We start from the raw sequence: 50,624 nt of genomic DNA, 5'->3' as shown, positions 1-50,624 counted from the left end.
AACTCAGAAATCTGCCTGCCTCTGCCTCCCAAGTGCTGGGATTAAAGGCGTGCACCACCACACCCGGCTTTTATTTCTTAAGGTGTCCTATTTGGAAGGTGCCGTAAACAGATGTACCTCTGGAGGTGGCAGATTCAGGCACCTTTCTGTGATTTACCATTTTAGAGTGGAGGCATTGGGAGCCACTGGGGCAGTAGGACCAGAGGCAGGGGAAGTTCATGGGACCCTGGAATATCTCAGAGTATGCATCTGATAGGAACTGCCTGTTTTCCACACTATCACCCCAGGGGGGATCTGAGAACCCTGGTGTCCCAGTATCTTCATCTCTGGGGATCTTGCTGAGGCATCCAGGATGTTGCAAGGTAAGCAAGCCCACTAGCAATCACTGCACAGACACTCTTAAAGCAGAGAAGAAAGTCCTTATGTCAGGCTAGTGACTACATGAGGAACTTTCCCAAATCATGCAATTCAGAGCCTTATAGTTCTTTGTGTGTGTGTGTATAATATTGTATATGTATAATATTATATATATATATATATAATATTATATTATATAGTGGGATCCAAAGTCCTCATCTGGTGTGCTATATACTATGTATGTATACCAAATGACGTCACAGAGGAAGAAAGAGGTACAGACTGGATTCATATCTGAAACTCAATCAGTAAAATCCATGGGGAAACTGAGTTGAGAAAACTACACTGTGGGGTCATCTTGATAAACTCTGAAAAACTTCTCAGAAAACCTATTATATCATCTGTATAGAAATAAAACTTACTTATCTGCACACTAGGAAAAGAAGAAACTTTCCTTAACTAAAACCCTGTAGCTACCATTGTACAAAGTCTTCTGCCAGAGATCTTGAAACTCCAATGAGATCACCAGCCAAACATACACAGAAGTCCAAGTAGAATGGAAAAGACTTAAAACCATCAACGCCGGGGTCCAAGAGTCAAGAATACTTCAAGAGAGAGAGAGAGAAACTCCTAAAACACCAGAGGATATAGTTCGATAGAAAACATTAAAGCAAAACTGCAAACAAGTGTAGGAAAGGGTGGCTTACTTCTCAGTGCAGAAGCCAAGTTCATCAGTTAGACAAACTTCGTCTGGAGGACAGAGCAGGAGCTACTCATGATTTCTGGGAGTGCTATTCACCATAGAAACAGCTCTCCAGCCTTGAGGAGACCTTCTGAGGAAGAAACAAAAGGCTAGGAAAGGGACGATTTTCTGGTGACATAACTCTCTATATCTGAACTGTGGGTGCAGTTCTATGGATCTACACCTGAAGTAAGACTGAAAGAAGTGTATACACAGATACACACACACACACACACACACCAGAATGCAAAGCTGGTGAGTTCTAAATATGACATAAGGAACTCAATCTTGATATTACCTATACTTATGCAATATATTACATAATGGCACATAAGGCCTTCCTGTGCCATTTCTTAGATTGTATGTAAATCTATAACTTTCTAAATGAAAGTCAAAGAAATTAAATAAAGATGTTTTCTGATAGAGAGTATGTATCTAGGAGACTAAAGAACTCTAAAGGAAGTTCTCAGGCAGAAGGAAAATGACATAACAGGTTACTTCCCACCCCTTAAGGGGAATTGGGCACAAAGGCTCCTTCCTAAATAGTACAGAGTGGGGAAAAGAGAAACGGGCCCTGTAAGGCATGAATAGCTGCCATGCCTAGCCTGGTGACCAAGGTTAGTCTCCATTGTGTTGATGGTTAAGAAAAAGCCAGGCAGAGGTGGAGCACACCTTTAGTCCCAGTACTTGGGAGGCAAACACAAGCAGATCTCTGTGAGTTTAAGGCCAGCCTGGTCTACAGGGTGAGTTCCAGGAGAGACAGACAAACCATGTCTTGAAAAATAGCTACAAGAAGAACAGAGAGAGAGAGAGAGAGAGAGAGAGAGAGAGAGAGAGAGAGAGAGAGAGAGAGAACCATGAGATAGGCAATACCCAACATTTTGAGCACTTAACAGTGAAGAAACTGCCATGACATCCCTTATGTGGCACTTCAGGACCTGTCACAACATGCCACATGTCAAATGGTGGAACCATGACCAATCTGCATGTTATATATCAACAAATGTCAATTATTTTATGTTGAAATGAAAATATTTAGAAAAAAATTGTCCTGTTTTTCCCTCTTGCATCCTCAGAGGTTCCCTGCAGCCTATGGCTTAGATAAAATTCAATTCCATGCCAGCCAGCCCTTCATATGATCAGAGCCAGCAGTGACTGTGCACCTCAAGGGTTAATTATATTTTTCAATGGCTTATGAATAACCGTGACTAAATTCTACATCTAAGGCACATTTGAAAGATCTGGATCATAAGCTATCACCTGATTTACTGCAAGAAATCACCTCCTGTCTTTTCCTGAACATTCCTAGTTTCTTAGGAATGAGCTGTGCCTGCTGCTCCAATCATCTAACCATCCACTGAGCCAACAACTTCCATAGCCTGGCTCTGTGTGGGTCAGCCGCCTTTCGTTGGTGAAAGCTAGAAGCTTTAGGCCTAGGGGTTTTGCAAAGACAATTTTTACCTACAGCCCCTGAATATCACATTCAAACTTAGATTGCTGGCAATCTGAGGAAAGTTGATGTAATTCCCTGTAACTGCACTGATAAAAATATTGCCAACTAGGTTGCTTAAAACAATGGAAATTTATTCTCAGGATTCTAGAGGATCAAAGTGTGAAATACAGGGGTTGGCAGAACCACATTCTCTCTGAAGGGTCTCGGGAAGTATGTCTCCTCACCTCTTCCAGCTTCACACAATCCCAGGAGCACTTTAGTCTCTGTCACGCTGGCTATCCTCCCTCATGCCCATGTCTCCTCCCTTCTTAGGTCACACCTCATACTGGCTTGGGCGTCACTATAGTATAACTTCATCTTAACGAATTCCGTTTGCAGTAGCCCTGTTTCCTACTAAGAGTGTTCTGGCAGGGACTGAATTTTTACAGGCCCTTTTTGGGGGGACACAGGTCAAACCATGATGAAGCGAGAATAGTTAACCCTGACTGCACAGCCGACACCTGCCCTTGTGGTTCCTTGGTCAGGCAGTACTCTCTGGCACATGTGCCTTCCTCCGAGGACTTGGAACTGGCCCCCTTCACTTTCCCTTCTTTAGGAGCATCCCATAACTTCCATGTTTCAAGGCTGAGCCATTGGTAAAAGAGGGCCAGATTTTCTTCCCAATGAAAGTTTTCCCCAAGATGACACTCATCCTGAAATGCTAAAGACAGGACCATTTTTCTGTTGAGGAGGCCCCTCTCTGTCCTCTGACTTCAACATTTTGTCCACATAATAGACTGGAGTGGAATGCTTTCCCAGATCTGCACTGTTTGATTTTGGACAGCGTGGTGATTTGAATATGCTTGGCCCATGGGAAGTGGCACTATTAGGAAGTGTGGCCTTATTGGAGGGGGTGTAACCCTGTTAGAGACAGTGTGTCACTGTGGGGCTAGGCTTTGATGTCTCATGTGTATGCTCAAGCTAGGCTAGTATGATCCAGAGCTTCCTCCTGGCTGTCTGAAGATTGGATCAAGATGTAGAACTCCCAGCTTCTTTTCCAGCATCATGTATGCCTGCATGCTGCCATGCTTCCCACCACAATGGTAATGGACTGAACCTCTGAAATTCTAAGCCAGCCTCAATTAAAGGTTGTGCTTTATGAGAGTTACCTTGGTCATGTTGTTCCTTCACAGCACTGAAACCCTAAGACAGACACCGCGGAGACATAACAAGATAGTCAGATTTGACCTTTGCAAAATTAAGTTGAATCTAATTAATCTTTTCTCATCAAATATTTAAAACAAAACAATAAAACTCTTAGACACAATAAAACTCTTCAACTAAGGCCAAGATTTCCCATGAGAAATCATTTCCACAATATATATATATATATATATATATATATATATTTTTTTTTTTTTTAGTAAACAAAGATTTTTGTCTTCCTCTGATCCAACAATGTGGGTGGGGAGGTGTCTCAAGAAGTCAAAAAACTACACTGTAGGCTGGTGAGTTGGCTCGAGGGAGTAGCAGAACATGCGCCAAGCCTGTTAACTTGAGTTTGATTCTCAGGACCCAGACGGTGGAAGGAAAAAAAAGAGACTCCTAAAAGTTGTCCTCTAGCTTCTAAATATACCATGTTATGTACACACACAAATACAACACACATAAACAAACAAACAAAACTGTGTCACAACTACAAGTCTGGTTCTTTGCAAATGTTCACAAAAAGCCAATAAAAAATATTACAATATAAGGCTGGTTGTTTTAAATAATAGCCACAAACCCCAGAAATGGATGCCAGCAAAGACCTATCTGCTCGAGTCACATGTTTAGCATAAGCTCCTCAAGGGACAATGGTCATTAACTGAACTAATTATGTTCTCTATTAGAGATTTAAATGGAAGATTTCAGAGTTTTAGAGCACATAGAAAAGGAACTATGTAAAAGAACATGGAGAAAAAAGGCAGCAGACTGAGACCGTGCTAGCAGAACATTGGGATGCTCACTGGAGACAGCCACTCTTCCAGCTGCTTTAAAAGGTTACAGAGCTTTCTCAGCTGGTTGTACCACTTTGGAATGGACAGAAAGAGCATTTCTTCTGATGCTCCTGCCTGGTTATATTTAGGTATTTCTATGGGTGCACACTTTTGATATCTATTCTCTTACATAATCTGAGCCATCTATCTTCCCTGAATGCATGTGTCTGTGTACCATGTGCCATGGAGTACCCACAGAGGCCGGAAGTGGGTTCATATCCCCTGGAACGGGAGGTCTAGCTGGTTATCAGCCATTGTGTGGGTGCTGGAAACCAAAGTCTGTCCTCTGCAAGAGCAGTATGTGCTCTTAACCACTGCGACATTTCTCCAGGCCCCTGAACCAGCGTTGAAAGTGAATTCAATCCACACTGGAATAACAGAATCTTCTAAATTCTCCAATCTGACATCTAAGAACTTTAAGTCAGCAACTAGAAAATTCTTGAACTTTATAACTACTTCTCTGATTACTAATATTCCTAGCCTAAAGCAATAGTGTTAAACTTTTTGAGAGAACTCAAAGGAAGATATTTTTGAGTAAATATCAGAACATGATACAAAGACACCCAACACGAATATAGACCTTCATTATGCATAACATGTTGTTTGTATCCTGTTCTATTTAGTAGTAGTAGTAGTAGTAGTAATAGTAGCAGCAGCAGCAGCAGCAGTAATAGTGTGCAGATGTGTTTATAAAATAGAACAGATATAGAGGCCAAAGAACAACTACGAGTCAGTTCTTTTTCCACTTTGGTATACACTGATCAAAGTCAGGTTGTAAGGTTTGTATAGCAAGTGGTTTTACTGGCTGATGCAACTTGCTGAACACCGTGCCCCCCTTCCCCTACAAGGTAACCCTATGCTACATTACCACGGACTTTAGTGCTATGAGCTGAAGAACACTGGCGGATTGGGGCATCTGCTGAGTATACATACGTTTACCTGGGTCTGTTTTTAAATACTTAAGATAGTTCAAAGGGGAAGGCACTTATAGCTCAGTTCTCTGAGTACTTGAGTTCATCCTGGGTCCAATCCCAAGCACTGAATAAACATGGTTTGGAAGTCCGTAATGCTAGCATTTGGACAGAGAAAAGAGAATTGAAAGATCAAGGTAGCAGAACAGCACTTAATCCCAGCACCTTGGAGGCAGAGACAGGTGGATCTCTAAGAATTCCAGGCCAGCCTGGACTACGTGAGTCTAGTAAGTCTATTGTGAAGGGCAAAAAATTAAGGACAAGTGTGCTGTTCTCTCTCGGCACCTTTATTTCCAGGCCTAGCTTTTGGTTTGGGCTTCGATGAACTAGGCTTAGGGTCTAGTTTTCCATCCTGTTCTTCAATATGAGGACATCTCAACTCCTCTAGTTCTCTGGAAACAAGAGCTTTCTGCCTGTTACGACTGTTGTAGAAAATATGACAGCCTTCCCTTTTCAGGCATGGCCCGCCCACACCAGACAGCGAAGCCTCCTCCTTTTCCTCGGCGTTCTTGACAATGGCTGACTTTCACGTTTCTCCAGAAATAACCTCTCGAGTGTTCAGTATGAAAAGATGCACTGATCTGGCTGCAGGACTCCCACGCGCGCGCCTGTCTGTGCGAGGTGCGCGCCACCCGGCGTGTTGCCTGAGTCCGCACCAGGACTGGTCAGCTCGCGCTGCTTTTAATGGAATTTCTGACATTTGCGAGCTGCACAGATTTCATTCTTCCCACAGTTCCTCAGCCACGAATAAAGCTTAGTCACCACCCACGTTAAGCCCAGACTAAAGCTAACATAGCAGGACGGTAATTTGAAGTATAGACAAGTGCGAAGCGAGGTGTCAGCCAACCTACAGTCCGTCAGCTAGGGCCACGCGCCTCGCTCCTTTTAAGGGCCGGCAGGCGCAAGTCGGCCAACGGCTCGGCACTTCACCAATCACCGTGCTTCACGCCTCTAGTTCCGCCCCCGCACTCACATTAGCCAATCACTGAGGAGTTGCCTGCCCTCCCGCCCACCCACCGGTAGGGCCACGCTTTTGGACCACGCAGGCGCCCGGCCGAGCAAAAGCAGACAGAATTTATTTTTAGCTCCCCGCTGAGCGGCACCTCTCCTTGGCTCCACCCCTCCAATCCCCAATAGAAGACGGAGTTTCCATTGCGTCATCGCGCGGCAGTCTGGGAGCCGTCCAGTCAGAGCTCGGGCAGGATTGTCGTAATTAAAAAGCGGCGGAAGTAGGTGGGAGGGTCATGACGCAGCGAGTTTCGGTCGTGACTTTTCCGGGGGCCTTGGGGCGTCTCCGCTTTTTCCCTTTAAAGTAAAACGTTTCCCCGACGCACCCCCGCGCGTTCCGGGCTGGGAGGCGGCGGCGGGAGGCGGCGCAGACGGGGCCGCGCGCGGTCACGTGGGTGTGTTGTTGGGGGAGGGCCCGCGCGTTCGGTTCCGGGCGGTTGAGCGAGCTAGAGAAGGAGCGAGCGAGCGAGCGAGCGAGCGAGCGAGAGGCAGCCGCGCCCGCCGCCGTGCTCTGTATGCCGCGTTCCCCCGGCGCAGCCGCCGCCGATAGTCTGAGCCGGAGGAGCCGCCGCCGCCGCGGTTAATGTGGTTGGGTCGGGGCTGAGCAGGCCACCAAGATGCCTCAGTCCAAGTCCCGGAAGATCGCCATCCTGGGCTACCGGTCTGTGGGTGAGTGGCGGCCCGGGCGATGTCGGGGCTGAGCCCCAGGACGCGGACGCGCCTGCGAAGTTTGTGGCGGCGCGGCCATGTGGCGGGCGGGCGAGCGGGCGGCGCGCGTTTCATAACCTCCATTTTGAGTGGAGGCGGCGGCGCCTTCCCCTGTCCCCGGGCGCGGCGGACAGGTGGCGGGGCGGCAGGCCGAGGCGGCCGCGTCCTTCCCTCGGCGTAGGAACCGCGGGCCACTGCCCGGGAGTCCTGCGGCCGGGAGCAGCCTAGTCGGATCCCCGCATCTGTCCCGCCTTCTCTAAGCACGGTCTGTCCCCACCCGTTTCCCCAATCCCACAAGCCCCGAGCATTTCAACAAAGGAAACCTCTCCTTGTGACCTTTCCATCTGTAAAGAAGTTAAGCCTTTTAAAGAAAACGGGGAAACTTCAAGACGTTTGGCTACCAAGTTTTCCGCCTCCAAGAAACCTAGACTGGACCCCTCACAGGCCAGCTAGGTAGCAGCTGGCAGCCAGCACAGGGAAGAGGAGAAAGACGTCTCTGATGTGTCCTATTTTCTTTTCCCCTTTGAGGAGAAACAAGGCCAGGCACTTGGAACCAGGCTGTTAAAGTAATTCAAAAGCCCGTTTGTTTTCCCAACACCACCACCAAGCGATTGACATACATTTAAAGTTGTTCCTAGTAATCACCTTTTTGCCGAATAGAGGTGGTCCTGGGTGGGGTGGGGAGGGAACGCGGTGTCCAGACAGTATTCGGTCCATCGTGTGATACAGGACATTTGAACTTAACCACACTGCAGGGTGAGGCTTTATTGTTTTTGACCGACCGGAACAGGGGACTGTCATGTTCATCTTTAGTGCTGTTTGAAAGATGTAACTGTCTCCAGAAAATGTGCGTTTGATAGGGACCACTGAGAAGTGGAGAAGCAAGTGGAGAGTCTGGCAGTAGAACGCCTTCCCCACTGGACGGACTCCTGCTAGGTGTTTCATTCTGCGTTCTCACCCTGCTTTCCACTGCTGGTGCCAGGGTCTGTGCTCTTTGACCAAGATCAGTCAGGGCCTGCTTACTTTTCACCTTCTCTCCTCAAGAACTGGAGAAACCCCTTAGGAAGGGAATGGAAGATCGGAGACAGTGTGACAGACGGGGGTGCCTAGAGTGGAAAGGTGACACGTGCATAGTGCAGTGCTAAGTGAGGTGTTCATAGTCGGAAAGAGTAGGTGACTGCTTTAACAATTGCAACCCTAGAGTTACACGCACAAAATTACGGTGAGTCCATTCATACCAAGATGGAACTCCTGATGTAACTGGTGTTGGTTGTCTGAGTCACCATACTGTTTTCTGAATTCCCTCCAAATTTGGAGAGTGAGACCATGATGTAACATGGCTATTGATTGAATACCCTCTAATCAGATAACTAATTGAAGATAGTAATCTTGAATGCAAGGTATAAATAAGTCACAAGTATCAGGGCTACCTGTTTTCAATGCAAGAGAATATTCTACCGGTCTGGATTTTATTCTCTTGTAATTTTTGAAATGGCAATGGGTTTAAATAAGTGTAGTGTTATGTCTCCTTTGCTAAGAACTTCTGTCAATAGAAAACCATCCTGATTTTTTTTAGGCAAGGTCTTATGAAACCCAGGTAATCCTCGACTCACTGTATAGCCTAGGCTGGTTTTCCTGGGAAAGCCCCACTAGAGCCAGGATAGATGTGTCTGGCTACTCCTATCCTCCTCCTCACAAACATTCACTCCGGGCTGCTGGTTGTAAGTGTGGTGCTAGCCTGGGGAGGAACACAGGATTGTAGACCTGTATTCAATGCCCCCAGTGTGTTGCAGCCTGTATTCTCTATACTTGTTTTCAAGTGTAATGCCTCAAGTAAGATACTACATTACCCCTAATGTTGCATTTAACTTTAGTTTGCTTTCATATGAAGGACATATTTTCTAGTTTCTGGATTCTTTGTAGAGGAGTAGATTGGTCTTCTCAGCATGTACTAGCCACTCTTCTGGGAATTGTCAGAACTTAGAGATGTGTGTGGTGGCAGACTATAGAAATTTCAGTGTTTCTAGATGTGCGGTGGGGATTGGCAGCCATGTCTTTTTATACTGTTTTCTTGAGTAAATGCTGTTTTTTCTGTTCTGACTAGACTGCTGGGCATTGTTACTTGATGATGCCACAGACTTTTGAGTTTGCCTTCAGCAAAAACTGAAATGTGATTTTTTTTTTTTTCATTATTAGGCTTTCAGGTTATTTAAAATGGTACAGTAAAATTTCCTTCTGCTGTATTTTCCTGATACTTGCAGTAGGGAAGCTTTTATGGACATGTCACCCGTAATTCAGTCTGGCTTTTATGGAGGGCCTTTTGTTAATTTTGGTGGTGGCCATATGTAGCAGTTTCCTCATGGTGCATTGTTGTTACTACAGCTGAGTCCTTAGTGAGGACTCCTCCAGTCAAAATTGTCTTGCATCTGGTAGTCTCTCTGGAATATCTTCCAGAGTGTTGGTAATCTAGTTTGTCATTAGATCATCTTTCCAAAAGTTTATTTGTTGTGTGTATTCCTTGTATTGCTAAGAGGGACGAGATCACAGGGATGTGGTGGAAGTTTATAAAATGAAATGGTTGTGGTTTGGTGAGTGGCAGTTCAGCAGGAGTAGATGAGTCAGCCGGGCAGTGGTGTCGCACGCCCTTAATCCCAGCACTTGGGAGGCAGAGGCAGGCACATTTCTGAGTTCGAGGACAGCTAGGGCTACACAAAGAAACCCTGTCTCGAAAAAGAGTAGATGAGTTAGACCTTGTCAGAACACAGCTGATGCTGTTGGATTCTTCCTAGGGAAAGGTTGGGACCTGACGTGATTGACTGTTCCCCGTAGAACATAATCACAATGGATTCTGACCCATTCAATTATCTGTCCTTTTCTAACATAGTTTGTTTCAGAAATGTGGTGAGGGATAGGATGATAGCTCAGTGAGTAGGGTACTTTCTGTTTAACTGTGAGGACCTGAGTTCCAGTCCCCAGAACCCATGTGAAGCTGTACAAGGCAGTGTGGTGGTGGGGACAGACTGGAGAACTGGGGCTTACTAGCCACCTGCCTGTCTAGAAAATGGAGATCTTGAGTTTCAGGTTGAGAGACCCTGTCTCAAGGGAATCAAGTGGAGAGTGACAGAAAACCTGACATCTCTTTCTGACCTCTGCGCTCACACACACCTGTACACATGTGGTTATACCACACTCAAAAGAAGTTTAGTACGTGTGTGTGTTTTAAGAAATTGTGGTTTAGCCGGGCAGTGGTGGTGCATGCTTTTAATCGCAGCTCTTGCAAGGCAGAGGCAGGCAGATTTCTGAGTTCGAGGCCAAGCCTGGTCTTCAGAGTGAGTTCCAGGACAGCCAGGACTACATAGAGAAACCCTGTCTCCAAAAAAAGAAAAGAAAGAAAAATCGTGGTTTAAACGTGTACTTCTTTCTAGTGTATGAGATTAATGAATGCTTGGTAGTGTGTGCTATGTATCTACATCAGCAGAGTAGTTCAGTAGTGGCTATTTTTGTGAAGCCTTATCAGTCCTGTTCATTCTTCTGTATAAGAGAATAAGCAGAGCTTACTGTAACTTTTTAAAATATGGAATGCATCTCTCTATGGTTACAATCTTAGTACATGTGCTGCTGAAGTGAACATTTATTATTTTATGAATTTGCTAGAGAAGATCATATACATCAGGCATGTGGAGGTCAGAGGACAGCTTTTGGAAATGGATTCTTTCCTTCCACCACATGGGTTCTGGGGACCCAATTTTGATGTCCATGTGTATCTGTCCATGTGTACCTAAAAGAAAACCTGTGCTCATAGCAGTTAGTTGTCACCACTTAGACCCTGGCGACCATTACTTGCCTTCTGTTTTTATTGATTACTCTGAACATTTCATGTAAAGGCATCATACCTTGTCCTGTTTGTGGCTGGATTAATATTTCATTAATGTGAGTTTATACTACATTTTCCTCTTAGATAAATGAGTTGTTTCTACTTGTCTGTTAAAAATAATGGTGTTATAAACACTCCTGTACAAACATTCCTTTGTTTTCATTTCTCTTGGTTGTTCCCTAGGAATGGAATTGCTGGGAGATGGGGTATTTCTGGTTTTGACATTCTACATCAGCTCTCTTTACATTAGGATTGGAATTGTCTCCATCTTTACCAACTCTGTCTGCTTGGCTTTAGCAGTCTAATAGGCTTAAAGGATATGTGATTTACAAACAATTTCTTCCATCCTTGGTGGTGAGGGTTGCTTCTATTTTTCTTAGCTTGGTGCTCAAGATTCAGGTTAGGGCCTTGCTGGAGGTCTGGTTCAATTGTTTTCTCTTTTGCTCTTTTTGCTTTTGGTGTCACATCTAGGCACTCACAGTCTAATGAGAAGCAGTGTAGCTTTGCTGCTGCTGCTTCTGAATGTTTTATATTCAGCTCCTCCTTTTAGGTTTATGATTTGCTTGAGGTTGGTATGTGTGTTGTCAGAGAAGGGTACAGCTTGTCTCAGCCTGTTAGAAAACTTTCCTCATTGAATTCCTTAGAGCAAAATGAGATGTGCATAGATTTCCCCTCCACTGCTCTTTACTGACCTGTTTGTCTTCACACCAGTCCACAGTCCCTCTGACATCACTGTGGTGTCATCAGTAGGGACATAGGAGTCTTCTAACTTTAGGGATTTGGATTTTTTTTTTCAAGATTAATGTGCCTATTTTTAGCCCTTTGTATGTAGGACTAATTTGCCAGTTTCTGCCCTTAAGCATCCTAGATTTTGATAGTATGTTCTTCAGATCTGAAAGAATCTTTTTATTATTTAGATTGGTTTACTTTGTGTATGAGTGTTTTGCATGGGTACATTCAAGTCTTTAAGACAAGAGGCCATTCCTCTGGAAGTGTATGTAGTTACTGGTGATTAAGAACTACTGTGTGGGTGCTTGGAAATGAACCTGGGTCCTCTGCAAGAGCAGCAAATGTTCTCAACCACTGAGCCATTTCTTTAGCCCTTCCCCCGGGAAAGAATCTTTTAATAACTAATTTTTTTAAAGCAATGAATTTTCATCTGTTCCTAATTTCATTCCAGTATGAGGCAAAAAAAAAAAAAAAAAAAGTTCAAAATGGGTGATTGGGATGGGGTGTGTCGGTTTGTTTATGGTTTTTCAAGACAAGATTTGTCTTTGTAGCCCTGGCACAGAGATCCACCTAAGTGTTGGGATTAAAGATGTGTACCACCACAACCTAGCTGAAAACAGGTGAATTTTTAATAGCTCTTTTTTTAGGTGGTGGCGTATTTTTGGTGTGCACTGAACCTCTCTAAGTAGCAATCACCTGCATCTTTTATTAGTAATTTATTTGAAACAACCTGGGTTAGAGGACAGCTTCTGGAAGTTGGTTTTCTTGTGTGCATTCTGCAGTCTTGTTATCTGTTCCCTTTGAATTGAACCCCATTGTTCTGCTTTATACTCTGAATAGCTTTATACCTGACTGATTCTGTCCTGTGGAACTTAGATCACTGGTCCCGTTACACAGATCATCCATATGTTGGTATGTTTAATATGCAGATACCTTAAAATTCCATTAGCTGCTGAGTGTGATAGTACATGCCTTTAATCAAAGCACTCAAGAGGCAGAGGCAGGCAGAACTCAGAGCCGGGGCTGTTACACAGAGAAACCTATCAGAAAAGAAAAAAGATTAGATTTACCAATGCCGTCACCAACCTCAGAAAAATCTTAAGTATTGATATGTTGTTAAAAGCTTTTCTGGGAAACCAGGCGTGGTGGCACACACCTTTAATCCCAGCACTCGGGAGGCAGAGGCAGGTGGATTTCTGAGTTTGAGGCCAGCCTGCTCTACAAAGTGAGTTCCAGGACAGCCAGGGCTATACAGAGAAACCCTGTGTCGAAAAACAAAAAAAAAAAACAAAAAACAAACAAAAAAAAACTTTTTCCGGGGGTTAGAAAGATGGCTCAGTGCTTAAGATCACTGACCTTGGCCTTGGGTCCTAGCATCTCCATGCAAGCTCACAACAGGCTATAACTCCAATTCCAAGGGAGTTTAATGCCCTCTTAGTACACACCTATAATACACAAAAATTCATGCAGGCAAAACACTCAAATACATTAAAAACACTTTTAATCTAAAAAATATTTGTTAACACTTTTCCAGGCTGGGACTGACATGCAGGCCCACAATCCTAGCTACTTGTGAGTCTAAGGGAGGAAGATCACAAGTTCAAGGCTGGCCCTAGTAACTCCAGAATAAAAACAGAGGCCAGCAACATAGCTTATTGGTATTGCATCTGCCTCATATGTTCTAGGCCCTGTCTTAATTCCCAGTACCACTAGAGGGGAATGGGAGGGGCTTCCTTGATAGATGTAGTTTTGACATTGTACTATGGGTTTTTACCTGACTGGTGACCTCCTTTGTCCACTCAAGAGGGTGGGAGAACAGTAAGGGAAATAGGGTCTTAGCTCAGGCTAGCCTAAAACTTTCAGTAAACTTCCCTGCCTCTGCCTCCAAGTGTTGAAATTACATGAACAAGGTTGTGCCAGATGAGATCTATTTCTTTAATGTCTTTAAAAAGCCAGCTTTAAACTAATGATTGTCTTTCTTCTACATAAAAGATGTGATGAAGTGGCTGGTGCAGAGGTCTCAGTTACTCTGTGCTTGTCTTGGAGACAGCCATAGGTCTGTGTGTACAGCAGTGCTTATTCAGACATCCCATCGCATCAAGCAAAATGGTTTCTTTTTTCTTTTCTTTTTTTCCCAGTTTGTTTTGGTTTGTTTACTGTGTGTGGTGGCACTCCTGTGTCAGGGTCAATGAACAACTTTTAGGAATCTCTTACTTCTTTCAACTTTTTCCAGACTTGCACAGCAAGCACCTTTAGCTGTTGAGCCACCTTGTTGGTCCCCTTGGAGAATACTAAAAGATGTGCAAGGGTCAAGACCCAGTAAACGTAATCACTCTTACTGTGTTCTTAAGGCTGTTGAACGTGGCTTTTCCCTCTGAGAGTGTGGTGATAGAATAAAATGATTCACTGCTTGGTTTGTACCTGCTGTCTTGGTTCTTGCTGAGGGATGCCCACACAGGCATTACCATTGCATTTACATCTTTTGTACAATGTAAGCATAATGCTGTGGCTGTCTTGGTGATGTTTCCATCTTATGCATCCTGAGAAGGTCCAGAAGTCCAAAGACCAGCCAAAGATCTTGCTACTCACTGTTGTATAAAGTTGAATCAAAAGTGGGTGCATTGTAGGTACAATTAGCAAGGATATGTGTAAGACCTGCCCTAGGCGAGATTCCCTACTATTCTAAGAGGCAAGGAGGGTTTAGTGAGGCAAGAAAGATCTTGGCATGATTGAGAATGAAAGGAAACTGGGGGTGGTAAAGTATAATGAGGTGAGAGTAAGAAATGAAGTTGGGAAGGCGGTCACAAGCTACAGGGCCTCAAAGGAACTTTGGAAAGTCGTTCATGCTGTGTAGGAAGCAGTGAGTTGCAAAAGAAACTCTGTGCAGCTCCTGTGGCCTCGCTGATGCTTGCTGGATATGTTGTCTTTATACTTGATAATGCTGAGGTTTCCAAAGATTCAATAAAATTGCCGGCGGTAGCATGCTAACAGTGTACTTATTGAAACGTGGTGTATATAAATACCAGCATCACTGAAAGCTGGGGGAGTTACATAAATTAAAATAGCAGCTGGATCACAAAATGAGAAGCAGCTGCCTCTACCTGTTGTAACATTCGACGTCATTATTGTGCAGTATTTTTCTTAATTGAAGGTACAAAATAATGAGCTGTTAATAACATCTAGTACTGTCCGTAAGTGGACTGTTACCTAGTTCACTAAATGGAAAATGAATTTGGTCATCGTTGTGAGGGTGGGAAGCAGTGTAAATGAAACAGGGTTTCTCTGTGTAGCCCTGGCTGACCTGGAACTCACTCTGTAGACCAGGCTGGCCTCGAACTCAGAAATCGACCTGCCTCTGCCTCCCAAGTGCTGGGATTAAAGGCGTGTGCGCCACCACGCCCGGCCACATTAACTCTTAATACTTGATAAACTGCTCTCAGGATTCTTAAACTTATTGAAGCAAACTGCTTAGTATTTTTATGTCATATGAATTGCTTCATTGATAGCGCAAAATGCAAAGAACTTTGAATATCGTTATTACATTTCATAATTGCTAAATTTTCTCGGGCTTCTGAAGTTCCCTATAGGGTATGGGGCCTTTCTTTTTTTTTTTTAAATAACCATGGTTGTCCTGGAACTCACTACATAGACCAGTCTGTCTTCCAGCTGACAGAGATCTGCCTGCTTTTGCCTTCTGAGCCCTGGGATCAAAGGTGTGTGCCACCATACCAGGCTGGGAATTTTAATATAATTGATATTAGTTCAGAACAGGAAGCTTCTAGTCTTTGTATTTTCTTGTGGGTAGTTAGAGAAGAGTGATGGGCTCTTGATGAAATCAACTCCAAGGGTCCTGATGACTTTGTTTCTTAACTGTAATATCACCCTGTAATGAGTCCAACTTACCATTTCTCTTGTGCTTGTTTGCAGAAAGACTTGTGATGGATTTTTAAAACATACATTTTTTAAAACAATTTTGTTAAATTTGGTTTTTCTTTCAAAGTTAAATGTTAACTACATCATTTGTAAGCAATATGAAAATGCCAGCTTTTGGAGGCTGGTGAGATGGCTTAGTGGGTAAGAGCACCCGACTGCTCTTCCCAAGGTCCAGAGTTCAAATCCCAGCAACCACATGGTGGCTCACAACCATCCGTAATAAGATCTGACTCCCTCTTCTGGAGTGTCTGAAGACAGCTACAGTGTACTTACATATAATAAATAAATCTTTTAAAAAAAGAAAAAGAAAAAAAAGAAAATGCCAGCTTTTACCATTAACTTTTCTGAGTATGTGTAAATACTTATAAGTGTGTGTGTGTGAGTGTGTGTACACACCATGTACATATATGTACCTGCAGTCACCATAGGATGTTGTCAGAGGACAACCTAAGGTAATCAGGTTTCTTTTCCTTCCATCATGTGGGTTCCAGTGGTGGAACTTGGGTAAACTGGGTTGGCTCAGGCACTCTTATCTGCCAAGCCCTGTCTTGCTATCCCCTATTTGGCTGGTTTTAAAATCGATAAGTCACATCTGAAACCTACTGTAAAGATATTAAACTATGGTTTCTATGTTTGACTACAGCTTTTATAAGTGTATATTTTATAATTAAAATATACATGTAGGCATGATGGTGCACTCCTTGAATCCTGTACTCTGGAGACAAGAGGCAGGTGAACCTTGTGAGTTGGAGGCCAGTCTGGTCTACAGAATGACTTCCAAGCCTGTCAGAAACACACCCCCCCTCCCCCTCCTCTCTCGCCAAAAGTTCACCCATAGTAACTAATCTCCATGGCATGAATGGCAGTGGGAAAATATCCTGCATTTTCCAATCCCTCTGTTGAGAAACTCTTGTGTTAATTAGGGAACTGCCCTGGGCCTTATAGTCTTGGGTAGGGATAAGAATGTCCGGTACTCAGTACTTACTACCTGAGGGCCCAGCAGTACCACTCCTGGGCATATGTATGCCCAGGACATTTCTTGAGGGGTGGGGGAGTGGGAAACCAAACACACAAACTCTAAAGTGTATCGGTTAAGAAGCAGATTCTTTGGGGAATCTTGACAGTGTTTTCTCTGTGAGAACCAACTCATCCAAACTGATCCACCGGTAGGACTTTCCCCTCAGCTTTGCATGTCAGTTGAATGTTGCCAGCCCTACAAGAAGAGCCTTTTCCCTGGAGCTTCCCTGACATGGTGGGCATGCTTTTGGTGGAAGAGTCCAGGGTTTATCAACCATCCATCAGGATTTCAAGTCTCTGCACACCTTGGCACACTGCACTGTTGGTTGAAGGGGTTTAAAGTGCTATCTATGTGTTACTTAAATGGGCGTTGGCTAAATTCTTGAGGGCATTCTCTATTCATGTGGCAAGCATAGAACTGGTGTGTAATCACTAGGCTAGGGAAATCCTTGAGAGAAACAGTCAGAGGGAGAGCTTAGATAGCTATGGGGGTGGAGGAGTGTCTCTCAAGAAAGGACATAAAGGAGCAAAATGTTGAGTGGGGGAGGAAGGTGGAACTGATTGAGCTTTTCGCTCAGTGAAGAACAGCTTTGTAGACCCTATTAAGTTGTAGACTTTCCGGAAAGGATTTTAATCAACAAATATAGTTATCATTTATACTAGGGATTTGGCAAGCCAAATAATAATCTCAAGCTTTTCGGGCTAGATGCCTCCTATTGGAACTACACTCCTCTGCCCTTATAGTGTAAAAGCTTAGGAAGGCAATACACCAACAAATGTCTATAGCTGTGTCTCGCTGAAATCATATAATGGGTTTGAAATTGGAATTTTATCTGATTTTCAGGTATAAAGTACTAGCTTTTTTTCCTTGGGGCCATTGAAAGAAAAACATGCACACCTGCTTTTAACTAATAGACTGTACAAAAAAAAAAAACAGATTCTGTGCCAAATTTGGCCCCCAGATCATAATTTGTTTTACATCTCCAGAAAAATTATGTGAAGAAGGTGGGGCAGTCAGAAAGACTGAGTTGTTGTGGGCCAATGCAGCATGTCCCTCTGGTAGGGACTGTGCTAGCTAGTGTGAGCCGGCAGTTTTGCCTTTGGTTAAAAGAAGAAAACCCAGCAATAGGACCAAGGGCTAGAGGGATAAGATTCATTTTTGCACCTGCCACATTTCACACCTGCCTGGCTTCTGGCTATAGAGATCCTAGCAATGACCTCACAGTTCTGGGACAGGCTGGCCGTGTTGGGAACTAATGTTTTCTGCTCCTGATAACTAAATGTCAACCAAGTGTTGATCCAGCATCCCTTCTCATTTTAGGGTTGGTTGTTTTATTGTCACACCAGGGACAAGTGAAGTTTCAGAGCCCAGTGGACTGAGTCAGCCAAGCAGGGGTGCGGAGCAACAGTCAGCCTTCTTAATGCTGTGACCCTTGAATACAGTCCCTCATGTTATGATGACTTCCCACCATAAAATTATTTTTGTTTCTACTTTATTTGTAATTTTGCTAGTTATAGATTGTAATGTAAATATCTGGTTTCTGATGGTCTTAGGGAACCCTGTGAAAGGGTTGTTTGACACCCCCATCCCCAAAGGGTTGAGACCCACAGGGTGTTTTTCTCATTACTGTCAGGATAAGTTTTATTTCTAGACAATTTCTTTCTTGGTTTCTACTGCATAGATATGTGAATGACTGAATAGAAATTTTAGTTTTAAGATAGTTACATTATACCTTTCTAAAGGTATTCTGGGATTAATTTATATAAATTTAGTTTATACAAATAGGATACCTTTAGCCCAGTATATCCAAAGTACTTTCATTTCAACATATAATTTAAAAATATTTTTCATGCAGCCAGGCAGTGGTGGCGTACACCTTTAATCCCAGCTCTTGGGAGGCAGAGGCAGGCGGCTTTCTGAGTTCAAGGCCAGCCTGGTCTACAGAGTGAGTTCTGGGACAGCCAGAGCTATACAGAGAAACCCTGTCTCGAAAAAACAAAAAATAAAAATAGTTTTCAACTAAATCTCCAAACTCTTCATGTACACACGTCAGAGCCACCTACTGTGTTCCTTAACCATTGTCCTGTGTGAGCGACTCCAGGACAGTACTGGGCAGCAAAGCTGTATTAAGAACTGAATTAATGTTGGAGTAAACTTGGTATATCTTTAACAACTTTTGAAGAAATTTTCTTACAAATATGATTGTTTAGCTGACATGGGTATTTTAAGCAATCTTAAATTTTATGCTCTTTAATCAAAATTGGTATTTTATTTTTTGTCTTTTTTTTTTTTTAACCTGCACATGTTTGATACAGCACACATGTTGAGATCAGAGGAAGTTATTTCTTTCTAACATGTGGGTCAGACTTGGTTGTAAGCACTCTTGGATACTGAGTTACCTTTCCAACCTCTTTTTTTGACCCCCTGTTTTTCTAAGGAAGGGCTCTTTTGCATGCCTAGCTTGCCCACCTGTTTTGGACCAAATCTAGGAATGTTTATTCTTCCTTGACAGATATTTAATTACCTGTAGTTTATTAAAGTCTGTTCTTTATTTCCTTGGCTTATCTGTAAATCATCCTAGAAAAATGAATATTCTATTTTGAAAATCAATTCCCAAAACTCTGACATTTAATAAATTCCTCATTTATATAATGAGTCATTCATTCTTGTTTCCTCAGAAGCATTTTCTGGTAGCATAATGCTTGGCAGTAGTAGGTACACAGTGGTATTTGAATGAATCATTTTTTGAACCAGTTTTACTTATTTTCCTTTGTATTTATCATTTATAACTATACTTTAACCCCTCCACCCGCTTTTTACTCTCTACCAACATCTGTTTTTAAAGTTTGGGAATGGGTGTGAGAAAATGAAAATGATGTCAACCCTGCTTAACTCACAGGAACAAGCGAGACAACCCATGTGAAAGTGTTTTGCAAACTCTAATAAATGTGTCTCACGTTGAGTCTTGTTAAACAGTTTGGACTGAGGATGTAGTTGCTAGAATACGTGCCTACCAGCATGAAGCCCTGGGCTCTGACCCCTAGCATCATGCAAAATCCCATGTGCTGGTGCATGCCTGTAATCCAGGATTGGGGAGGTAGCGGCAGAAGAATCAGATGGTCAAGGTCCTCCACTAAGCAGGGGGTGAGTGGGCAGTGTTTATTCAAACCAAGCAAGGTGGTACACAATTGCAATCCCAGCACTTGAGGCAACATGCCCATGAATTTAAGGACAGTCAGCCATGTAGCAAAAAAATAAGGAAAAAAACTTTGTATTGTTGGCGTTCATGTCCTCATCAGACCCTGTGCTGACAACGGTGCTCATGTTAACAGTCATGGTGACCACTTTCTCACAGTATACATGAGTTCCAGTGTGGCTCCTTTGAAATGAGGATGCTGACACAGGTATGCATTTTTAAAATACGTTCTCGGTGACTCTAGCTGTGTATGAATACCTTCAGCTCAGGGTAACAAGACGACCAGCCAGATGGCTTAGTGTGTAAAGGTGCTTTCCAGAAGCCTGGTGACCTGAGTTCAAGCCCCAGAACCTACATAAAGACGGAATACACTGAGGAATTAGACTGTTTTCTTAAGGTGGTGGTTGTAGGTTCTCCTTCAAGATTCAATGACTTAACTAGTCAGTACTAGGCATGGTTTCCTCCTTGTCAAGATGGTCTTAGGTCCAATTAGAGAGCTGTTGGTTACTGCCAAGTAATTCGTGCCTGTACTTAGTGTTATGGTGCCATGTTGGTCATTGTTGGGGTTCATAGGCATCATAGCTGAGTAGGGCTGTTGCTTACTTCCCTTGGAAGCTTGCCCGCCCGGTGCCTGGTATCATGAAAGATTGCCCTCAGGAAGGCAGCCTTCAGGTTAGATCCTTCTGGGGCCTCTGAATTCTGTCTGAAGTACAAGGTCTCTTCAGCAATAAGGACTGACCTTCCACCTCCAGGGGGCAGCTCTAACAACTTTTAAGAGGACTTTCAAGTGCCAGGGGTTAGGGTTTGTTCTATATTCTATGAATCTTTTGGGGCAGCATTGTTAGATCAGGTGGGAATTTTTTTTTTTTTTTCCGAGACAGGGTTTCTCTGTGTAGCCCTGGCTGTCCTGGAACTCACTCTGTAGACCAGGCTGGCCTCGAACTCAGAAATCCGCTTGTCTCCGCCTCCCGAGTGCTGGGATTAAAGGCGTGCGCCACCACTCCCGGTGGGATTTTTAATTTAAATTCTATATGTATATTTATACACTAACTCACGTACTATATGTATGTAGTTAATAGTATCATTCTTAATTCTTAATACCTGTGAGACTTCCCACCCCCAGCTTCATTATGTTCTTCCACCTCCCATGTCCTTCCCCTCCCCCAGTTTTGTCATTTTCCCTTCAGACCACGTGTGTCATGCTGTTCCCTCCCTTCTCTATTGCCCCTGACCCCCACCCCAATAGTGGTCCCTTTTTACTTTGCTGGTTTCTGCAGGTACTCCACAATGTTTTGAACATACTTCCCTGCAGGTCCATAGCTTATATTTTCATTCACTTAGTTCATTAAGAGGGGATGACTTAAGTCGTAGAACAGTTTTTGTATCTGTATATGCGTGGTTCCGCCTGATATGTAGGTAGGGGCCAGAAGTTGATGTTGAGACAGCTGGTCACATGATCGGTGCTTGGGAAGCAGGAAGTGGTGAGTGTTGGGATTCTGTGGGACTTTGCCCTTTTCTCCTTTTACTCATCCAGGACCCCAGCCTACAGGATGGTGCTATACACATGCAGGGTGGGTATTCCATTCTCAGTTAACTCTCTCCAGCACCCTCATGGCCATAACCAGAGCTCTGTCTTATAGGTGACTGAAATACCATCAAATTGACCACCACACTGTTTTGTCTCATTAGTGGAGTCTCCGTCTGTCTAGGAATGTAACTTGAGGTTCATAATGTTTGGGTTTTTCTTATTTCTTCTAGATTACTCCATCTCACTTTCTTTCTCCTCAGCCTTTAATCTCTCCCTACCTTATATCCCTAGTGAGGAACTTGGTTCCTGTGGTCTGTGACTTGTTCTATTCTGTGTGTCACTCCTACCTCAAACACTCAAAGAATGTTCTCCTTTGGGTTTCTGACTGTCTTCTTCCTTATAAGAGTCACTCAAGCCAGTTACAAGCAGGCTCTGCCAGTTCCTGTTCCTTTTACAAAGACCTTAAAGGTTTACTGAGGGATGGAATGTTCCCAAGCTTAGAACTACAGAAATATAGCTAATAGGAGAAGTGGGGTGAAGATAGATGGCGTGCAAGGTAACCGTGGCTACAGAAGTACAGAAGTGTCTGTAAGCAGAACTGCAGTTTTGTAGGAATGTCAGCCCCTCAGAGACACCTAGAAGTCTCAGCTCATCGGCTGGTAGTTTTGTGGTTTGTGTTTGGTTTGGGGGGGTGTGTGTTTGTGTGTTTCCCAGTAGTTTTTACTTGCATCCTTTTGATGAGCTTGTATTCTTTCAATCTAATCTGCAGGTTTTGTCTTGCTGAAGTTTGTCTTTTTTGAAGTTAGAAAGCGAGTTCACCTTAATTGCCTCTGTAGTTTTGATCTCTGATCTTTTTCTTCAAGGCTCTTCTGAATCTGTACACTTCCTTATTTTGGTTGGTTTTCTGCAGGACACACAGATAAACATGCATCTCCATGAGTTCATCGAACTTGGGTTAGTGGAGTAGAGTTTTAAGTGGCTAAGATCTTTTTCTGTCGCCTACACTATTCTATTATTCATGGTCAAGTATGTAACACACAGCTGTTGCGCTGCCCTAGCAGAGTGTCTGTCTGACAGCAGACAGAACCACACGCAGCTGTGCTCCTTGGGATTCTGCAATATTTCAGAGACAGATGTGGAACCAGCTTTGTGGCATAGAGTGAACCAGGAAGGAAGGAAATCTGTCTAGAACTATTGGAGGCGGCTGAGTAGAGCTAGTTAAGAGAACAAGGGGATAGAAAAACTTCTGGGTTTTGCAGATGATGTCAGATAGGCAGGTGTGCTTTCACAGGCTGCGTGAACAGTGCTTAATGTTCACCTTGGTACCTCAAGGGTCGTAGCATGTGATAATCATGGCTGTATCAACGGGGCTTAAATGCTTATGCGCTGAGCTGCTGGTGGGAATTAGAGCATTGGAGAACTCCTTGAATGGTAGATGGGATCATAGTTGAACTTGTTGCTCAGTGGCATGGCACAGGGATAGACTTGCTGATGTACTCCTGTACTAGAGCTTCCTGTCAAGGAGGTTTGAGTAGGCTTGATAACAAGTGCATGCTCTGTGGTGCTAGGCTGCTGGGGGTACACTTAGAACATAAAACTGCTAGTGCAGAAGAAAAAGGAGCTACAGAGGTGGGACCTAGAGAGTATCTGGCTTGTAAATGCTAAGGCCCAAAGATACTAAACAGGCTCACAATAACAACTCATTAGATTAGGATCACAGATTTATCAGAAGGCTCACAGAAAGGAAATTGGAGGCCCCTGACAAAGGAGTACTAGAAAATGATTTATCTTGGGAGTGAAGTGAAACCTGAGGTTAGAGACTGAGAGTCAGGGTTACAGTAGTATATCTGAGTCAGAGTGCTAACCATTACAGCATGGGACACCCTTCTATAAAGTATATTTCTACCCTTTTGAATTAAAACCTATAGTAATAAACTTCATATGATCACCCAGTTATAAATATGTCCAAAACTGAAGTTCCCCAACACTTTTATTTGCATTCCAGGCCAGTGTTCCTATTTCTTACAGAAACAATGTGGGCCATGCCTCAGTAAGTGAATCTCATGACCCAGTGGTTCATGCCCCCACTTTGAAAACGTTGCTTCAGAGTTGGTCTGGATGGGGTGATGATTGCTGGAAAGAATGTGTGCTGGCAGAATGCCCAAGACAGGTTGACCCTCAGCAGGTGCTCAGGCACAGGGACAGTAGTTTGGGTCACGGTGACCAGCCCTCACTTCCTGACATGTCTAGGACACAGGTAACCAAAGTGCTGTAGAGGCAAGGTTACTGTGATAGACATACTACTGGGTTTTGCTACAGCGTTAGGTTGTACATAGGATATCAGTTTGCCTGTATGTTCAGAGTTAGGGGTAGAGCGAGGTTGTCACTCAGAGTTAGGGTTTCTGCTTAGTGTGTTTAAGTCCCTGGGTTCAGTCTTCCAGCATTTCACAGAAGAGGAGTCATTGGAATGGTTGTGCCTGCCCCAGATTTAGTACAGTAGTTGTAAAGGATAACCTCTACTGCCTGATGACTTGATCCCCTAGTTAGAGCAAGACCCTGCCCTACCCATCTTAGCCTCATGAACCAGAATGGTTTTTTTTGTTTGTTTGTTTGTTTGTTTTTTTAGTTTTTTCGAGACAGGGTTTCTCTGTATAGCCCTGGCTGTCGTGGAACTCACGCTGTAGACCAGGCTGGCCTTGAACCCAGAAATCCGCCTGCCTCTGCCTCCCGAGTACTGGGATTAAAGGCGCGCACCACCACGCCCGGCCGAACCAGAATGTTTTAATAGAGAGTGCTGGGTGGGAAGACAGAGGTATGAAAGTAGTTATATGTCTTTAGGAGAAGAAACATAAAAGCAAGTTGAGAATTAATCTGAAAACAGCTAAGTGGTTATATAAGTGATACACCTTTTTTTGTAATCACAAAGCATGGGAATCAATAATAACCTTGAAAGTACAGCTTTAGAGAAGATAGAGTGGAATGTTTACCATGTTATTTTATCATGGCAAAACAAACCAACATGATCCCCTTCTTATCTAGTGAAAGTTGAGATTTTTTTTCTTTAATTTTTCTGTAGTTTTTAAAACAAAGTTGTTTTATTAGGAAGAGGAGTCTGTGGAAGCTAACTGTGCGACTTGAGGCTGGTTCTTTTCATAACCTTTATAATGTGTGCTGTTGATTGCTGATGGGTTTTCCTGTAACATTTCTCAGACACCTCTCCCTACCCCCCACCCCCCAAGTTTTAGTTTTAGCTTCTCTTGTGTACAAATTTAGAGCATGGCCATCTTTGCAGACTCACAAATCGCTAGTGTTTTTAGAAGTTAGATTTGCTAGAGACAGAAGCCAAAGTAAATGTCAGGTCTTGTGAGGGGATTCATAAACCTTGGCTATAATGAAGAATACAATTTGATTTTTAGTAGCTGCCAACCTAGCGCACACAGAACTTGACTTTTCCACAAGAGCTGAACTGGTGTTTCAGAGGTGTCCCTGGAAGCGACAGTACAGAAGCAGCGCTGAGCGCACTTGAACACAGGATGACTAGTCTGTGTTGGCTAGTAGATTTCATTGCAGAGCAGCTAAGTGGAACCTCTTGTCTTGGTTTCAGTAATTAGTGATCTCCTCCTTAAGAGGAAAGTTCAACAAGGGAGGAGAGACCCAAGGGAGACCCAGCTGCTTACAGCCTCGTTTCTCCTGACAAATAATACCTTTCCTCCAGGGGCCAGTCGGAAGGACATATTCAATTAGCATCCTAAAGAGTCAGGGTTTAAATTCTGTTACCCAGCTGACTTCTCAGGATGACAGCAACTGACTGTTCTTTGTTGGGATTTTTGGCTAGACTGCTTCATGTGGTTTTACCAGATGACTTGTTACTACATCAGGTTAACTTTCCTTATTAGAATACAATGGGTACTTCTGAATATGCTACAAGAAGTTTATTTTTAAAATGCAGTGTCTCTTCACAACTGGTCAAGATGCAGAAGATAAGTGTCTTTAGAGCGTTCGGCTATAAATGGAAGATCTGTATCATACTGTGTCCCCACAAGGCTCAAGGAACATCTAAAAGAGAAGACAGAAAGATTTAAAAGACAGAGGTCAAAGAAGGCTGGTATAAAACTGTCTCTGCATTCATGAACTCAGAGCTGCTGTGGTTGCCCCAACAAGACCTAGATCAAGCAAGTTAACAGCTCTTGACAGCTGATAGCTGCTTGGAAAGTTGGGGGCAGGAGTGAGGTTAGGGTGTTTTGTTGTTGTTGTTTGTTAGTTTTTATGAATGTGGGCCATGGTAGGTTGACCATGCTCCTGTGAATGGCCTCATACCCATGCATATATGGGCAGCACTAGTTGGACTCTGGATTTTTTTAAAAGGAGTGGGAGTCAGGAGGAAACTGAGGGGAACCCAGGAGGAGTTTGATGGTGATGTGATGAAATCTATCTACTGTATGCATATATGAAATCTCAAAGAATAAATTTAAGAGATATTTAACTTTAAATATATGTGTGTGTGCATGCATACATATATGGGTTTTTTTTCTCTTCTCCCCTTTTCCCCCCTCTTCCCTCAGCCCTTAGAATGCTGATTACAAATTGTATAACCACAACTGGCTTTCTTCCACTATTTTAATCTAGGCCTACACTGAAAATTGCAACAAAACTTTGTGATTCTTCTTTCATTTTTAATTCTTGATCATTTAACTTTAGAGAGGAAAAAAAAATCCCCTCCCTTCTTTCCATTTGTTAGGAAACACGAAAACTGATCCTTCCTCCATCTCCTAGGATATTTAAAATACCCTTCAAAGGCTTGGTCAGAAATATCTCGGGCAGAAGGGATGGCTCAGCAGGTAGAAGCTTTTCCTCCAAGCCTGAGAATCAGAGTTCCATTCCTGGGACCGTATGGTGGAGGAGAGAACCAGCTGCCCCAGGTTGTCCTCTGACCTCCATGCAAGCACTATGGCATGTGCCTGCCTCTACTTGAATACATGTGTGCAAATAAATAAATGTAATTAAAATGTTTTTATAAAGAACTTTTTCTCTTCATTCTTTCTAATTAAACTAACTTCTCTGACTCCAAGTAGTTGTATTAGATGTATATATAGACTTTTCTTTTGGTAGCCAGGCAGTGGTGGCGCACACCTTTGATCCCAGCACTCGGGAGGCAGAGGCAGGTGGATTTCTGAGTTCAAGGCCAGCCTGGTCTACAGAGTGAGTTCCAGGACAGCCAGGGCTATAGAGAGAAACCCTGTCTCGAAAAACAAAACAAACAAACAAAAAAAGAATTTTCTTTTGGGAGGAAGGCTGGAGTAACAGTTCAGTTGTTAAGAGCACCAGTGTTCTTCCAGAGGAAGAGAGTTTGGTTGCCAGGACCCTCGTGGCAGCTCAGCTCACCCACCATCTGTAAATCCAGTTCCAGATTTCCCAACCTCTCAGTTTTACATATAACATAAGAGGGATTGTTTTTATTTTTATTATTTTTTTTTATTTTTGACTTTTTTGGTTTTTCGAGACAGGGTTTCGCTGTGCAGCCCTGGCTGTCCTGGGACTCACGCTGTAAACCAGGCTGGCCTCGAACTTAGAAATCCACCTGCCTCTGCCTCTGCCTCCCAAGTGCTGGGATTAAAGGCATGCGCCACCATCACCCGGCTTAAGAGGTTTTTTTTTTCCTTTGCTGTCTTTGTTCCTGAAAACAGTACCTAAACTTTGTGTTAAATTCTTCTTTATTGATATGATAACATGTCTAACCTGGATTCATTTGAACACAGTCCTCTTAACTTTGTGTAGTCCCTGAACTATTGTATCATGGACAGACCCATGGTTGGTGCTAATAAGTGCTAATGAAATTGTTCTTTTGTTAAACTGTCTGAATAGAAGAGATGAGAACTGAGTTTTGTTTTTTTTGTTTTTTTTTCCACTTAGAAATGAATGTCTGTGGTGTGTCAGGCTGATCTCAGAGAACTAAGAGAGTGATTGTGCCAAATGGGGAGTCGAGATGACAGATGGCTGTAGAAAGACTGTTGTTGGGGAACAGGTACTCCCTTAGGTAGGGTGGTTTGGGGATAGGTTCCCTGCAGAACTGACATTTGTACTGGACAGAATAACAGGAGTGAGTCATACACTCAGCAATCTGGGAGTGGTAGTAGTGGCTAGGGTAGAGGTCACAGCAGCGGGAGACTTGCAGAGGCAGGATGTTGGTGACTGGACCTGAGAAGGCCCAGACAAGTGGAACGGTTGGCACTGTGGTTCTGTGGGCCATGGTGGAGTTGGGAGTCCATGCTGATTGTAGTAAGGACTGAGCTAATGGTGAGGAGTAAATGAGTGCCAACTGGGAGGCTGTCTGTCTTCAGTGGGTGGGTGCTGCTTTTTATGAATTAATTTCAAGTTAATGGCTCCTTGGTGGGAAGACATTCCTCAGCCTGTGAGCTGTGCAACTCAGAATTTGATTCAGGGAGCATGAGCTACACCCTGCCTGCAGTATAGGGTTGGAGTAGAAATATCATTCAAAGCAGGAGTTGAGCTCAGCAGGCCTGTAAAACACATGTAGTGGGCTGGAGAGATGGCTCAGTGGTTAAGAGCACTGACCGCTCTTCCAGAGGTCCTGAGTTCAATTCCCAGCAACTACATGGTGGCTCACAATCATCTGTAATGGGGTCTGGTGCCCTCTTCTGGTGTGTCTGAAGAGAATAATGGTGGTGTACTCATATGCATAAAATAAATAAATCTTTTTAAAAAACACACGTAGTAATATCTGAGGACATGAAAGAGAGGAGTTTGGCGGTGATATGAACAAGATATTTATTATTTCCTGATAACAATAATCGAGGATCTTTACTTTTTTATCTTCACAAGTTAGGAACCCTGTTCTAACATGTTCTGAGAGACATTAAGGAAGCAGATAGGGTAGTAAGAACGGAGGGTTCTAGTTCTAGCTCTGTTTTGTGAAATTCTGATCCTCTGGATTCTGTATTAAGGAGTTTTTAAATAAAATGCTTGTGTGACAGGTTTATGTCTTCTTTCCAGAGTACTCTTTAAACGCTGAGACTCTAGTAACCCTGACAGCTAGCTGTCTGTGAAAGCACACACGAAGATAATGCGTTAAGGCAGCAGGCATCAAGGACAGCATGGGGAATCACCTTGACTCAGAGCTTCCTTAAGAATTTACTTGTGGATGTGAGGACCATCTGGAGTCACTCCATTGATTGAGCTGATCTGGCTGACTAGGCAGATGTCTCCTCCTCTCTCACTACTCCAGTGTTCGTCCCTCCTCCTTCTGTCAAGATAGAATAGCTGCACTCCCCTGCTAGAACTTTCAAACAAGCTCTCAAGAATTTATTTTCAGTTCCAGGACAACCAGAGCTATACAGAGAAACGCTGACACAAAAACAAGAATGACTTTTTTTTTTTTTTTTTTTTTTTTTTTACTTTCTTGGCCTGAGTAGTGGTGCACACCTTTATCCAAGCATCCCAAAAACTCTGCAGTCTAGGCTGTCCTAGTCTATAATGTGAGTTCCATCAAGCCAATCAAGGCCTGTCCCCAACTTAATTAACTAAAATAATGAAAAAATTAAATCATTTGAAAATTTTACTTTCTCTTTTATGCAGAATGTAGATTTTTAAAATAGACATGAAGCCGGTGGTAATAGTGCACACCTTTAATCCCAGCACTCGGAGGCAGAGGCAGGCAGATCTATGACTTCTAAGCCAGTCTGGTCTACAAAGTGAGTTCCAGGGCAGCCAGGGTTGCTACACAGAAACTGTCTCCAAAAACCCGATGGATGGATGGATGGATGGATGGATGGATGGATGGATGGATGGATGGATGGCTGGCTGCTGTGAACAGACACCATGACCAAGGCAGCTTTTAAGGACACCATTTAAATGGGGCTGGCTTACAGGTCCGAGAGGTTGAGTCCATTATCATCAAGGCGAGAAGCATAGCAGCATCCAGGCAGGCATGGTGCTGGAGACAGAGCTGAGTGTTCTGCATCTTGTTCCAAAGGGAACCAGAAGAAGGCAGCTTGGACAAGGGTCTTAAAGCTCACGTCCACAGTGAGACTTTCTCCAGCAAGGCCTCCTGATAGTGCCACTCCCTGGAATGGGACTCTGGAGAGGGAGGGAGGGAGGGATGGAGGAGATGAGAGAGAGTGATAAGGCATGTGAGTATAATCAAAGTACATTATATACATGGTAATATGAATGTGATTTTGTGCAATTTTTGTAATGTTTTTTATTTATGTACATTAATAAAAACATAATTGGAGGGGCTGGAGAGATGCCTCAGTGGTTAAGAGCACTGATTGCTCTTCCAGAAGTCCTGAGTTCAGTTCCCAACACCCATATGGTAGCTCACAACCATCTGTAATGGGATCTGATGCCCTCTTCTGGTGTGTCTGAAGACAGTGACAGTGTACTCACATACATAAAATAAGTATATAATTGGAAAGTCTGGCTTCCCAGACTTTCAAGATAACTCAGTTGGTAATGTACTTCTGTCTTAGTCGGGGTTTCGATTCCTGCACAAACATCATGACCAAGAAGCAGGTTGGGGAGGAAAGGGCTTATTCAGCTTACAATTCCACACTGCTGTTCATCACCAAGGAAGTCAGGACAGTCAACTAAAGACTGGAACTCAACTGCTTGTGGACGTTGTACATCGTGGTGCGCACTAGGCTCCGCACCACGATGTACAACGTCCACAAGCAGTGGAGGGATGTTCCTTACTGGCTTGCTTCCCCTGGCTTGCTCAGCCTGCTCTCTTATAGAACCTAAGACTCCCAGCCCAGGGATGGTCCCGTTCCACCCACAATGGGCCTTTCCCCCTTGATCACTAATTGAGAAAATGCCCCACAGCTGGATCTCATGGAGGAGGCATTTCCTCAACTGAAGCTCCTTTCTCTGTGATAACTCCAGCTGTGTCAAGTTGGCACAAAACCAGCCAGTACAACTTCCCTTGTAGTTTAGCCCATAGCACCCACAGTTGTGTTTTATTTTGTTTTTAAGGCAGTGTGATTACACGCACTTGTAATCCTGGGCATGGAGAAGTGGAAGACTTCTCCTGTGAGCTCAGTGTCCAGCCAATAAGAACAGCTATGACGTAAAAAGTGAAAAGATGGGCAGCACCTGAAGGAGGGCTAACATTGAAGACTGTTCTTAGCTTCCATAGGCCATGTCCCTGTGCACATACACAAAACCCAAACTTGTTAATTACTGAAATGGAGGAAAAGTTTACACAGGAATTGTACCTGCCCTCCCCTATGCTTTCCCATTTTTGTTTTTTCATTTAGTTAGGTTTATATTTTTACATGTATGAGTGATTTACGTATGTGTGTATACCATCTGAATACCTAGTGCCTACCCATAGAGATGGGTCAAAAGAGGGTGTCTCTATTAGTTAGGGTTTTACTGCTGTGAAGAGACACCATGACCTTGTAAGGACAACATTTAATTGGGGATGGCTTACAAGTTCAGGGGTTCAGTCCATTATCATCAAGGCAGGAGTATGGCAACATCCAGACAGACATGGTGCAGGCAGAGCTGAAGGTTGCTAGCAGAATAGTGGCTTCCAGGCAGCTAGGATGAGAGTCTTAAAGCCCACATCCACAGTAACACACCTACTCCAACACAGCTACACCTAGTAGTGCCACTCCCTGGGCTGAGCACATACAAACCATCACAGTGTCCAGTCCCCAGGATTGAATCCCCAATAGTTGTAAGCCACTAAGTGGGTGCTGGAAATCAAACCTAGATCCTCTGGTAAAGCAGCACTCGGTGCTCTTTACCCTGGGACCTTCTCTCCAGCCCCTGTTCTTTTGTTTTAAAGGATTTCCCTTAACTGTCCCGTATGCTTGTTGGTCAGTAGTACTTACAAATGTCACAAAAATATTTACATGGTTATAGCTTAATTGATTGTCTTCTCATATAAAGCGGATATATTTCACCTTTGAAATTACTTACACAGGTGATAAACTGTGATACCTTCAGTTTCTTTATCTACTGGAGTGGGGTTTTGCTATGGGTTTTGTTTGTTTTTAACTATCAACATTTATTATTGCATGTATAGGAGGGTAGCTGGACAAGCACAGATGTGAGCTGCCCAACATGTGGACTGGGAGTCAAACTTGTTTCTGTTCATGTGGCTCTTAAATCACCGAGCCATCCCTCTTGCTCTAGAGTGGCTTTTTTGTAAAGCAGTTATTTTTATTCGGATATGCCAATAATTCTAAACTGTGTGTTTTCTTTTATAGGAAAGTCCTCATTGACAATTCAGTTTGTTGAAGGCCAATTTGTTGATTCCTACGATCCAACCATAGAGAACAGTGAGTATTGTTTTCAGCTATTTGGGAACCGAGACAGCTTTTTTTTTTTTTTTGTACACAAATACTATTTGTATAATCTTGAAGGTTTGGTTGCAGGGAGTAATCTGTTAAATTTATATTTCTCCAATGGGGGAATGATAGAAATTTTACTCAGTGGACCCTGAATTTTTTTTTTTTTTTTTATTCAGGGCCCATGTCTTCTGACATGAAAGAAAGTGATAATATCTCAATCAATAGGACTCTGCTCCCACACTGGAACCTTCATACACAAAGTCAGCTTCAAGAATAAGGAATTGGGAGCAGTCTTATTTTTATCCCCACCCCCTCTGCTCAGCAGGAGCCCTTTGTTTAGGCAGCAAGTTTGAAAAGAATGAAAACCCTCTGAACCCTTGTACCTTGAGGAGCACCCTGCTCTCTGAGTCCTAAAGACTTGAAAGAGGCTGCTGGCAAACATGCTATTCTGGGATCCCAGCAGGTGCTGCGACATTGGAAAGAAGTTTCGAAGTCTGTTGGATTTCATCTCACATGCAGGAAAGGGCATATGTAGCCAGACGCAGCCACAGCCTTTACTTTGTTGTCTTTGAGAGCCTTACAGATCTTTAGGCTGGGAGCCAGCACACCCAGAGCACGTGCTTGGGAGGGAGCTCAGCCCTGCTTTGTACTGTCTTTACTAGTCCCTGGTAGACTCTGCAGCCAGCAGGGTTGATGGAGGAGGGCTTGCTGTCAGGGGCATACAGATGGGGCATGTCAGATGGAAGCAGACTCAATGGCTAGGTTCATCGTGACTAGCATGTTGGCCATCACCTCCTGAACTTACAGTAGAAACACTGATGGGCTTTGACTCTCAGAGTGAGAGACTACAGGTCAAAAAGGCAGACAGAGTATGAACTAAAGTTTCAGCGTCTGGAAACATGGGGGTTTGGATGGGTTTTGTGTGAGTTAATGGGGGAAGCTGAAGGCTCTCAGTGTTGATCTGTGCTCCTAGCTTAATTGCATTCCACATGTGCTCCTCTGAGCAGTTAGGCTATCAGGCCCAGCTTGACTGGCTTAATGTCAGTATCACTCTTTAATGTGCCTTTGGGTTTTTCCTATTTTGGTGTTCAGCAGTGAAGAAGACATCATGAAGATAGATTCATAGTGTCTAATTCAGTAAAGTCTGCAGGCAAGAGCAGAAATGATCCTCAAATAGCCCTTGAGACTTTATGGGGGCATATTGTCACCGGGTTCTGTTTACTATACTTTCATTCTTACCAGGATAGAAGCCTTGATTTTTGTTCCTCCACTATTTGGTAAGAAACAATGTTTGGTGATAACCATGAGCTTGAAACAGAAGAACATGAACTTGAGAGAAGCGACATATTGAGGCTTGGTTTACCCCTTCCCACCCCCACCCCCACCCCCACCCCCCCTTCAGAAATAATGAAGCTGTAGAAATAACCTAATAATTATTTTGTACTTACCTTCAGCATTACAGAATAGGTCATTATCTTTTTCTTGTAGTGTTAACAACCTGATGAGTACTACACTTGGAGGTTTGGGGTTACAAGCAAGAGCAGGAATAGTTTATAACCTGTGCCATCTCAGTGTTGGTTGGCACTATGATTTGTGGTTAGGATTTTTGGTTGGCTGCTTGATTTTTTTGTTTTTTGTTTGTTTGTTTTTGAGTTGGGGTTTCTTTGTGTAGCAGCCCTGGCTGTCCTGGAACTCACTTTGTAGACAGGCATGTGCCCCACCACCTATCTATGGTTAGGAAATTCTGATGAAGAGTCTCACAGTGGTATTAAGCATGACTTGTTCATAGACCTCTTGGTGAATATGAATTAAGGATGCTTAACATAATCTTAGTGATACCATCTTACTTTGTAAATGCCAGGGTTTCAGAAATTTGTTACTTTTGTTTATACAATACTTCACCAGTAAATAGCCTACTTGCAGACTTTAGTTAGTACTCATATCTTTGGGTGGAGTGGGGTGGGGGGGCAGGAGGTGGAGACAGTCTAGCTATATGTAGCATAGCCTGGTCTAGAACTCCTGCTCTGCTTTCTGAATGCTTGGACGGGTGGTTACCACCATGCCTAGGTTTCCTGTGTTTAGTTTTACTTGTTATTCACAACATTGCTAGCATATTTTAGATTGATGACTGCCTTAACTATTTTCTCCTTTGTTGATTTCATATATGTGTAGAATGTATTTTGGTCATTTTCATCTCTGTTATCTGTTGCTGTAGTGATTAATCCACTCAACTCTCCCCTGTGGCGGCAGGCATGCTCTGGTTTCCCGAATGAAAGACACACATACAGCCTTATATTTAATATGCCTTGATCAGCTCACTGACTGCACTACTTCTGAACTTCCATGTTGTTAATGCCTCCCCTTCAATACCCCTGAATTATTACACTGGCAACTTTATTTGCCAGTCAGAACTAGCTGGCCGCAGGGTCTCTCAGCATCTCATTTATGGGATTCTCATGCAATTCCCAAATAACATAATGCGAGCAATAAACCAAATCCACAAACAATTATCCTCTCATCTCCCCTTGACTTTCTTGATTTGTTTTGGTTTTCACTAAATATAATTTCTGCCGGTGCCCATTTGTCTAGACACAGTACCAAGTTCTGTGGTAGTTTCATGGATTTCCCATCTTCACTGAGACGTCAGCTCAGAGTCAGGGACTGAGAGAGTATGGAGCAGTGTTGCTGGTACAGTGGTACCCAGGAAGGAACCAGACCTTGCAGCAAGTACAGCTATTTAGTTCTAAGTACAGCTGTTTTCTGCTCACCAGTGTTTCTTACATAATTGTCATCAGGCCCCCTGACTGACACATCCAAAGCTCCTGCAGTGTTGGATGACACCAGGTCAGAAGTCAAAGTAAAACTCTTTAATAGAATAAGATCATTTTCACTGTTTTGAATCAGAATTTCACTGTGTAGCTCCAGCAGACCTGGAACTTGCAATGTAGACCAGACTGGTCTTAAATCTCCCAAATGCTGAGTTTTTAAATGTGTGACACTCTACCCAGCTATCAGTGGATATTTTCCACCTCAAATTATTCTTGCTTAGTTTTCATCTGGTTTACCTGTTTTCTGAATGTGACCATTTCCAGAAAAGCATCCAGACCATTGTCTTTGTGAACCTGCCCATCACCCTTGCTTGCATTTAGAATGGGAGAACACTAGCTAGTAGGGTTCTCTCCTTAATACCTATGATTCACGTGGTATCCTCTGCCTTTCTCTTTGATGCATAGTTTTCTGAATAGTTTCTGTTTGTCGCTTGGGTGGTGAAACACATTGGGATCACTTTCTGCTGCAGAGGGATAGCTTCGGTTGCTAGGCCTGTATTGTACAGGACAGCCAGCCAGGAGAATAGCTGGAGCCACCAACACAAAAGAAATGTATTCCACTTTCTTGTGGGGCTATAGATCTACTTGCTAAGGTTTATGGCTGTGAGTAGCCTCCCTCTTGTGTTTGGAAGCCTGCCCCCTTGATCTGAACTGATTTTTCTCCATTCTGTGGACAAGGCTATGACAAATTGCCTGGTTCTTCAAGCTAAGAAAGGAGTGATGGTCTCAGCCCAGAACATCTGTTCTATTGTTGCACTAGTTGAGTAACATTGTTGTTTTGTTTGCTTGTTTATTTGCGTATTTTTTAGTGTACTGAAGCTTCTTAGCACTTACTACTAGTTCTTTGTTCTCTGGCATTAGACTTCCTGTGAATTAGGGAAGATCTTTCGTGGTTGTGGTTCATTGTAGACTTGTGGCTTTACAGAATGTATTTCAGTTGTTCATAAGAGGAAGTGTTCTCCACAGAGCAGTCAGATTGTGTTTATAGGATGTGAATTATGGCCTGACTGCAGTTCCTTTGGAAAGCATTCAAGGTTTCCCAGAGCTTGATTCTCATCAGCAGTTCCTAGCAGGCTGGTGAAGGAAGAAGATACTCCGTACGGTTTGAGGTTTGTTCATTTCCCATTAATGGCAAGTTGTGACAAGACTATTAGGGACTTAGTTGGTCACTTGTCATTGTTCAAACTTTTAAGTAATGTAGAGTTAATTTATTTAAACCAGTATTTTATTCTCTTCTTCCTTGCAGCGTTCACCAAGTTGATCACAGTAAATGGTCAAGAGTATCATCTTCAGCTTGTAGACACAGCGGGGCAGGTAAGCGACCCTCAGAATTTCTTGCAGAGGATCTGACAGCAGCAGCCCTCACACACACTCGGGGCCTCAGGTTGTGGGAACCACGGAAGGTTAATGTTCCGTCTGCCTGGTGTTTTGTAAGAACCATGTGACAGATCTCTAAGGAATTTGGCTTATTAGAGTGAGAGCTGACACTCACTACAGATTAATGAAACTTTAATTCTATATAAAAGAATCACATTACTTCCTTCCCTTTGGCCCTCCATAATGTGCATTTTCTTACATTAAGAGAAAAATCAAATATTTCTCACTGAACTGGCAAGAGAGGTAAAACTTATTCCATCATGAAGACTTGAGCCAGGAAACACCAGATTGGTTAGATTCTGTGATGGTCAGATTTAACTGTGGATTTTACTTGATGAACAATTGCCAAAAGTTAAAGCTCTTCCATATCCCTCTGCACAAGAAAGAGCGACAGTCAGGTTAATGATTGCAACAGTGATGTATGGAATGCATTGCTGGGCTACAGATGGGGACAGGAGAAAGAAGGAAGACCACAGGGAACAGAGCAGCCCTTTAACAGCTTTAGCTGCCTTGTTTCCATAGCACCTAGTGCTGCCTTTCCTAGAAACCATTTTATTAGAATGAATCTGTCCCTGTTCACTGGAGGGCAGGGCTTCCAGCTCTGACTCTTCGTGCCCTTGCAGTGCAGTCACAAAGGGTCAGGAGAGCAGGCAGCAGACGAGTGCTCTCATCTCTGCAGTGTCAAATGGAGGCTTTTGGATGGGACCTGGGCATATTAAAATGGACCTAAAATAATGGGATATGTCCTGTAGTTAGAGATTAACTCCTTCTGTTTTGTTGTGAAGTAAGAACAGAAGGAGGGTGTGCAGCAGGAAACAGCTGAACAGAGTGGTGTTAACACTTGGGGAAGGAAGCCTGGAGTTGTTCTGGAAGCAAATAAACCCTGACTGTGTGAGACCTGGAGCTTCTAGAGCACTGTGGCATGTACTTTCCTCCCCAGCCTGTGGGGTTGTGAGGAAACACACTAGGAGTTCTGTTCCCACAGACCCATTCCAGTCTCAGAAAGAATAGCAGCAGGGCTCATTAAAACAAGAGATGGTAACAGCCCCAGGCAATGGTGTAGACAACAGATCTCTCTCACAACTGGTAGGGGGAATCCCTGAAGTAGAAATTGGGTGCAATTTTGCAGGCTTCGCTTTGTCCTTGTAGTTGAATAGACAGTTAATTACCTGAGTTAAAAACACATTTAATGTGAAGGACACTGTTACTAATGTTGTTGATAAACAAGATTTACACTTAGGCTCCTGAGCAAAGATGTTTAGACTAGAACTCTGACACTCCCTTGGCCTCAGTCTGCTTTGGAATCTTTTTTAAGCCCCTAGAAAGTGGGGGCTAAGTCTGGAGCCCCACTAAGAAGCTTTGAGTTGGGTCGGGCATGGTAGCATACCTGTAATCCTAACACTCAAAAGGTTAAGGCAGATGAATCTCTGAGTTTTAGGCTTTGAGTCTCAGCTATTCTTACTTATCCAGTGACCTGGAGACAGAGGGTGAGTTTTGCTGTGCCCTACTGCTTTCTTGGCATCAGCCTGCTCAGGATCATTAGGTTGAAGTTTCTGTAGACTTTATCCCTCAGACCATAGGGTGCTTGTCCCTGCAATTGACAGGGACATTTAAGCAGAGCTGGGGAGGAAATGTCTTTCTGTTGCTTTCCAAATCAACACAGGTATATTCTTCTAAGGAAAGGCTTTGCTCTAAACATGAACGTACAGTTAGGTGGGCATCACAGAATCTTAAGTGGTTTTAGTGGTCTAATCATGCAGGTAATAAAGCTAACAGGCTCCTAGCTTGGGGATGATATGTGCTGTGTAGTTCAGAGCAGTACTTGGCTTACTACTGCTGTTCTGGTGAGTTCCTTGTTACTGGATAATGCATCCAGAGCTGACGACTTTGAATAATTCTCACACTTATGTGGGAAGCCACATGTGCCATTGCAGAGTGGCGCAGGCTACTGCTGGCCACCACGCATAAGTTTGGGCAAACAACCAATGTGTACTTATGCAGTAAAGTTTTTTCGCCAAAACACTGCCTGGCCCGGGCATGATAATGAGGTACTGAGAATAACCAATCAGATGTGAGACATGCAAATGAGGTATGTTAATGAGGTACTGTGAGATACTGAGAGAGAGTAGCCAATCAGATAATGAACATGCAAATGAGGCATAGTGCATAACCAATCCGGGTGTGAGACACGCCTCTCCTAGGCATATATAAGCAGCACCAGTTCTGGGCTCGGGGTCTCTTCACCTCTACAATCAAGCTCTCCCAATAAACGTGCAGAAGGATCCTGTTGCAGCGTCGTTCTTGCTGGCCAGTCTGGTGCGCACAAGACACTTGATAATATTAATAGTTTGTAAAGGTTATGTTTAGTGTGTGGTTCACAGCAGCGAAACATGGCATCTCCAGCTGCTGCTGTTCTACCCATACTCCACAGAAAATGAATCTCCTAGCTCTGGCTTCAGATTGATCAGTTCTAGGGGGTGAGGCTGGTAGTAAATAGTAAGGGCTAGTGATTATAGGCACATTCTTTTTATTTTATACGTTTGGGTGTTTTGCCTACATGAATGTCTATGTACCGCATAAACAGAGCCCAGAAGAGGGAATCCAGTGTGCTGAAACTAGTGTTTCAGACAGTTGTAAGTTGCTTGAGAAGCTGAGGCAGGAGGATCACTAGAGTTTAAGGATCAGCCTGAACAGTATAATAAGACCATATCTCAAAATCATCATCATCTAATAAATTTGTACAGTAGTCTGCATGTTTTAGAAAAAATGTACACCATGAGTATTCATAATAAATTGTAAGTACTTTTCGGTTTATATCAGCACAAACATGAGCATGTATCAATAAGGACTCATTCTGAAAAGGAGGACTTTAGGAGACTTCATCATTATTGTCAGGGTTATATATTGGGGGCTTGAGAGATGGCTTAGTACTTAAGAACACTTGCTGCTCCTCAGAAGATCTGAATTTTATGGCCACACTGGATGACACACAATGCCTGTAACTCCTGTTCCAGGGCATCACCCTCCTGTGGCCTCTGCAGGTACCTGCACACATGTGATATGTTTAAACTCAGGTGGGCACACAAATGTACACAAAAATAATAAATCAATGTTTTTTGTTTTTTAAAGAACTATGTATCTAACAAGACATAGGTGGTACCCAGCTCTCTGGAGGCTGAAGCAGGATAAAGAACCTTGCCTCCAAATAAAATAAATGTGTGGTCAGGCAATGGTGGCATGCACCTTTAATCCCAGTACTCCAGAGACAAAGGCAGGTAGATCTCTGTCAGTTTAAAGCTAACCAGGGATACCCAGAGAAACCTTGTTTTGGAAAACCAAAATAATAATAAAATAAATGTGTGTGTAGTACATACGCCACTAGACTACAGTCTTCTTGAACCTCTAGCACTACTACAGACAGTGTAATGCATTGTGCTACAATGGTAAGATCCTGATACAACAATAATATCACTAGGCAATGAGGATTTTCCAGCTCAATTGTAATTCCATGGGACCACCACTGTCGTGTGGTTCATTGTTAGGCAGATCATCAGTCACTACAGCAGTGCATCCGCACACTACATGACTATTGTTGTGGCTTAGCTGCCCAGCTAAGGGAATGATGAATGTGGTTAAAATAACCTGCTCCATTTAAGTTTGCATGAAACATTTTGGGTTGACCTAATTTTGAGGTGAGATGTTTTAGTAAATCTAAACTATAAGCCACGCCTGGCACAAACAAGCCTATACTCCTGACCCTAAAGAAGAGGCTGGAAGATCAGGAGTTCAAATTAATCCTTGATAACATAGCATGTTTGAGTGAGGCCAGCCTGGGCTACTTTGAAACCCTGTCTCAAAATAAAAACAAGAGCTGTAGAAAAATATATTTGCCGGGCAGTGGTGATGCATGCCTGTAATCCCAGCACTTGGGAGGCAGAGGCAGGTGGATTTCTGAGTTTGAGGCCAGCCTGGTCTACAGAGTGAGTTCCAGGATAGCCAGGACTGCACAGAGAAACCCTGTCTTGACCCCCCCCTCCCCCAAGAAAAAGAAAAAGAAAAATATATTTTAAAACTATAGCTAGATCCTTTCGACAGTTTTATAATGTAACCAGTTTTGTCATTAAAAATTGTGCTTTACTGGACTGTGGTGGCACACACTTGTAATTCCAGTACTCAGGAGACAGAGCCAGGATCAGGTGGATCTCTGTGAGTTCAAGGACAGCCAGGGCTACATAGAGAAACTGCTTTGAACCCCCCTGCCCCTAAAAAATTGTGTTTTGAATATTTATAGCTTAAAATGAAATTTTAAAGTCATAACACTGTATTATACCATTACAATATACAATGAACATGTAAATGCAGTATTGTATTTTTTTTTTCTCTATCAAAAAAGAGATAGATCTCTACCACGAACTCATTTCATAAGCACATAGCCCCTGGTGTCATGGCAGGCAGCTGTAGGCTATATCATAATTTTTGACCTAATATATTGTCAGTATTGCTTTTACATAAGTGCTGCCATGAATATCCTAGTTTATCATTGTAGCTGATGACTAGTATATATGGAAGGAAATCTTATGTGTCAGTGTGTGGGTTAGTAGGTGTGGACACAGGTAAGACCAGAGGTTGGTGGTGTGTGTCTTCCTCAATTGCCCTTAACTTTGTTCTTTTCTATAAGGTCTCTTGCTGAACCTCCAACTCATGGATTTGGCTTGACAGACAGGCCAGTAAGCTAGTGGTCTGCCTGTCTGCACACACGGGCAGCACCGGTTACTCCTCCACGCTGGCTTTTGGGAATCTTACCTCAGTTCCTTATGCTTTACAAGACAGGCACTTTGCTAGCCAAGCCATTTTTATCTTTAAATTTTTGATTCCTGTATAGAGTATAATTTTACTAACGTACAAATTAAGAGATCACACTGAGTCCCTAAAAGGCTCTGTGTTTGTAGTTGCACATTTTGTGTTAGGTTTGTTTGGTTTTGTTTTTGTTTTTGGAGACAGGGTTTCTCTGTGTAGTCCTGGCTGTTCTGGAACTCAGAAATCCACCTGCCTCTGCCCCCCAGTGCTGGGATTACAGGCCTGCACCGCCAGACCCGGCTTGTGTTACTTTTTATCCTTGCTGTTGTAAGAGCACTGTTATTTTGTACCTCATTCCCATACATAACCGCATCTTTTTACATTTTTCCAATCAATTCACTCATGAGCCATACAAACTAAAACTAGCGTTATGGGTCCTCTCAGATGCCTGCAAGATGGTTCCTTTCTTTAAAATTCATTCTTAATAGTCTGTTCTCATGTTAACTTAGCCTTAATTATTGACTGTCCCTTGACCCTGCATATTTTCATTTAAGGCCTTGACAGTCTTTTGGGAATGTTAAAATTTTCTTCATACATCAAACACACCCCCAACACTTTTTTTTTTCTTCCAGGCAGGTTCTTATATAGCTCTTATCTGGTATAAAACTTTTTTCTTTGATTTAATCTCTTTAAATAATACATAAAAAAACTTGGGATAAAGATTGTTTAATTTGCTTTATGAAGACTACTCAAATGTAATTAATTTTTTCCTACAGGATGAATATTCCATTTTTCCTCAGACATACTCCATAGATATTAATGGTTATATTCTTGTGTATTCTGTTACATCAATCAAAAGGTAAGACTAGCAGCTTGCGTGAGTTTTTAACTATACATGAACCCTTTTAAACGATTATGCTGTGTCCATTAGCCAGTGGTCAGGGGTATAAAGAAGGATGTCAGAGTGACAGGTTTGTAGGTTGACCTTTGTGACAGGCTCAGTGATTATCTACACGCACATGATGGCACCTAGAAAAGGGGAGAGCCAGGTGTGGTGTCACGTGTCTCTCTAATCCCAGCACCGGAGATAGGGGCAGACAGAACTGGCCAAGCCAGCCAGACCTATACCTTGAGACTGCCAGAAAAAAAAGGTGTGGAGGGGGGAGGGGACAGGGATGATCACTAGGGCGTACCACCTCAGCAAACACTTCCGATTTGCATTTAAACATTCTGTTCTTTGATAGATGCAGTTTGAGGGTACAGTAGGGGTTGTGGTTTGTCAGCCCAGTGATAGACCTTTGCTAAGACTTAGAGTAGATGAATCTGTGGTATATTTTTCCTACTGTAAATGTAAGTTTTAAAATTTCACCATAAAAATGATGTTCCATGCTTTTTGTCTTGCAGTTTTGAAGTAATTAAAGTTATCCATGGCAAGTTGTTGGATATGGTGGGGAAAGTGCAGTAAGTAGCCGTCTCTCTTGTCTAGAAGTGTGTTAGCATCTCCTCAGGTGAGAAGGCAGGCTCTCACTGACCTCTCTCGTGCTCTCTCCTCATAGGATACCTATTATGTTGGTTGGAAATAAGAAGGACCTGCATATGGAAAGGTGTGTTGCTCTTAAGTCCAAGAAGATCTAGTCACCAAAGTGCCATAAATTCTGTTCTCGTGGTTGCCATTATGTACAGCAGAAGCAATGTGCAGTGTAAATGCCACACTTGTTTAGAACAAGGAGCAAACTGAGAGATTCTCCTGACAGGGACTATTCAGTTTTCATACAGTGCCCTTGCACACTAGTTGTGGTGAGCAGGGGCAGGGACACCATGTCAGAAGAGCTGAGAGCAGCCTGGGGTGGTTGATGCTCAAGTGAACTAGGGCCCTGGTGGGACTTTCCCTGGCCGGCCCCTGAGTTGCTTAAAACCTTACTGTGGCCAGCAGATGGAGGTTGGTACTGCAGCAGTGGAAAGCAGTCACATTTCTGAACCTGCGAGACGTATGATCCATTGTGTTCCAGCCATGCAGACTAAGTGCTCCTGCGTTGCTTCCTGGCAGTGTAGAGCACATGGTTCTGCCTATGGGAAAGGTGTTTGCTAAATCCGTCATGTCTTTTTACATGACAGAGAGCAAAGAATCGGAACTTTGTTCTCCCTTTAGGGTGATCAGCTATGAAGAAGGAAAGGCTTTGGCGGAATCTTGGAATGCAGCGTTTTTGGAATCTTCTGCTAAAGAAAATCAAGTATGTAGTTTCTAAAGTTAACTTTAGTCATTCTCCTTAGTTACAAGCATATTTGCCTTCAGTCGGCGTCTTACCTGTCGTTTTAATCCTGCTTATTTAACTTTTATTTAACCTTCTGCCATTTCTAACATGAGCTTTGGAGTGTTTTAGAAAGGTACTAATAGTTTCTAAGTTTTGTAAATGCTCTGCTCTGGCAGGCCTACAAGGCCTGTAGAGAAGGCGTATTCCTAGAGAGCACATTAGCTCCTGTAGCTGTGTCCATAGATGGGAACAGATGTAAGACGTAGACAGGGAGACTTAACTGTAGAACTATGTCCCTTTTTAGTACAAAGTGGGTCAGATGCATGGTTTTGTGTTTTATTGTAAGTGATACACCAGCCTAGCTGTGGGCTCCTTTGCACAAACCAAAACTCAGACACAGAACTGGGTGAGTGCGAGAGGCCGGAGGGTGGCAGCGTGCACCTGACCCAGGCCTGGCCCTTCATGTGGACTTGGCAAAGGCAGATAAAACCCATGGAATGAAGGATAAATGGGGTATAGCATCTTTGCACAGCGGGCAGAGGGCTGCAGAACCACTGGGCCTAGGCCATCCTGGGATGGATTTATCAGTAAGAAAAAATAAGTTACCAGCTTGGACCTGCGGATGCTGAGCCAGCAAGGCCACAGCTTTTGATACAGAGAGGGTGGGGGGGGATATTTTTTTCTTTGGAGTTCAGGATCTGTTGGCTTACTTTTAAATTCATTTTAGAAACATTCCCTCTGAGGTGAGACACTCCAACCCCAAGGGGATGGAGGGCAGGGAGCTGACTCTGTAAGAGTCTGAACCCGTGACAAACAGTCATCTGACGACTCGTCAGTCCACCAAGGTCGATTTCCTCTTGGGATTGCGTGGTTATTTTAATGCAGAAATTACTAAGTGTTATTTTGTTCCCAGTTTCAGCCCTGTGACTGTCCCTTTAAGGGGTATGTCAGCTCCGTACTAGAGAGCGTCCCTGAACTGCTGCTTCTTAATTCAGAGTGTCAGTGTAAACACGTTCTTTTGTCCAGACCTTTGGTATCCACACTGCTCTGATCCCTCCATCCCTTTACTTCCCCCTTCTGCCTGTCCTTCCTTGGGCTGCAGACCACACACCCTAGCCTCCTCTAGAGCATGCTCAAGTCCTTGCCATGTGGCAGCTTGTGCTCTGGCTGCTTTCTTTCCAGTCACTGCACACAGACCTCTACTGCTTCTTTAAACACAGGGAGGACATGGCTTAAGCTTAAAATGTCCTGCCCCCATTGTCTCCTGGCATCCTCTGGTAGTTCATAGTATTTAAGTTTCGTCATGGGGCATGTTTGATCCACCGCTAAGATGGCTTTACCACTCTGAGGAAAATCCAGGCTCACGGGATAGCTGGCTGCACTTGTCAAGGCCAAGGAGCCAAGAGTCTGCCTGAACCCCTTCTGCGCTGCTCTGCCTTTCTCATGAGGAAATTCCTCAGCATCAGGTTTCACTTCTCCTTGTTGCATCCAGCTGAATTGAATGGTCCTGTCTTCCCTCTCAAGCACTCAGTGATATCCAAGGTGGGCTCACCCAACCTTTATGCCCTCCTGTTAATCCATTTCCAGCTCAGATGTCGAGGTCCTCTGTCTTCAGCTCAGCTGAGGAACAGATAGTGAAGTCCAGATAGCAAGAGAAGAGGTTAGCACTAACGGTGCCTGTACTTTTAATTGAATTAGAAATTATTGCTTGTGCCCTGTTCTCAAAAGTATCTGTTGAACTATCTCATTTTAGAAATAAGAAAATTAAATCTAAAAATGTTAAGAACTTGAGGATCTCTAAGTATAGTCAGTAGAACTAGTTTCAGACCCACCTATAGCCTGGCCTTTTTCTTCTGATAAACAGGAAAGCTAAGCCAGTGGCCTTACGTTTTCAAGAGAGACAGGCACTGGGCAGGCTTGTCAGATGATAGAACTTAATCACTGAGCGGGATGGAAGCAGAGGGTATGAGTGGGTGTGGTGGTGAGCATGGTGTTCTCTTGTGAAGGCAGCTTCTGTTTCCCAGTGAATTATAGAACAAGTGACTAACCGTGAGCCAGAGCCAGTGAGATGGGAGGGCCAAAGCTCAGCGCCTCTGGTGAGGTGAGCTGGAGGACTGGAGCTAGGTAGCCTGATTGAGATTAAGGGTCCCCAGCATGCTCCTGCTACAGGTCCAAAGTGAGCAGCTGCAACAGCTCCCCTGGGCTGAGCAGAGTTAACATGCTGATGGATGCTTGCTGAGTAAGTGGACTCAGTACTGTGAGACTAAAAGCTGACCTAGAGAACAGTGGTTAGTTAGCCTTAGGACATGAGGACTGTCAAAGGAGTCAGACACCAGCTCTCCCAGATAAATAACTGTGTGGGACATGTAAAATAGATACTAGAGTGAGTTAACTTCTGATAATGAGGTGACCCGAGCCAGGTCCTGTCTCTTAAAAACAGTAGCTTTTAATTTCCATGATCATAGTTCTTAGATTTAAAGGACAGAGGCTGACAGTTGTAATCACCCTTCAGAAAAAGATGTTTCTAAAGTTGCCAGAGGAGTTTGACTAAAGGACTAAGACCAGGGTGACAGTCACTAGAGAAGAGGAGACCAAGCCTGGGAGGAGTGGAATTTACTAGGAACTTGGCCTGACGGGTTTGTAGTTGGCGGCATGGTACACAGGAGGACTAACTGTGGGTGATGGAGGACTTGCAGCATCTGTAGAAGCAGCCCAGAGAAACAGAACATAGTCATACTGGAAGTGTGGGAGCGCTGAGAGAAGGGTGGCTCTGTAGGAGCAGGAAGGGCAAGAAGAGCACCTCCCTGTTGGAGGCCTGGGGTACCAGAAGTCCTAGGAGAAAGGGAACCTTTTAGGAGCTGCAGAGGGTACAAGGAAGGCTGCAGATGGAGTAGAGCCAGACCCAAATATCCAGAGAACATCATGGCCGAGTCAGGGCAGAGCAGAGTGGAAGCTAGTTGCTCTGACAAAGGCCATGTGGCTTATGGGGCGTCTAGGGGCCTCCCAGCCCCCACATGGCCCTGGAGAACAGATGGGTGCCTGCCCTCCTCAGTCTTGTTGGTCATGAACAGCTACCAGAGTCTTCTGACAATTAACCCTGTCACTGTTCTTCTCTTCAGACTGCTGTTGATGTTTTTAAAAGGATAATTTTGGAAGCAGAAAAGATTGATGGAGCAGCTTCACAGGGAAAGTCTTCGTGCTCGGTGATGTGACAATTCTGCTGCAGAGCCTGCGGACACTGGGGATATATTCCACCTGAGGAAGCAAACTGCCCGTCATCCTTGAAGATAAAACTATGCTTCTGTTTTCTTCTGTTAACCTGAAAGATGTCATTTGGGTCAGAGGTCCTCCCCTTTCAGATTATGTTAACGTCTGACTCTGTCCAAATGAGTTCACCTCCATTTTCAAATTTTAAACAATCATATTTTCAATTTATATATTGTATTTCTTAATATTATGACCAAGAATTTTATCGGCATTAATTTTTCAGTGTAGTTTGTTGTTTAAAATAATGTAATCATCAAAATGATACACGTTACACTACTATTAACTAGGCTTCAATATATCAGTGTTTATTTCATTGTGTTAAATGTATACTTGTAAATAAAATAGCTGCAAACCTTAATCCTTTGTGCTACTTGGTGTGGTTTTTAAACCAGGAACCATGTTAGGATGGGGCATGGGAGTGCACGTCGTTTGTTTTTGTTTTGTTTGCTTTTTCGAGACAGTTTCTCTGTGTAACAGCACTGGCTGTCCTGGAACTCACTCTGGAGACCAGACTGTCCTCGAACTCAAGAGATTTGCCTGCCTCTGCCTCCCAAGTGCTGGGATTGAAGGCGTGCGCGACCACTGCCTGGCTGTACAGTGTTCCCTGGTTCTATTAAACCCGGCTCTTTTACCCTACTTGGCCCCAGACACCTCCCTCTTATATTTTCACATTCTCTCCTGCATCCAGTTATTGCCTCCTGTTGGCATGTTAGTTCATCTGGTCTCTTCTCTTCCGTGGTAACTGCAGTGGCCATGTCATGCCTAGTAGACAGTATTTTACTGCACACCCATCCTCCAGCTCCTTTGTTCTTTCTGCTCCCTTTCCCACAGTATTTCCTGAGCCTTTGCAGGGAAGACGAGCTTGCTTTGTAAATGAAGCCCCTTCCCAGTTAAAGTTTCACAGAACCATCTCTAATACCAAGCAAATGCTACAGCCCACGTAACGAAGTGCATATCTTTTATAGGGTGGTGACCAGGCCTGTGGACTCTGCCCAAGAAGTGAGAGGTGATGAATTCCTTCCTCTTTCATCTACCATCGTGGCCAGTAAATATTGTCACAAATGAGCGGTCTTGCAAGGACTCGGGAGGTGACTCAGTTGGGAAAGAAAGTGTGTGTGCAAACATGAGGACCTAAGATCAGAGTCCCAGTATTTACTAAAGCCCTTACTGGGGAGGTGAGATAGGCTTCCTGGAGCTTACTGTACCACTCTAGCTGAACTGGGCAGCTCGAGATAGTGTGTCATAAAAGGTAGTGTTTATCTTAGCACATGAAAGTCATCTTAGCTTCACTGAGCTACAGGAGGCACAAGTGTAAAACTAGGGTTATGTTTACAAGTATTTTACAGCTCAAACTTGAATCTCAAAGTACAAGTAAAATCACATTTCAAGGGCTGGAGAGATGGCTCAGCGGTTAAGAACACTGGCTGCTATTCCAAAGGTCCTGAGTTCAAATCCCAGCAACCACATAGTGGCTCACAACCATCAGTAATGAGATCTGACGCCCTCTTCTGGTGCATCTGAATATGGCTACAGTGTACTTAGATAATAAATAAATCTTTAGACTGGAGTGTGCAGAGGTCCTGAGTTCAGATTCCCAGCAACCACATGATGGCTCACAACTATCAGTACAGCTACAGTGTATTCATACACATAAAATAATTAGAATCACATTACAAGGTAAGATTTACATGGAATTTTGCTAAAGCAGCCATCTGCTCTGCTCTCCCCAGTCTGTTTCTTCACCAGCTACCTCCCTCTGGAGGCTCTCCTAAACATTGTTAATAGCCCCCAGGCGCCTCTGTGTTTTCTGCTGTCTTTCCAGCCACATGGCCCACATCTGGCTGCTATGTTTGAGTCCTAGGGTTTCCTGGTGTCTTCAGTGACTTGGTGAAACTAATTGTGACTGTTTTGTTAAGCCGCTCACTGGGCCTTCCTTCGGCCTTCGCTTTATGTGTTCATGGCTTTAACTGGGATGCCTTTGAGGCAGGAGGATCAGATCTGAGGTGGAGGGAGAAGAAAAGAATTTTAAAAACGAATATACAAACTGCTTCCTGGTGAGTTTTCTGTCCCCACCTTATCCTTATGTCTTTATCTACTTGGATTTTCTCATGGGTGTTTCTAGTGTGTTCTTTCCTTTTTTGGAGGGGTGACTTGCCGTGCAACCCAGGCTGGCTTCACACTCAGTGTACCACAGTCGGTACAGCGGGTGTCTGTCGTCATACCCAGCACTCCCAACATACAATTACTGATTTTACTCAAAAGTGTGGCCTGCCTCTAGGATTTCAGCTTATCTGCAGGTACTTGTCTAGCACATCTTCCAACCTCTGTCCCCTGCTCTCCCACACAGCCCACCTGTGTCCCCCTTCTCTGTTACATCCCATCCAGATCTGCACACCCTCAACTTAAGCTACCTCCACCACTGCCATCGTGGATAAAACAGACTTCCTCCATCACTTAAAATCCTTCAGCAGTAATTATGCTAATCCAGACTAAGTGCCGCCAAGGCCAAGTGTGGTTTTGCTGATGCTTCCAAGGCCTAAGCTCATCCTCCTCTGGTGTGCTCTGTTCTAGATCTAGGAGACTCAGGCCTGGAACCTGTGTCTGCCCTTCCCTCAGCCTTCAGTGTCACCTCTTCTACAGGCTTCCACATGGACCTGAAGCAACCTTGGTGCTTCATCCAGAACAGCAGACGTCAGCTGATCATCAGGGTCCTGGGCCCTTGAAAGTATGTGCCCTGTTGCCACATCGCAGGGTCCCCGGGTCCTCCCCAAATGTCACACTTGGAGCTGTGAAACAGACACTTCATTGAACTACTTCAAGTTCCTATGATTTCTTTTTCCTGCTTACCCTGAGAATTTACAACATCTTAATTCTTAACACTCCTACTCAGAAATCCAAGTTGATTTCAGTAGCTAATGAAAGCAAGCTGGTGTGTGTATAAGTGTGTGTACTCCATCCACTTGCCTCGTTTCTGCTGCTACTGCCATGAAATAACACTTTGATATGCTGAGTGCCTTTCCCAGACTTGTAACTGCTTATTACAAATAGGAGAGATGAAAGCCGCATGTAGTAGCACACACCTTTAGTCCCAGCTCTCAGGAGGCAGAGATAGCCCTTAGTTCAAGGCCAGCCTTGTCATTAGAGTGAGTTCCAAGACAGCCAGAGCTACACAGAGAAACCCTGTCTCAGATAAGAACAAGACTAGAACTATGTGAGTGGGACAGAGCTCCCTGTGCAGGAGGCCTAAGGTTCAGGCCCAGCCCTGAAAAGGGAGGGGAAGGGGCCTCCCTTTTCAGTTTTTTCAGTTTTATTTTAACTATGTGTCTAGGTATGTGCATGTGTGTGGTAACCCCTGGAGGCTAGAAGCATTGGAGATAAAGTTACAGGTCTGAGTGCTGAGAATCAAACATGTGTCCTCTGCAAAAGCAATACATGCGTTTAACTTCTGAGCCATCTCTCCAGCCAGCCCCCTTTTACCTCTGTCTCACACCTTTACAGATTCCCTCTGATTCTTTGTGTAGCTTAGTTTTTGTCTTTGTGTCAGCCTATAAGGTGTACTTTATATTTCCTATAGATAAAATATAATAATAGATTATAACGCATTACTTATTATCTCTATAACATTAACAGATAATATAGATAATATTTCCTCTGGTGATCTCTCAAGCTTTTGTTCATATGGAGAATTTTCACTTCTCGAGGGTCGTCTTGTTCGCTCACAGACTGGAGTCCTGCTGGCAGCCTTGGGCTAGCCTTAATGCTGTGCACATAGCTGGAGACTAGCTCATTTCAGAGTTCTAGGAAGGTCACCTTCTTCCCCATGGGTACTGAGGCCAGTCATGGCCAAGAGCAGCCCATCTGTGGGATGTATACACTCGTCTCTGGCCTGCCTCCTTCCACCTGCTGAGGCAGGTGCACACCTGCCGTTTGTCCGCAGTGCCTTCAGTCCCTCTCCTGTGGCAAGTGGAGGTTTCTTCACCCTTGGTGCCCAGTGCCATGTGTGACGCAGACTCAGAATGCAGCCCAGGTGATCTGGAATTGTGCAAGAACTCAGAATATGCTGCTTCTCATCTTTTTTTTTTAAGATTTATTTATTTCATGTATGTGAGTACACTGTTGCTGTCTTCAGACATATCAGAAGAGGACATCGGATTCCCATTACAGATGGTTGTGAGCCACCATGTGGTTGCTGGGAATTGAACTCAGGACCTCTGGAAGAGCAGTCAGTGCTCTTAACTGCTGAGCCATC

The 50,624-nt window shown here is 43.7% G+C and overlaps 1 protein-coding gene across 1 annotated transcript; it reads left to right on the top strand.

Annotated features, from left to right (window-relative positions):
* The first annotated feature begins 6,754 nt into the window (after positions 1-6,754).
* On the top strand, positions 6,755-47,160 carry Rheb (Ras homolog, mTORC1 binding). The gene is made up of 8 exons (XM_021162464.1): positions 6,755-7,218; positions 31,771-31,842; positions 35,929-35,996; positions 41,633-41,715; positions 42,261-42,317; positions 42,413-42,460; positions 43,006-43,087; positions 46,228-47,160. The coding sequence occupies exons 1-8, from the start codon at positions 7,167-7,169 to the stop codon at positions 46,318-46,320; spliced, it is 555 nt and encodes a 184-aa protein (XP_021018123.1). The 5' UTR covers positions 6,755-7,166; the 3' UTR covers positions 46,321-47,160.
* The last annotated feature ends 3,464 nt before the right edge of the window (positions 47,161-50,624 follow it).

This window comes from Mus caroli, chromosome 5 (assembly GCF_900094665.2).
Source record: "Mus caroli chromosome 5, CAROLI_EIJ_v1.1, whole genome shotgun sequence".
Lineage (NCBI taxonomy): Eukaryota > Metazoa > Chordata > Mammalia > Rodentia > Muridae > Mus > Mus caroli.
This window is presented reverse-complemented; position numbering and strand designations above follow the sequence as displayed.

Coding starts and splice junctions, on each gene's coding strand:
- Rheb (XM_021162464.1), top strand. CDS start 7,167: ATGCCTCAGTCCAAGTCCCGGAAGATCGCCATCCTGGGCTACCGGTCT. Junction 42,318..42,412: donor GATATGGTGGGGAAAGTGCA/GTAAGTAGCCGT, acceptor CTCTCCTCATAG/GATACCTATTATGTTGGTTG. Junction 43,088..46,227: donor CTTCTGCTAAAGAAAATCAA/GTATGTAGTTTC, acceptor TCTTCTCTTCAG/ACTGCTGTTGATGTTTTTAA.